Source organism: Theobroma umbraticum, unplaced genomic scaffold, assembly GCF_002168275.2.
Source record: "Theobroma umbraticum cultivar Fairchild unplaced genomic scaffold, ASM216827v3 scaffold_12.1, whole genome shotgun sequence".
In the NCBI taxonomy this organism is placed as follows: Eukaryota; Viridiplantae; Streptophyta; class Magnoliopsida; order Malvales; family Malvaceae; genus Theobroma; species Theobroma umbraticum.
The window spans coordinates 905,482-977,570 of NW_018397269.1; the positions used below are offsets into that span (position 1 = coordinate 905,482).

General features: G+C 32.2%; 3 protein-coding genes and 1 non-coding gene across 5 annotated transcripts in view; 2 read left to right on the forward strand and 2 right to left on the reverse strand.

Moving 5' to 3' along the window:
- Positions 1–5,857, reverse strand: part of LOC110425760 (PROTEIN TARGETING TO STARCH (PTST)) — an 8,780-nt gene extending 2,923 nt beyond the window's left edge. Inside the window, exons 1-5 of one of the 2 annotated variants that reach the window (XM_021440752.2) lie at positions 5,598–5,857; positions 4,275–4,308; positions 3,617–3,917; positions 2,302–2,391; positions 1,478–1,546 (exon numbers count right to left, since the gene is read on the reverse strand). In XM_021440752.2, the coding sequence (XP_021296427.1) occupies positions 1,478–1,546; positions 2,302–2,391; positions 3,617–3,917; positions 4,275–4,294 (480 nt within the window). In that variant the 5' untranslated portion in view covers positions 4,295–4,308; positions 5,598–5,857. Of the gene's footprint in view, positions 1–1,477; positions 1,547–2,301; positions 2,392–3,616; positions 3,918–4,274; positions 4,309–4,803; positions 5,452–5,597 lie in introns of those variants that run through there. The other variant, XM_021440753.2, reaches the window with a different exon arrangement.
- A 15,686-nt stretch (positions 5,858–21,543) lies between these two features.
- On the forward strand, positions 21,544–23,232 carry LOC110425765 (protein C2-DOMAIN ABA-RELATED 1-like). Its single transcript, XM_021440759.2, has 3 exons — positions 21,544–21,780; positions 22,602–22,697; positions 22,825–23,232. Exons 1-3 carry the CDS (start codon positions 21,670–21,672, stop codon positions 23,113–23,115), a joined length of 498 nt encoding a protein of 165 aa, XP_021296434.1. The 5' UTR covers positions 21,544–21,669; the 3' UTR covers positions 23,116–23,232.
- A 13,089-nt stretch (positions 23,233–36,321) lies between these two features.
- Positions 36,322–36,428, reverse strand: LOC149526573 (small nucleolar RNA R71). The gene has a single exon (XR_016351876.1). It is a non-coding gene; the product is annotated as a small nucleolar RNA R71 (small nucleolar RNA).
- Positions 36,429–67,756: 31,328 nt separating this feature from the next.
- Positions 67,757–71,493, forward strand: LOC110426082 (transcription factor MYB1-like). The gene is given in 3 exon segments (XM_089785153.1): positions 67,757–68,007; positions 68,151–68,280; positions 70,781–71,493. Coding segments are annotated over 3 exon segments (810 nt in total). The 5' UTR covers positions 67,757–67,886; the 3' UTR covers positions 71,340–71,493.
- Positions 71,494–72,089: the final 596 nt, after the last annotated feature.

Here is a 72,089-nt window from a genome sequence, read left to right on the forward strand (position 1 = left end):
GCTGTGACAATATTGCTGACATCTCCCATCATGTTGTGACAGAAAATTCAAACTTTTGTTTAAAGACTAAGGTTCCTTTGCTGTAAAAATTACTAGTTTAAAGAGAATACTTTGGGATGACTAGCATGCCCTTCTTCTCTGCCTTCAAATTGATTTTCAGTTGAATAAACATATAAAAGAACAGGCAAACCAGTTACATCAGATTGTATCGCACAAAACACATAAATGCCAGTTGAGCCAAACTGCCAAAATTGTTACAGGAGCCACATGCGAGGTGAGACATGTTGGTCACCCCAGATATATTGAAAAAGGTTGTTTATCTCTTAATGCAAAAATATAAATCAGAGGAATCCAAATAAAAGGGGCAAAACAAAGGAAAAAGTGGCTGTTGGTCTACTAACAGATATACGAACCCCAGTACCAGACACCAGAAAGACCAGAGTTACACCTAAGAAACATGATGGATAACATGCAACCTTTCTTACCAAGAAAAGGAAAGCAAAAGGTGATTTTTAATTTCAAGAATAGTTATATTTCATTTTCTTATACTTTTGATAAATGGCATGACCCCTGCTTAGGAGCAAGGATTAAGATTACAACCTAAAAAGAAAACAGTTGCACTATTTAAGAATGATACGTGTAGGGCTTCAGGTTCCCTCAGCTACAATAGGTTCATCAGAAAATCTTTAGATTTTTAACCAACAATATATGTGCATCAGTATAGAACTTGACCTCACTGGCTGCATCTTTGTCCCCAAGTGTAAAAATCCTTAGATTTTTTATTTTTGCCAGCAAAGAAAAATCCTTAGATGACTTCACTGGTTTGAACAATTCACTTATTAAATTGTTTCACACATCTAACAGATTCAACGTCTGAACTAGGTTTATAGCTTTTCAATTTTATTGAGAAGCCTTTAGACCAAACAATTACAGACATAATAAATGAGCAAGTTTGCCTACATAAACACCAAAATTTAACAGCATTATGGCAGAGCCCAGGGCAATTTGTCCTCCATATTACCAAAGGGGTTGTATGCAGAAATACAGCTCAATCTAAAGCATCAAAACTGCAGCAAAAGAAAACCTTTTGCACGGAGAATTTTGCAAAGGGACAAATTTTCAAAGTCTGGCAAGCTTCACTTAGCTGGAAGTATACAAAAAACATTTCAGCCTCACCAGCACTAGCAACAACGGCTCTTCTATGGTCCAAAAGGAACCCTTTAACACATATTTCTAGGACTACAACCATAGAAAGATAAGAAAAATCACCAAGCTTGGAACCAAAAAAGTTTTCTTTTAGGACACTTGGATTAATAACAAGTAGCATTGATTTCCTCACACAAGGCATGATGAAAAGTCTCAACATTTTCTTTCAGTGAGTTTGCTTTAATCAATCCACAATATGAGAAAAAGAAAGAGTTTTCATAATGGAAAAAGAAATTTTGAGGATGCAACTGTAACTGAAGTGAATAGTAACCTGAATCTCCAGTTCCATGACCGCAAGTTCACTTTTGAAGTTAACTAGTGAATCCTCCTTGATTTGTAACTGTAGACAGCATAGATAAGTCACCTTGTGAGTTAAAGAGATTTTATTTTGGCTCTGTTTGCCATGCAAGTTGTTTTAAACTGGAAACCATTTTCATTGTAAAAGCAATATCATGTAAATTATGAAGTTTCTTAGCATATTCTCTTAGTTTGGAAAGACATAAACGTGCATTTTAGAGTATTGTAAACTCTATACATGAAATGCTTTGGGCATCAAATTTTCTTTGCAAAATTTTTTCAGAACATTCTGAACTCAATCCCTCCACATTTACATCAAATGAATATAACTGTCTTCAAGCCAGCAACATAAAAATTTAAAAATTAAAAGAGAAAAGATCTCCCACAAAGAACAAACCAGTGACATCCCAGGTTTCCCTTCCAGTTTTCTCCAATCTGATGCCAAATTTGATGCTAAACAAGAGTTTCATCTCAGCTAACAGTTAAAAATGTTTTAAGCAAATTATGACATTGTTTCCAGGTTTGACAGCTTCTTTTCTTCTCTTACTGGGGTTCATTTGGCCGAAAAATAGGAAATATTACATGTCATGTTTATTTGAATTTAATTCCATCAGAACATAGAAAATACATAAATAAAATACATAAAAGCTTGCTGAGGTATAGTCGTGCCATTGTAAAGAATTTCTGATCATTAGTCATTACCAAAGACATACAAGTAGATCAATTAAAGTATCTAAACTAAGAGACTATTTAAGTTTGGCAAAGGAAAAACATGCCTAAATATGAGCACATACAAACCTGTCTTTTGAGGAACCGGTTTTGCTGGTTAGATTCACTTAATTTTTTGGTGAGCTTTGCCCTCTCAGAGTCAGCCAATAGAGATTTCAACTGTTGTAGATGGCATATAAATTAGCTTTAAACATTTAAGTAAAAAATAAATAGGACTTTACATCCAAACAATTGATAATGCACTAACAAAATTCAGTCATCATTGAACTGGGGGGAATTTGCTCATAATTTTCATTGCCGTAATGAGCTAAAGCTGCACATCTCAGTTAACAAAATAACTGCTGGTCATGGGACTAAATCCAACCTATCTTCAATTAAAATTAAATTATAGAAACATGCATGGTTAACAAAAGCCAATCATGTAATGTTTAAATGAAAATTTTCAGAAAAGCCATAATATTTATACAACTCATGCTAACCATCAAAATTCCCCCTTTTAATTGTTATCTTATTTAAAAAAGAAAAGCAACCTGCAAATTTTATGCATTAACCTAGATTAAAGATGAGAAATCTTGCAACCAAAAACAATCTATCCTTAAATAAAAGTTACCAACAAGTTGATGCGGTGGTGACAGGTGTCCACAAAGGACATAGAACGAATTTGTTGAATTTTTAAGAATAGTCTTAACATTTTGTGGGAAAGAGTGGGAATTAAATTTTGGGCCCATTTTAAGGATGTTGTACCATATAAATATAAGAAATCTTTATACCAGAATGAGTTATTTGCGATATCTAAATATGCCATTCCCAGATATTGCATACTACTAGTATTTTGGATACACACATTGAATACCTCAAACCGAATACACCTCAAAAGATTTCATAAAATCCTTATTAAGCTAAAATATCATCATAGGAACTGAAAGGAAGTTAGATTTAACGGTACATGCAACATGAAACCAGCTTTTCCTTGACTCTTGTAGACTTCAACAGGCACTGGCAACAGCAATTCCAATCATATGCTTTGTGAAAATGGATATTTTCTTATATGCAAATTTCAATCAGTACAGGTTCAAATCTACACTATGCAAAATGAAGCCAATCCTATTTTTTCATCACAAATAGGTCCTTTTTGGAATTTTTAAAAACCATTTCATTTATACCAAAATTTAAGTTCAGGAGAGGTTTCCACCAGGAGATGGACTGCCTCCGAATCAACAACAGCAGCATTTTATATTTTTCCTTTATTCCATTTTATTTTCTCCCTTCCTTTTTGCTCAATAACTCTACCATCCAGAAAGCATGCTTTTAAAATGGCTTCAATTTCCATTGCATATTTTCTAATTATTATAAGACATGAAAAAGTTAGCTCATGTAAGTTTACCTCGTCGCTGCTGAGCGGTTTAGCAAAAGGCTTCTCTGGTGAATCCTCAGAAACATTCTCATCTTCATTTAAAGGATCTCCTGACTGTAGAGATGAGGATTCCTCCAAACCAACAGGCACAGAATGTGTCTTCCAGACAATACAGCTTTTATTTTGCTTTCCAGCAGAATCTAAAGTTAACCTTTGATGAATTGTCCTCAACTTCCAGCCAGTCAAAATATAAGGAAGTCTGTGGGCATTTTCCGCGTCTAATGCTCTGAGGTGTGACGAAATCCATGATACTTGTTTGTCAAGACAACACCTGAGAAAATCACAACAGAAGCAAACATGACAAGGAGAAGTGTCAATTGTAAAGATCAGGGGGGGAGACACAGAGGAAGACAGAAAATAGTGATAATCTTGGCTAGTTCAACAGACTATTACATTTTGGTTATTAAGCAGCAAACACATAAAATGTCTCATTAAAAAGAGTGGGGAAACAGGCCTTGGTATGTTAGAAATCAAAGAAAATATGTAATACCACTGGCACAGTCTCAAAAGCACAGCACCAACTAAACCAGTACCAAATATGATTGAAAAGATATCAGCTTAATTAGCAAAGTTACTTTCAGAGAAAACATTTATCCTCGGTACTGATGTAATTATCAGGTAAGCCTACCTTGTGGTAGCAATCTCCATGCCAAAGAATTGCCCTGAGAGAAAGTGACAATCATACAATGCTTAGAAGTAGAGTTAATCACATAAACGGTCCTAAATTCCAACTGAAAATAAGAATTATGGCCATAAGGAAAGCAGGCTTTTTGTTCACTAATACCTCTGAAAATAAGGCACAGAAAATAAGACTTATGCCAGATTGATAGCTCCCAAATGGCATAACTAAATTCATATTGCCTTCCCTTAAGTACAAGTATCCCATTTCGATAACATGAGGTGCCAGAACAGGATGCTAATAATAGTACTATTTCTTATTTTAGTTGCGCAATAGACATGAAACAATTGAGAACGAAAAAGATCAAGCATTGTTTTAATGATGATGAATATGCATCAAAGAATTTCTTTATATATCTGTGAATGATTGTATGCACAATATTTGGAGGCTACTAGCATAGATAAACAAAAGTGAAGTACAAGACCAAGTTTTGATCAATTGTGCTTGTAATCTATCACTATCGGATTAGAGTTCACACCTGCTCACATCTTTCAGATTCAAGTTCAATCCCTGTGCTCTGCCTAGACAGTCTTCCTTCCGATGTACTTTTAAGACTAAAACTAATTCTCTCTGCCTTTGCTCTGCTTCCAAAAGGGAGCTACCTAGATGAATCACACGTTTCCCCTTTGATCAATTTTAATTCCCTCCCCTTCATTCTCAAAGGAATCAAAAGGAAGACATGTTTTTTTTTTTTTAAAGTTATTACCTCTTCAATTTTCATTCCCTCTCCTTCATTCCCATAAAATATAGTCTTATCCTCCTACAACTGAACATTATACCCTCAATTTGGTTAAACAAATGGAAGAAACAAAATTATACTCACACCCACAGTCACCCTGCCGGCCTTCCCTTGTCTACCTCTATGTTACATTGACTCAGAATCTGGTGTCAGACGTGACTATGTCATATTTTTAGCAATTTTTAACATTAACTTTGAATCTTTGATAGAAATTCAAAGCGTCAAACAAGAACCGGACACAAGTACCTTAAGGTATAATCTTACCAAATGGAGTACTACCCATGAATCTCAATCTATCATTTCCCTATTTCTCTTCAAAAGTAAAACATTGAAAAACAACAGCTCGTTAAACAGTTTCTTATCCTCCACATGGGCATTTCTTCAAACACGTATAAAAACAATCAAATTAATCAATTACTACCAAAATTAATGACTAAATTCAAATTATTAAAAGCACGTAAATAGTTATAGAAGGTTAATCTTAACAAAAAATTAACACAAAGAAAAGAAAGGGAAAAAAAATGAGAACTTACCAGGTGGATTTTGGAGTGCAAAATGTAAAATGGAATCTGCTTAGAAAGCGGGAGGATTATGTTCGTGGCAGGCAGACGATTTACGATTTTGTGGAGCCGTTACACGTGTTAGGACCTGGAACTTGGCACGTGGCATATCGGGTGAAAATGGAGAAGATGATTGGTATAGGGCAGACGAACGATCGCTAGCATCCGGCTCTTCTTTTCTGTTTTTTTTTTTTTTACTATTATTCTGTTCGATTCGGTATTTAGAAATTTTGAACAAAGCTTTTTTATTTTGCAGTGAAAATCCGAAGTTAAATCAAATTGGGTCATATCTATATAATTTGATTAATTTCAATTACACTAATTTTTATTGTGCAATGTTTTTTCCATATTATCTATAGATATATTCATTTAAACGTTAGAAGTAGGCACTGTTTCAAGCCCAATAAAACAATATCTGAGCAAAAAGGCCAATTGCAAAAATCCAAGTCAAGGGGAAACTGAAGAAGACATCAGTTCTAGTCGGCCCAAAACCCCACTTGTTTCTATTCATTTTTATGTTTAATTAACTATGTAAAAAAAATTATATATATATATATATATATATATATATGTTGGGAGGATAGAATACCAAATTTTCTTATCCTCTCTTTCAATGTTTGCTCCGGAAGTTATGGTATTTGGAGGACTGGTTTTATTTGAAGATACTGGAATTTCTTATGTGATCATTGAGATTGATTCCTTTTGAGCTCAAAGTAGAAAGTTCAAGCTGTTCTTTAATGATACATATCATCGTAGATATCAATTCAAAGGCTTGTAATGTTATGTGTTTGGTCTTTAGGTAAAAGGGAAGGAAACACCACAGCTCATTCTTTAGCTAGACATGCTTTATCTCTATCTCATGAAGTAGAGTGGTTAATTAGAAGACAATCCAACTCTTCTCGAACCTTTGCTTGATTTGAAAATGTTACTTAATTTTACTTAATGAAGTCTTCTTGAACCTTTGCAAGATTTTGTTTTTCAATTTCCTTTTTTAAATTATACCCAATACCAATTTTCTGTTCTTTATGCAAGCAGACAAAATTTACAATGGCATAATAGCAATAAAAGTAATAAATAATTGTAGATGCTCAACTTTGACTATTTTTAATTTTCAAATAAAAAACTGACTATTAACATATTATCTATGTTATTGCATTACATGAAGTTTTTCACAGAATCATATGATTCTATAGAGAGCAATGAATGAATTGTATTAAAGCATTGAAAGTAATCTAAGATTAGTGACGGGATTCACATGTTAAATTTTCACTATTAAAATGTTTTAAAGCGTTTAATTTGGTGCTTAAATATGAAAATCGATAAAAACATGCTCCTTTTAACATTTCTCTAGAGTATGAGTGCTTTTCCCTCTTCTCATTTCCCTTATCTTCAAGAACAAGTGATACAACCACTACCCACTGTATATAATGGGAAAACATGTTCGTCCATGAAGCGCATATTACTCTTAATAATGGCTCCCACCATGTGCATGTAACTCGCAAGTAACTACTTTTTCTTGCTCTATTGTTTAAATATTCTTGAATTCTAATTAGATTAAAATATTTTGTCCGATTCTAATGTAGACACTTATAAAATACATACATAATAAAAATTAATCAAAATAAATTAAAATCAAATAGTTTGAAAACAAAAAGAAAAAGAAAGAGAACTGTTGCACAGTGCACTCTCTCCAATCAATCATTGCAAAGCATTTAATGTTTGGGAAGTAGCTAGATGGGGAGGAAGGGTCACCTCCGGCTAGCAACCCTCTAAGTGCCAAGGACAATACAACTCAGAAGAGCATGATTTCACTTCTTGGATTGTCCAAGAACAATTCAACTCTTAAAAGTGGTTCTTAAACAAAAAACAGGAGACGATTTTGAAACGAAAAAAAAAAAACAGATCCAACAACAACAAAAAAAACCCATTTTCTTCAACAACAGAAACCTACAAATCAAACTAAAAATCCTAAATTCTATCAGCCAACTACTCTAACCACAATCAAAAAAATCATAATAAAAAAAAGCATAAAAAAAAGAGAGAAAGCCAGTGGGTTCGGGTAGTGAGAGAGGAGAGGAGCGAATTCTCTTTGGTGGGTTGGGTTTGAATCAAAAGGGTGGGCTGGTGACAAAGCCAGCTAAAGGGAAAGAAGACGTCGGTGAGGAAGAAAGAGAGAGGGAAGGGAAAAAAAAAGAAAGAAGGGAAGAAAGGAAAGCCAAGAAGAGGGAGAAGGAAGGAAAAGAAAAAGAGAGAGAGAGGGAAAGAGAAAAAAAAGGACGAGGGAGAGAAAGGAAAGAAGAAAAAGAGAGAGACAGAGAGATGGAGGGAAAACGCCGGCCAAAAGGAGCGGAAGAGAAAGAAAAGGACGCTAGAGAAAGAGAAATGAGGAAATGAAGGAGAAAAGAGAAAGAGAGAAGGTACAACAAAAAATAAGGAATTTTAGAATTTCGATGTTCCTGATTTTAAATAAAATAAAAAACTAAACATATTTAATTACCAACTAATCAAAATATACAAACAAAAGAAAGAATAAATTAATGATAACAACAAATTTGGTAATCATAATAATAATACAAAAAGAAATAGATAAAATACATATAAATAAATAATAATTACGAAAGATAAAAAAATATACTTGGTCTAAAAATATGATTTAAGAAAATTTTAAATACTTACTTAGCAAAATACATAACAAAATAAAAATAGAACAATAAGTTAATATAAAATATTTAGTCACGGTATATATGCTCACACGAAAAAATAATAAAATAAGGAACAAACATTAGAATTATAAGTGCATCACGTACCATGGTTACATTTTAAATATCATGGCATATAGACATTTTGTATACAAGTATAAGCCTTGATGATGAGACTTTTTGAGGGAGCATGCAAAGGCGAGTTTCTTCAAAAAATTTCTTAGGTGAAAGGATATCTTCGAGTCCCACCAGTATGATAAAAAGGCCCGAAAAATATCTTTAATAAAAAGCTTCCGTTTGTAGTAAGTTTGCATTCTCGAAAAAATATTATTTTTACTTACAAACAACTATCCCCAATAATGAGATTTACCTAGTAAATTTACAAAGACAAGTTTCTCGGGTATTTCCTTAGGTGAAAGGATATTATCGGATCCTACTAGTATGATGGGCGAATTCAAAAAGTACACTCAACAAAAGGTTTTCGTTTGGCATTATCTCGATATTATGCCATGCATTTTATAATTTTATCACGTGCACGTCAAATCTGTAAAATCAAATAAAAATATTTTAAATTGTTAATAGAATAAAAGATAAAATAAATAAATAATAATTAAGAAAACATAAGAATAAATTTAATGTGTTAGGATAATATATGATTAAATGGTACTATTCGTGAAATGGGCATCATAGGAGTACAAATCCTTCCCTGTGCGTAATCGTACTCTCGAATCCAACTCTAAATAAAATATATAGATCAATTTATCGTTCTTTCAACGGACCTAGAGTCAATTTAGGATTTCGTCAAATAAAACCAATTTAATAGGTGACTAATTGCACCTAGGTAAAAAAAAAAAATTAGCGGTGACTCCCTAAGTCATCCACGTCTAGCGATCGGGTTTTCAAGCCTACATGTTACAACAACTAAGATATTTTATTATAGTTGGATTAAGATACTAAATCGTAATTAAACTAAAATATATAAGACTCTTATACTTGATCCTATAAAATTATCGTATGGGGTTAAAGAATATTATTAAGCTAAAAGAGAGTTTGATGAGTGTCTAGATCTAAAAGGAGAGAATTGGGTGTAAGTAGGATAACAATAGCGACTTTGAGACTAATCTTGCAATCTCTTGATTTTTTCTTGATGAATCTTTTTCTGTCGTTGTGTCCATGGACGTGGGTCATCAAAAAGCCAAATCATATAAATTTCTTATTTTCTTGTAAGTGTGTTGATTTCTTTCATTCATTCATTTTATTGATTGTGAAAGATCTTGAACGACTATTTGAGATTATTTTATTATTTTTATAACTAATTGGTATTAGAGTTTTAAATCTTGAGTTAATTTGAATCTCGCGATGGTAGTTTCATCCATCAAGTACAAAATTGAAAAGTTTAATAGAAAAAATGATTTAAACTTGTGACGTGTTAAGATGCATGCATTGTTAATGTAATAAGGACTATAGAAGGCACTAAAAAGGGAAAGAGCATTTTCATTTGAATATATCCAATGGAGAGAAAGATGACCTTATGGAAAACAAAAAAATTACCATTTTGCCTTTTCATTTTTTTAACTTTTCTTTAACTCGGTCAAAGCTCCTTTGTTGTAAAATACACTTATTTTTGGTTTTTCCCTCTCTTCTTTCTTTCAAATAAACTTAATAATTTAAAATATAGGTTTTTCAAAGAATAAATTTTAAAAATATTTGGTTGAAAAATATTTACTAAAGCTCACCAAGAATTTACATTTTTACCTATATGAAAATTAAGGATTCTACACGATATATCTTTTGAGAGCAAAGAGTAAAGTGGTCACTATATTTCTGCATTGAAAGGCGTATATTCATTGAGAAGTATATTGGGAAAAAGATCAAATGACTCTAAACAGACAATGGCTTGGAATTGTACAAAAGTGAGTTCAATCTGTTTTGCAAGAATGAAAAAATCGTTAAACATCACACTGTCCCCCAAACACCATAGCAAGATAGTGTTGTAGAGCAAATGAATGTAACAATTCTAGAGAATGCAAAATGCATGCTTTCTAATGTTGATCTACCTAAACTATTTAGGATAGAAGCTGCCAACATGGCTTGCAACTTGGTAAATTAATTTCCTTCAACTACAATTAAATTGAGGACTCTTGAGAAAGTTTGGTCAAATAAACACATTGATTAATCTATGTTAAGTGTATATGGTTTCTTTATTTATGCTCATGTGAGTGATGGTAAGCTTGAGCCAAGAGTGAGGGAATGTATATTCTTAAGCTATGCCTTTGAGGTAAAAAGTTATCAATTGTGGTGAATTGATCCAAAGTCTCCCAAGTTCATTGTGAGTTGGATATAACCTTTGATGAGTCTGAACTACTTCATGAATAAAGTCCAAAATCAGAATCATGTCAAGCTAAGAGTGAATAGGTGGAGCTTGAAATTAAGTTGTGAGGACAATGCAAGATGGTAGTGAAATCCAAAATGGATCACAAAAGGTACAAGAATTTGTACCTCATATTCAAGAATGAAGCTTTACTATAGACAAACCTAGTATCAATATAAGAACACCTCAGAAGTATGATGATTTCATTACAAGTGTTGATGGTGATTTTGATTTCTATGTTTTATTTGTGGTCGAAGAAATAGATACTAATGATCCTTATTCTTATCGTGAAACAATTACATGTGTCAAGTCTTTTCATTGGCTTGTTGCTAAGGATGAAGATATTGAGTCTCTACATTAGAATCAAACATTGGAGCTTGTGAAACCACCTACATGCTAAAAGGTTGTGGGATTTGAATGGGTTCTAAGAAAAAGGAAGGAATCATGGAGGTTGAAGGTGCTAGGTTCAAGGCACAACTTGTGGCAAAAGGCTATAAATAAAAAGAGATAATCAACTACAATGAGGTCAAGAATTTTCTTAATAGCTTAACGGAAAAATGAACAAAGAGAGAAAAAGAGAATTGATGAATAGAAAAAAAGAGAATTTACCTATCTTACAAAAAATTTAAGAGTAAAAAAACCTAAAAAATTTCAGTGAGAAATGTAGTAAAAGAAGATAATGGATATGAGATTGAGAGAAAGAGGTGTAAACTAAGAGTGATTTTTAAGAAAGAAAAGAATTGAATATAACATAAGCGTTCTTTCTAGGCTGTTTCATGGGCTATTGTTTCCTTTATTTTGTGAGCCTATGTTTTTTTAACCTCTTCTATTTAGTGGGCTTCTTTCTTCGTAATTTGTTTTAGGTGATTACATTTTAAAGTGTAACTAATGTTTTAAGTATTATATGATACATTTAGTTATATTAAAATAAATATAGCTAAAATTATGCAGTAACAGATCAAAATTGTTGTAATGTGAGTGTGCTTGATTTCTTTTTTTCTTTATTCAATTAATTATGAAAAATCTTGGGTGACTATTTGAGATATTATTTTGCTATTTTCGATAACATCTATATATAAGGCACTGATAATTCATGAACATTGAAAACTCAACAAACTCCCCCTCTAAGCTCTTTCTAAAAATTCTCTCTTTTCCTCAACTCTTTTCACTTTATTCTCTACCTTGCTATGTCGCTACACTTTCCTTACCCTTTCCTTAAATTTATCTATCACTACTTCCCACAACATTTAACACTTCATGGAATGCTCTGGTCTTTCTCTCCACTGCAAGCAGCACATCCCACTTTACTTGATTGCAACTATACCTCTCTCCCTATCACATAAGAATTCCCTCTAGAATAATAATTCATGTACATTTCTTGTTATAAGTAGCAACCTTTCGTGAAGCTTTGTTCTAGTTTTTTTTAAGGTCTTTGTTTGTTAGCCTGGTTTTGATCTTCTTAGTGAAGATATGATCATGTATTATCTCATGATAATTAATTAAAATAATTTTAATTGAGGGAAAAAGTAATAAATAACAAATTCATACTCATTATTACTTGTTAGTAGTTACACAACAAGGCACTTCAACAATTTTATATACATGTGAGTTGTAAGTTACATTTCTCTCCTTTGAAGATTTGAGTTCATGATTAAATTAAAATTTCAAAATTTATCAACTGAAATTATTGTTCTATAGGAAAAAACTTTAGCATTTCTCTTTCACAAAAAACGCGTTCGGGAATCATACCATCGATACACCAAATGAAAACAAAGGATGAATTCATCACAAAAAGTCATGAGAATAATGCAGCATGATTTTTCTAGTGAAATGACTTGTTCCACCGAAGATGGTACAACGCGTGACATATGATGCAGAACTTGAGAATTCAAGGATACCACGGAGATCAAAGTGGACTACTCATTGGATTTCTCTTTGCTTTTTTTTTCTTCTTTATTATTTATTTTTCCATAATTCAAATGTGTCCAGTGGAGTCAAACATTAAGAGTTTTTAGCTTGTAGGACAAAATAAAATAAATATATGCATATGAATTCTCAAGCAACATTCATACTGTTTATCCTCCCAGTTATGGACAAGTACTTCCATTTATATATATATAATATACACACACAAATATGAAAAAAAAAATTCATTATACAATTATTAATAAATACTTGGCTGGTTTTGCTCCCTTTCATTAAACTTTACGGGTCCATAATAAGTTTATGTTCAATACATATAAAACAGTGGTAATGAATTTATCGAAAACTAATAAACAAAAATGTGATTGCGCAGAACCGAAAGCATATTTGATACTAGCTATTAATTTCGCAAGGCTATACATTTTCTTTTAACCCACTTGAATTAATTTCCTTCCACACGGAAGTAAACTTTTACAGCAATGGGCACTCTCTGACAAGAGTGGAATCATTAGTTTCTGGGATAAAAATTTGGGGCTTCGCAAGGTACAACTTGGGGCATAAAGAAACTGCAGGGGACAATTGCATGTTGTGTAATTGACCAGAATCCATCAGACTGTTAAATCACATTCAATCAAAATTATTATTAGGGACAACTTTAAATGGGACACATTTGATGGAAGCCAATCAAGCCATCACTTTTCAAAGCTAGGCGTTTGAATTAGCATTCAGTGGGGTTCTTGTCAAATTTTATTGGTTAACTTGTTTAGATAATAAATATTTTTTGCAACTTACCTCTTCTTTTGTTTTTCCCCCTTTTTCTTTCATCGTGCATGTAATTACCACTGTGTTTTGCCCTCCGTCGTTTCTTTTGCACTCGGGCTTCTGCTCAAGAGTCATTACGAGGAAGCGCAGTATATAGAAAAAGGATGGATAGTACCGTTTTTGATGGTACTTGTTCAACAAAACCTGCCCTTTACTTTATCTTTTATTGTTAATTTAATACCAATACAATTTGATATCGTCATGTATTTATTAGTTCAATCTCCTATCCTTTTTATACTGTTTATAGTAGATTTGTCTAATGCTCATACCTAGACTTTACTTGCATCAATACATTTTCTTAATGATTTGAAAACCGCTCGTTTTTGATATACCGAAAGCAGGCAAAGAAAGTTCTGTGCCCCGTTTAATTGCCCTCTTATAATTTGATGCCACGTGTATGATCAGTTTCTATTTGTTAACGTCGGCTGTTAGGTCATTTGTACTGCCGTTGGGTATAACTTCAGTCTTGGTTAACATCAACACTACACAGCCTCCTTTTCTTCACACTTGTCTCATCAAATCTTTCATCTAAGTCAAGGAACATTTTACATAAGTGTTTTTTTTTTTGGCTCTTCATGTATATTCTGATGATGGTAATAAAAACTTAAAGAAGGAGAAGGAAACTAAGAAGAAGAAGAAGAAGATAAAGAGGTGAAATTATTCTACAATAAGCTCTTTTGATAGTCAAATCTTAGTAGGCATTAGAGAAAGAGAAGACACAAGCATTCTTCTTCATTTAAAGACGTTGATTCTGACAATAGTAACTTTAGCAGATTAACTCATCAGTTAATTTATAAGATTGAGCAAAAACTGAAATCAAGGTATATGTTTCACGCATTCTTACTTTCTCTTGCTGTATGTTTGTGTGCCTGTTATGTTGGAGTTATAAGATTTTGTTTGGGATAGAATTTGTTGTTGTATAATTGAGTCTAAGGATGAATTATCTGCATAAGATTTTTGTATGTTGGATTAAACATAATCAATGTTGTGGTTGATTACTCCTTAATCGGAGTAATACGGTTTTACGGTTACTCAATAAATTTCATAATTTTCTTAAAAAAAATAAATTTTTACAAGCATCATAGGAAGAGCAAACATAAGTGTTCTAATTCATCTGAAGATTTTGACTCTGGTAAGCATGATTGGAAAAAAAAAATAGTACCCAAAAGTCTTATACCTCATAAATGGATGCTGATTGTTACAGGAGTATGAGAATATTGACGGATGCTTATTCGTACAGGAGCATGAGAATGTTGATAGGCATGATAGGAAGAGCAAAGACGAACATTATGTCAAATAAGATTAAGGTTTATATTTAACCGCCTCATAAACAATAACAGCTAAGTGCACCAACACTGATGTTAATAAACAAAAATTTATAGGACACGTGGTATCAAATTATAAAAAGGCACAAAATAGGGCATAAAATGGGGCAGGCAATTTTCATTCCTCAGATAGCAGCCGCATGAGCTACAGTTACGATTTAGTTGTGGGCTATGATCCTGAAAGTAGGACTTTAATGCTACGTAGGCAGGAGGGGTTTGAGTACAGATTCTATATTTGAGCCATAATTTTCTTGCGAAAGAGAAGAAAAGAAAGGATATTGATAACTTTTTTTTGGTTAAATTTGTCTTTGAGAATGATAAAATAATCCACACTTTGCCAATGAACTCTTGTCTCAATAATAAAGAGTAAGTTTTAAAACTTTTAAATTTTAAGTCTAAATCTTGTCATGTGTGGATTTAATTTAATTTTCTATTAATTGGTTTATTTATTAATTTTTTTCATGAAACTATTATTTGATATATATAAAAAGTTATATAATTATAATTGTAATTTTTACTTATAATAATACGTTTAACTTTATATAAAAAGTCCAAATGGCACAATTTTGCACCCTTTTTTCCCCTTTAAAATCCAAAAGTTTGTAAGAAATAGAGCGTAATTCTTGTCTAATTCATTGAAGGATTCAATAACAATTAAAACAAGTATCATAAATGAAGATTTTATTTGGAGGTTTGAATCATATATCTATCAATGATCACCCAATCTTTAAACCATGAACTCTAATGCCAAATGCAACTCTCAGTAGTTTCCTCATGTCCCAATCTACCTGCGTCTTTGTTGGTCCCTTGCCAAGAGTGGCAGCGCTTCCGAAAGAGACCTGAGCCTATTCAAAATAGCTTAACTTATCTGAATCCTTAAAGACCAAAGCTGGGTGTAGAATACAAAAAGAACGGTCAAATTGAAAAAGCAAAAACTATTTTTCATCTTTGCATTTCTTTAAGATAAGGTTAATTTGTTCATTCCTCTCTTTTAACCCAAAAGGGCAAAGGTTCACCCTCTGATGGCTAAAGTTCTTTGCTTTAGAGGCACTAGCTAGAGAATAACGATGCTGTTAACTAAAGAACAAGTGATTGGGTGGTTTGAAAGTCTATATTGTCAACTGTCAAGCAATCAAATGCCTTAATTAAGGTCGTTTGTATATCATTAATTAAAGCACAAAGTTTAATGATTTTTCACCAAAAACAAAAAAGGTCTTAATGTTTTATTATTTAATATTGCAAGTGGTATGACAATCGATGCTATATTACAGTTACACCTGCACTACTTTGCACCCAAATTGTGAGAGTTTAGATTTTGACTTGCTAAATCACTTATCTGATAATAATTTTATTTAAAAAAAATTAGAAGCTTTCATTACTAAACTTGAGTGTGAATACATTCAGCAATGACAATGCTAAGAATCCCAATACAACTTTAAATATTGGCTAAATAAAATATCACGCGTGGCTAAAAATTAAAACTTTTTGTTATCGTTGACCAAGTTATTTAAATCCTAAATCTGAATTTCTTATATTGATAACACCTTTGATTACGTTATCAAAGGGACACTGTGTCTGCTAGAATTTAGAATTTCAACTTAGAGGTCTTGAATTATCTTAGGATGAGTTTGATAAAGTTTATGAGACGAAAGAGAATTAGTTCCTTTCATGCAGTCCAATATCTTATGCATTAAAAATAAAAAACACTTTTATCTCCTCTCAACTTCACCTATCAATTTTAATCGGAATGGCTTATGATATTATTTGTCATTTTTATAATTTTTTTTTCTTTAGTGAAAAGAAGCGTAAGATTAGGGATTTGATCTCAAATCTACAAGAAATCCTCTCTTGTAAAGCAAAGAATAATAACCTAAGACTCAAGATGTGTGGTAGATATAAGTCTTTATAGTTCTTATAATTGTAATAATTTGGAACTGCACATCCTTAATTTTTTATCTTTTTCTAAAATTAGGAAAGATCCACAATAATTAATTAACTTGAAGATTGGGAAACTCGATTTAGACGTCCATGTAAAAAAAGGACAAAATGGGAAAAAATAAGGAAGAAAAATATAGTATCCCAAGGAAATATTCATGGGAAAACTATGACTAATGGGATACGCGTACTTCTTAATTTGTCAATATGAACTTAACTTTGATTAGCTTTTCTTTTTCCTCTAGAAAACTTATTTTATTTTTGGATTAAGCCTTCAAAGAAAAATTAATTGCAATTTGAGATCATATCTTTCAATGAATAGACCGTGTCGCATACTACCAAACGAAAATCTATTAAAAAATTACAAGTGGGGACGGCAAAGTGTGGTCATCAGTGAATGACCCTAGGTAGCTTCTAATAAAAAAATTTTCATTAATTAATTTCATAAAGCTACTATATATGTCTCCAACAATTTTTAGACTTATTAGCCTTTTTTGGCCTAGGATTATTTAGTTTTTTATAAATCTATTGTGAAGTAATAGAGAAGATTGATCGTAACAATTGTTGGACATATTATAAAGCTGACTATATCTGACATAATTGAAGAATTAATTAATTTTTTGTATGAAATGTCTCCTCATCTCTACCAGCATTTACCTTAACGATAACATCTTAAGATAAACTTAATTTATTGTCTATTTTTACTCGTTCTTTATATTACTTTAAATCTCATAATTAGAATTTAATCTGATACGATTTAATTTATTATAAATCTATTGTGAAGTAATAGAGAAGATTGATCACAACAATTTTTGGACATTATAAAGCCAATTATATTTGACATAATTTAAGAATTAATTAATTTTTTGTATGAAATGTCTCCTCATCTCTACCAGCATTTATCTTAACGATAACATGTTAAGATAAAACTTAATTTATCGTCTATTTTTACTCGTTTTTTATATTACTTTAAATCACAATAATTATAATTTAATCTGATACGATTTAATTTATTTTAATCCCAGAGATTTAAGTTAACAAGAAATTATTCAATTATTATATTTAAACTCTAAATACGTTTTAATCTTCTTAAGAAAATAAACGTTTAGGTCAAGTTTGAATTATTATTTTTGCTAAAATTTAAAATAATGTTGTAAAGAAACTTTTTTTTAATTCTCCTTTTTGTTGTCTTTTGTTTGTTTTTCATTAAACGTGAAATAATGTCTCTGCCAATTCGGATAGTGTTAGAATCCAAGATCTTTGCATGATTTTAAGGAAACCTTTGAACAAATATGTCTAGTAATAATTTGTTCTAGGTTTTTCCTTACCATGCTAGCCAATATACGGGGCTCTAAATTTTTTTTTTTAATTTTTTTTTCAAGTATCCATATCAAACACTTGCTTGAGAGGTCAAAGTGGACACCAAAATGAGGTCTGTTGACCTCTAAATGAAACCGAATACTTAAAGAGAGAAAAACAAATATAGACCTGTCCAACGCATTCGTCGGAAACATGCCTTCGTATAACACCTAGTATTGAGTCCAAACAACACGGATGTTAAGAAGGAATCACAAACAGGAAGCTTAGACACTGCAACTTGACCAAACAATTGGGCAGCATTTTGGATTTCTAGAATTTGGGTTCTGGTCTTTGTCTTTTAGCAACCCTAGCGCCTGTTCCACATGTAAACTATCCTTTGAAGCCAATGAAAACGATCCCAATGCCAGCAAGTGCAAGGAAATAGCCAATGCTTTGAAACCTCAACTTGTGGCTGTCGTTTTCGATACTATACATAGTTTGATGCATTTATTAACTTTCACACAACCAGGTCGAGATTTCTAGGCCGAATACAGTTGGACTACTCACACTGACGCAGACTATGAAATATATAGTAAATAAACTAGCGATATTTTTTAATACGAGTATTCAAACAATTTTCACCTCGAAATGAATCTCGGATCGTTTGACTTGTAATTTTCTGCAATGGCCGATGGATGTCTCAAGATGTAATGCAAACAAGCATCACACTAGTGTTTTCCATGGACACCAAACCGTTAACACTGAGATGGTTAGATAGTGATACTCTTTGGGCGTATAAACATTTCAAAGCATACTACCAAATTATTTGAGATAAGAGTCAATAATGTATTAATAATATTTTTAATAATTTATTTTATGGGTAGGTAGGAAGAAGGGAATTAAAGCATATGATAACAAAGGAATTGGAAAATGAGAATAGAGTAAACAATTTCTTTGTTCTGTCTCCCACCACTTAAATGGTTTCTTAGACTTCGCGTAAGACGATATATGGGATCGAACCAACCGATCATACCTCACCTCACCTCAGTTGACTCATGGTAGTGAAAGTCATATGAAATAATTACGTTTGGTGTGTAGTCACTTGAAGCTTGCAACTGAAGCAATTGACTGGTTCAAATCGTATTGGTTCTCCCCTAGTCCTTCTTTCAAAGAAATTTTTATAATTGACGAATGTACATTATTTAGTAATTATGTTATTTTTTCTGTATATAGTTAAATGATATCGTGGAATAGCATTTAAATATTGCCCTTTTGATTGTCTCACGTCCTGCCCCGTCTTGCCCAACAGCTGACCCTATACCAATGGTAGCATCCAAAGCGCTAAAGGAAGAGGGAAAGGATCTGTAGGATGAACAATTTTTTCAGTCTTACTTTTTTATAAATGTATTTAGGAAACTTTATTGTGTTAATTTGATTTTTATTCAAGGTATAATGTGGAAGAAGGGGATTTTATCAATCCAACTTTTTCAGTTGAAAAATACATGGACCAACTTAAGTTCAAATCGCAAAGGAAATTTGTAATAATTTTATTTTGCCTCAACTTAAATGACAATTATAGATCATAAATTCAAATCTCGTTCTATCTTATCTTTGTTAAATGCATTGTGAAGCACAGCTGCATTCCCGTTCAGCATATTAATTAAAAGGATTTTTCATTTTATACCATGAAAATAAAAGATTCAAATTTTTAAACAAATGAAACTTTGAGTAAGAGATGGTCACTAATAAGGGTGTAATTGCGCCAAGACATGCTAAGCTTGAGCTTGGTGGAGTTTTAATTTTTTTGTGTTCAACCTTGACTTCAAAAGAATCTAGGAATTCGAGTTTGATTAAATTAGGCTTGATTAGCGTTAATTCATAAAAGAAGTTCGAAACTCAACTCAATCTTAAAATAAAAATACAAACAAAATTTTGAAATATGTAAATAAAAATTAAATTTTATTTATATAAGTATATAATATTAAAATATGCAAAGACTTAATAAGATTGGTGAGAGTCACTCGAGTCGAGTATAACTCAAACTCGATCTCAACTTGATAATGAACGAATCAAATTCGAATAGGACGAACATCTTAATACATTTATATCCCCTAGTTATTGGTTCGTGGGTCCCCTAAGACTTATCCATAAATATACAGAAGCAGTCATCCTCTCAATTAAGTATTATTGTAATAAAAAACCTCTAGCACTTTATATTCTTCTAACTAAGAAATGACATACCTTACGTATATAATTATTTGACTTCTTATCAATGTACTCCACAAATCTATTTCATATATTATCAAATAATCAATATATTAATAAAAAAATCAACATACAATAATTCGTTTTTAGTGTTATACATAATTTACTACTATTATTTTTATACATATAATCTTTTATATTACACAATAAAAAGAACTTTCCTAAGTTATTCTGTGCCTATTCTAATAAACATCTAAACTTGGTCACTTTAAATTAAAATATTTAAATTTTACCTATTGAAATATGAGGGCATATATTATTACTTAAGATAAAATACTATTAGTTCTTAAGTTTTGATCGAAATTACACGAAGATTTTTTAATTTTTAAAATATACACTCTATTTTCAAAAAATATTTTTTACTGAACATTTTAATAGAGCCGTCAGTCAATTTTTAGTGCTTACATCAACTTACTAATATAATAAAAATAAAATAATAATGTTATCTATAATTAATTTTTATAATTACTATTATATGATTTTATTAATTAAAAAAAAAACTCCCCATGTGAGAGCACTGGAGCTCCTTTAGGGAGCCCTAATCAAACTCTCTAAGGGAGCATCAGTGCTTCCCTTTTTTGGTGAGTTGGGGAACACTGATAGGTGCTTTTTTATTTTTTATTTATTTTTATATATTTTTTAAAAAATAATTTTTAAAATATTAAAAAAGATATTTAATTTTTTTATAATTTTTGTTAATAATATCTGTATTTTTGAGATAAAATATTTACTTTAAAAATTAACATATTTTTTTATAATTTTAATTAAAATTTAAAAATTAAAACTATTTTACCCTATCGCTTATCATGGAATAGGCAACTCAAAAATTTAATGCCACGAGTTCTTGCAGGGGCGTCAAAAAGATTCAGCCGCCACCAAGATAGCCTCACAGTCAGTTAAGAACGCGCCAGGTTTCGTTTTCAAGCGGCCCGGTCAAAATTGATGTCCTAACCCTAAGCCTCGTAATCAATCATCGTACCATGTTACCAGAAGCCCCGACCCGACCTAATTACCCGGCTGCAAGTTCTTTAAATCTTCCCCACAAGCACGAGTCAAACAATGTCTCATTTTTCGTTTTTCTAATTTTTAATGTCCTCCTTAATTAATCCCGCGGATAGATGGAAAACTTCCACACATAGCGCGTGATTAGTTGCCATGTTATAATAAAACCAAAGATTGTTTTCTCTGTCCTTTCAATAATAATTTTTTATTTATTATCTAATTTAATATAACACTGCTTTTTAAGTTTTGGCTTCGTCTCCTATATAAATACCAGGCATTGTGGTTAGGCCCTCACATCATAAATTGGTAGCTGGCAGAGAGGTCCCCCCACTTCACCAGTATACAAAAACCATACCAAAGAAAGAGAGTTGTCCTAAAATTTCTGCCAAGGATTGTGATCAGAGATGGAGGATTTGATGGGATTATTGAGAATTCATGTGCAGAGAGGGGTGAATCTTGCTGTGAGAGATGTTGTAAGCAGTGACCCTTATGTTGTTGTCCGGATGGGAAGACAGGTAATTAAGCAATTTTTTTTTTACTTTTTCAGTTTTTTAGTTTATCGGTTTCTGAGTTTCACTTGTTTTTTGGAGCATTTTAGGTTATGGGTTTTGTCTGTTGTTGATGGATTTGGTCCCTTGTTTTTTGAGAGTTTCAGTTCAGTCAGCAGTCGGCAACAAAACTGACATCCTTTTGTTCTGTGTTAGAACTTTGAAAGACAGAATTTTTCAACAAGAGAAGATAAATATTACATAAATTCTTGGTTTTGTTTTTGGTTTCAACTGTCTTGGTCGGTTTGGTCTTTGGAGTTTCAGATTAGCCAGATACACAATTATTGCCATCATTTTGTTCTGTGTTAGAACGACAATCGATTCTTGCTTCTGTTTTTGGTTTCAAATGTTTCCTGTCCAGCGTTTTTAAATACCTTTCTTGAAATTGTTAACTTGTTCCTCTTCTTTTCTCTACAACTTTCTCCTAAAACAGTGAATAAACATCTAGACCGGATCGGCAAGCCTCTTAACTCAAAACTAAATTCCTAGACTAGATGGTATTCTTCACCAAGGTTCCTGATTTATAAGACTATCTTTTCCCATGGATATCAAAGCTTCGATTAACAGTAACCTGGAAAAAAGGGTGTCTAGATTTCGCTCTTTCGGCACAGCTTTTCAAACTGGTTGTGCGTCTATTTCATGCTTTGTGCAACCACTTAATGCGAGTCAAAATCGACTGCCTGTTCACTTTAGGTCCCCCATGTCCAGAAAGACACATAATTTGTCAATCCATCTATCCCATTTAAGCTTTCAAGATATTGAACTCTTTGGGAATTCAATCTGTGCAGAAATTAAAGACTCGTGTCGTAAAGAAGAGTGTCAATCCAGAGTGGAATGATGATTTAACTCTCTCTGTTGCAGACCCAAGTCTTCCAGTTAAGCTTGTAAGTTTTTTATCCATTGAAGGTTTTGTCCTATGAATTTTTTTTGTGATTGAAAGATTCTAGCGTACCAGACCTTTTTCCAAGACTAACTTCTGATGAGACGAATTACTTTCAAACGTAATGGCAGGCAGTATTTGATAAAGACATATTCAGTTTGGATGATAAAATGGGGGATGCAGAATTTGAAATTGGTCCATTTATAGAAGCTGTAAAGATGCGCTTGGAAGGTCTTCCGAGTGGAACTGTAATCAGGAAAATACAGCCGAGCAGGCAAAACTGTCTATCCGAAGAGAGTTGCATTATTTGGAGCAATGGCAAAGTTGTTCAAAACATGTTCTTGAGGCTGAGAAATGTCGAGTGTGGTGAAGTTGAGCTTCAACTGGAATGGATCCATGTTCCTGGTTCCCGAGGACTTTAAATAATTACTTGATTAATTTCTGTTGTTTTATATTTTCTTCCTTGTGCAAAGCCTAAGCCAGTGTGCATGGTAGATTTTGAGAGTGTCATAACGTTTATATTTTCTTCCTTGTGCAAAGCCTAAGCCAGTGTACATGGTAGACTTTGATTATTGTTTTGCTTAGCATTCAAGTAGGGTGGCAGTGTAGTTAATTAGGAACAACAGAACTGAGGTCTTAACTGAGAAAAGGAAAAAGCCAAAAGAAAAAAAATTCATGTTAACAGCAGAATAATGTTACAGTTAGAACAAGTAGTCACTACAAGAAAGTTTTAAAGTGTAGTAGAATTCCACGTACGAGCATTTCATTAGAACTAATTTTATTATTAAATTTATTTTAAATCGTATTTAAAATTTAATATAAAATATTTGATTTAATAATAAGTATGGGTTTACACTTCGAATCCCCTTTAGCCATCAAAAATAAATTTTGAATCTATAGTCACAGAAGTTAGTGTTTTTATTCTACTAGGAATTGTTTGATTTAGCAAACATGGCATTTAAGTCTTGCCAAGGTCAAGAGGTCTCGTATGTCGGGGCACTAGCTAATTTTTGTTAGGGGATCAAATATAGAAGAATAATAGTTAAAAATTTTTAAAATTAATATATAAAATTTAATTAATAATAAAAAATTTGATAATGGAAATATAAGATTATAATGTTTAAAATATAAATAATTAAATATGGTATATAAGATTAATAATTTTTTTATATAATTATAATTATTTAAAAATTAAATAATTTTATTTTAATTAAATATAAAACGTAAAGCACATCAAAAAATATATTCAAGTTAATTTTTTTTACATAATCAGGATTAATAAAAAAAATACATTGATGAAATTTTAAATAATAATATAACACTATAATTGATATTTGAAAATTACATAATAATTTGTTAATTTTTAAAAATTAAAATCATAAAAAATAAAATCTATGAATAGAAAAAAGAAGAACATGATAAGTAAAAGATAAATACCACATATGACATAACAAAAAAAATATAATAGATGGTTTGTAGAAATTTGAAAAAAAAAAGTTATAAAAATTTAAAATTAAATGAAGAATATGAAATCATTTTATTATTTTTTATTTATATTAATTATTATATAAAAAATTATTTTGAAAAGATCATTAAGAGAATATATAAAAAAATTTATATATTATCAAAAAAACTTTAAAAATTTTAGAGAGACGAAACCCCGTAAATTAAGGAGAGGAGGCTCCGCCCCTGCTTGTTTCGTCTGGTTTGCTAGTTTATCGGCTATTGACTATGGGGTGAATGAAAATGAAAGAAAGGATGGGTCTCAAGGAGGTGGGACATAGTAGGAAATTGAAACATTGATTGAATTGGGCTAAGGCCCCGTTGCCACTTTATGAACTTTGCTTTGCTCTGATTTGTGGACAAAGTCGATTATAAGGAAGCGGTAAAGATGGTTTGAAGACTTATTCGCTTGGGGTCCATATCACTTGGTTTTAAGCACGCCACTGCGGATGTGACATCAAATCTTGTGGTTCGCATGGATTCAAAGACCCTGGATTACACCTGCAAACCAAAGTGAGGGTTGCTAGCACGGACTTTGGTTAACCTCCCTCTAAATGGCATTTCCAATCTCAAATCATTTTGGATTCTAGGTCGAATGGACCTAGATGAATTTTTTCTCCCTTTCGATGAAAAATTTACTTGACGAAACTTCTTTCGTGTTCTAAACGAATTTGCAACAGTCATATAATAATTTCTTTGTTCTCATTTAATTACTCGTTTTAAAACCTTTAAGAATGAAAAAAGATTCATTTTTTGTTTTGTTTTCTGATTTATAGAAAAATTGACTTCCTTGGTTGGAAAAATTTTGTAGGTAAGTTTGTTATATAAAGATAGAGAGATATAAGAATCTTATTGAAAAGGTCTATGTAAAGGAGCTTCTTCTAATAAAATATTCTAATAAAAGAGAACGCGCTGCAAACAAGTAAAAGATGTATCAGAGGTGGTAGAGAGAAAGATTGGAGTAGTTCCTGTAGTACTGAGTGTCGTGGTAGGTGAAAGAAAACAAGAAGAGAATAAGTGTTCTGAGTGAAAATAGGCTAGAGAGACAAGCTTTGAATGAGAGTTACCTAGTTTTGAAAGTCCAAAGTCCCTCACTTGAATTGTGAAGGTTCTATATGTAGTGCCAAAAGCAACGATTATAAGAAGAGGTTTTAATACACGTAATAAATAATATTATTATGAAGAGTTTTAATGTTAGGTAACCGTTACTAAGAGTTAATGTCGAGTAACGGCTAAAAACTTATTATGTGACTGTTGAAGTAATTATATGTAATAAGACTTGTTCTCGAGTAAAAAGTAATAGAAAAGAGATATACGTGAAAAGATACAAGAGAATAAGCTGTACATGAACAAGTACAAGATAAGAGGCTATATAAGAATAGATATAAGAGAAAAAGTTATACATAAATAGGTACAAGAGAAGAAGGTGTATGTGAACAAGTATACAAGAACAATGTAGGAGGGTAAAACACTTATACTTCAGAAAAAGGCTAAAAGAAAGACTTTTCAACTACCTCAATATCTGAGTCACCAAACCAAACTCTCCGAAACATCTCAATATGAAAGTAACCCATGAATCTTACTACTTATTCCGAATTGATTACCTTCAATGTCATTTATATGAAGTTGTTATTCTGCACAAAGTAGTTGTTCTGCTTGTATTAATTGTTTTCACATGAAATAATGCTTCACTTATTCTAGTTGTTCTATGTGAAATAGTAATTCACTTTTTTTAATTGTTTTGCGTGAAATAGTAATTTACTTATAATGGTTGTTCTTATTATTTTTTATATAATGTTATGCAATAAAATATTTTTTTTTGAATAGCTATTAATCAAAATCGACTATCTACAGTTTATATGTTACAACCTAAAAAATTTAAAAAGAATAATAAAGATCATCTTGTGTATAGATCTAAAAGTCTATGTATGGGTTTAAACAAGTTGCTCACTAGTGATATCTTAAAATTGATGAAGTAATAACCTCTTTTAATTTTGTTGAGAATAAGGTTGACTAATGCATAGATCTCAAGATTAGTGAGAGCAAGTTTATCTTTCTTATTATGTATGTTATTAATATCTTACTTGCTAGTTGTTTCTAAGGAATTTAATATGAAATATCTTGGGAAAGCATCCTATGTCCTCAAGATTGAAATTCATAAAGATATATCTCATCACTTGTCGAGACTTTCTCAAAATGCATATGTTAATCTAGTATTGAATATATTTTATATGATTGATTGTAAAAGTGGAGATATGCCAATTGTTAAAGGTGATAAATTGAACTTGGCATAATATCTTAAAATGACGTTGAGAAGGAATATATGAAAGAAATGCCATATGTTAGTGCAATAAGGAACTTAATGTATGCTTAGGTATGCATGAGGCTTGACATTGCTTATGCAGTGGGTTTTTTGAGAAGATATTTATCTAATTCTAATATAGATCATAAGGATTTTAAAAAGAATGTGATGAGATACTTGATTAGGACTAAAGATTATATATTAGTTTATCAAAAGGTTGAAGACCTTAAGTTAGAAGGTCATATAGATTCTAACTTAACTAGCTATTCAGATAATAGGAATTCCACATCAAGATATATATTTATGTTGGTAGGTGGTGTACAATCTTAGAAAAGTATAAAGAAAGACACTTGTGACCTTGTTCATTATGCAAGTAGAATTTGTAACATACTATGGAGTAGCTACACAAGCTTTCTAATTAAGAAATCTTATTAAAGAATTCTTGTTGGTTAGCTTTATTACTAGACCTATACAATTATATTGTGATAACACTGCAGTGGTTTTGTTTACTAATAATAATAAAAGTATCACAAAGACTAAGTTTATAGAGATAAAATATTTGACAGTTAAAAAATTTATAGAAAATGGTGACATTTTAGTAAAGTATATTTATACTGATGATATGCTAGTTGATCTTTTAACCCAGGGATTGTGCCCTGTCAATATCAAAAAACATATTTTGACATGAGCATTGAGGAGTTTTTGATTTACTTGGTTAGTGGGAGGATTTGATATTGATTTATGCTTTATGCACAATTTTTTGGAACACATCTTTAATTATGTATATAGATTTATTATAAATAATGATTATTTAATGATATTCAATCGTAAAGATTTTATGTACGTATATACGTATTTGCATATATAAAGACTTGAGACATGTGTCAGTCTTAAACATGGGTTGGGGCATAAATTTACAACCTTAGGAGCATGTTTTTGACACATAAAACATATCTCGAGATATGTAAGGCAAAAATACAGGTTTACTAAATAAACCATAAAGTATTTCTCTTGCAAGCATGGGCTGCATAAAGTAGAGAATAAAATGACTAATCAAGGAATGCAAAGCATGAAATGGATTATCAAGAAAGTGTTGTTAATCAATACTACATTACCACATTGAGTTCATGTGGATAAGATTGAGTGGTATATATGATTATAATTGGTGTTATATCTTTCTAGACGTAGTTAGTGTTATTTTTTTATATTGCAAAATTTTATCAGACAGAACGGTACTTGGAGTAGTCTCAAGATCGATTTGTTTTCAAAATTGGGCCCATAAAGTTCTTTGTTGTCTTCGCATGTGAGTCAATTTCAAGAAATTTGCCTTTTAAAATTTAAATTTAAATAATGTAGTCCAAGGACATTATTTAATTTTGTATTTTGTTAAAATTAGGCTAAGATAATATGATCTCGATAATGGACAATATTACAGTCCATAATATGATTTAATAAAGTCGGTTAGACTCCAATGTTATATGTGAGCTTAAAAGTGTAAGCCTGTGTAGGAAACCCTAAATCTTATGATGTGTGAAACTAAAGATTCACTGTATAAAGGTAAGATTAGGTCCTCTCTCTTGTTGACAATGACATAAAGATCTCACCTATTGGAGAGTTATAAAGAAAAAGAAAAAAAGATCTTGGTGCATTGAGTACCAACAGTTAATCTGGTCAGTATCATTTTCGTTATTAAACTGTGGATGTGGATCAAAAATCAAATGCGTTCTGTGTTTTAAATTTCTACTATATTAGATCTTTGATTAGTATAAATTATTTAAATGTAAAGGTTTTCAAACTTCACAAGAAAGGTTGATGAGCTAAAAAGGTGTATAACATTTAAGTTTGCACAAATCTTTGAAATGTTAGATGCATTTCAAAATAGCTGCCTACCATATATATTGAAGTGTAATTATCCTATTTTTTTTATTTAGTATTATTATCCTTGTTAGATTACTAAATGTAATTTAAATTTGTGTGGCATTAACTTAGATGAATTAAAAAAAATTATAGTTCTTTTTGTCAAAACCACTAACTTAAATAACAATCCATTTAAAACCATTCAAAGTACACAGAATAATGCCAACAACATATTAACTCAAATAATAAGATCATTTGGCTCGACGTAAATGGTTTTAGTTTCAACCCTCTTCTTAATTATAATGTTTTTCAATGAAGGAGGTAATTTCCGATATCAGAATCCTGATTTGAAATTGAAGTAATTTTTCTGTGCAGATTTTATGTAAATTAAAAGTATGAAGGAATCCGAAAGCTTGATCTGCCACAGCCCATTGACTGAGTAATAACTTATCATAGCCCGTCTACGTCTCTTTTGGTTTTATGGACCCAGGACCCGTTCTAGGTTTGTTTAAAGAAACATTATACTGATAACTTTCTCAAAGAGATAAAATATTAGATCGTATCACAATTTTGTTGTTCCGGTCCTTTTCTTAATATATTTAATTTATTCAAAGGTGATTTTTAATTTCATGATACATAAGCCTTATAATCTATACTGATAAAAAATGAGCTATGGCAATGTCCTAACCTTAATTGATTAAAGTGTTTTCACTTGATTCTAGATTAAGTTAGAGGGTTAGAACCTATTGACTAAAATGATTAATGACCTGAATTAAAATGAAAAAAACCTTTGACTTATAAATCTTATTTTATAGACTTAAAAATTAGGTTGGTCGTAACTTGCTAGGAAAAGAAACAAAGGTTGGGTCAAGTGGTCTTTTAGTTGGATATATTTCAACTTTTCAGGGCTAGATCTTTTAGCCCATTGAACCTATCGGAATAAATTAGTTACCTGGATTTAGTTTTGTGAAGTCCAAAATGTGATGATGATGCAACCCAATGATAATAAGATTCTTCAATGCATGGAATTGACATTGTTGTCCTATTGCTATATCCTATTGTTTTTGTTTCAGTATCTTAATTTTTCTGAAAGTTACCATTTTGGATATGGCAATGTCTGTTTCTTTTTAAAAATTCTTATTCTTGCTTTCTCCCTTTTTCTTATTTTTTTTAATAAAGAGAATCACATGGGGTTAGACGTAATTTTCATAATCACAAATAGTAAGGTTATTTTTTTTTCTTATTTGAAAAGGAATAGATTCAAAACTAACTTTTTGAGTAAAGAATTATACACCAATCAATTATTCAAATATTTGAAAATAAATGATGAGGTTAATTTTAATTATTCAAACTACAAATTAAAAGAGTTAATATATCAAATTAACATAAAGAGAAATTAAAATGAAAATTTGGTTGTCATTTATTGAATTAATCTTAGTTAAATTTTGTGGTTATTAGAATACCAAAAAAGAATTTCAAATAAAATTGATTACTTTCTTTTTTTAAAAAAAAAATTAATTTCAAATCATTAACTAATAGAATGCAAAAAATTGAACTCAACGTGATAACGTCTATGGCTTTTCCTCTCCCTACCATTTATGAAGACATCAAAATGTTGAACAAACGTTTCTTAAGTACTCAACATTAATACAATAATACATATTTGTATAAATTGTGCAAAACCTAAGTTTACATCTATACTGTATAAAAAATCTATATATGAAAATATTTTGTGACTGTTCATTTTTTTCTACTACTCTAATTAACTTCAATGACTAATAGAATATTAAAAGTTCTAAACCTTTAATATTCATATTAATTGTGCAAAAACTAACTTTACACATATATCATAAAATATTTATATATGAAAACGTCTTATAAATAAATTTTTTTCTACTAAAATATATGAAATCTTTATTCTTTGACTAAACTCCATATACACCTCTTGTAGGATAATTTTTTCTCACCTAATATTCTGAGATATTATTTTTTTATAAAAAATCTTAATGTTCTTAATTCTAATCTCAAAAGGAGAAGGATGTTAAAGTTTCAGTTAATTTTTGATATCTTCATCCAATCAAGCTACTACTGTCCATTACCCTATCATCCATGGTTAGGTAGCTATTGTTTAAAAAAATAATAAAAAAAGTACTACTCTAGATCAGGAGGATAAGATACTTAATGTACAACTTTGGGCCTGTCACCTTCATACAATTAATGAATTTTATCCAATGAAGGAAGTATTCTGATCACAAGGACAAGATACTTTAATATACCAATTTGGTCCTCTCACCTCCATACAATAAATGAATCTGGTCCTGACTGCAAAGACAATAGTTTATCACGTGATTTGAAATGTTAACCTACAGATATAATGACTTAAGCATGCATTGCATTCAAGTATAAAATCATATTCATAATGGTACAGAATAATACTCTATACTATGTAAAATTTTAAGATGAACTACAATTAAAAGCAAATTCGAGATATCCTGCTTTTATTCAAGTGTTCATAGAAAATGCAAGATGACACAATTTTGAAATTCTTCAGAAAATACGAGATCAATTTCAATGTGGAACATGACTTTTCTTCTCACATGCATATTCACATGTTCGATTCCTTTAATGACAGCAACTGGTTTATAATTAAGGAATAAAGTTCAAATTTATGGTACTATAGTGAGAGCAAATTATCATCAATCTTTGAATGAATACAATTTTATCATGATATTTTTTTTTCAAAAATTGTCAAAACTTAATAGTAAAAGAATATTTGTAAAATATTTTGTAAAATATTCTTTTACTCTCCTACCAAATATTCCTTATATTCTTAAATTTTAATTATATTTTAATCAAATTAGGATAATAATATTAAAATTACACTTACTTAAAATATAAATAGTATTTTTTTTCATCACTTAAGTACTGACATACGAGATAGATTTGGATTTTATCTGATTAATTAAGTTAATAATAACATGAATAATGGAGTACGCAGTGTAGTAATAATGATAATTTGTGTGCAGTGGCTTCAGAAGGATTTTTAATCCGATCAAGGTATTACTCACGATCACGAGGGTAAGAAATCTGTGCAACCGAGGAGAAAATTGACTGGAGAATCCTACACCATTACGAGATGTCTGGCACATGTTTGTAACCTGCCAATAATGTCCACAAAGTGTGCTAAAACTGGGAAGGAGTCCTTTGACTCGGCAGTAAATCAATATCAATACTTTGTCGGGAAAACGACAAAAGGTTACCAAAAATGGCAGAGCAGGCTAGTCGCTAGGTGCGGATAAAAGTTTTGGTATTGTCAAGTCTGAGATGACTAGATACTTATTATAACAATTTGGTCCTCTCACCTGCAAAGACAATAAATTTGTACCTACTAATAAATAACATCTAACCAGAAAAAAATCTTTTTTAAAGAAAAAAAGAAGAAAAAAAAACCCTTCTTACTCAACTACCAAAAACTCTCCTTTCTTTTTCCTCTCTTCTTTCTCTTCTTCAATCTCTATACTGTTAATAGTAATAAGCAACCTTTTAATTTCTTTTTAATTTCTTCACACGACGGGCATTTTCTTTTTCTTGTTCGGATTTATTTTTTAAAAGAAAAGAATGGGTCTAAACCATTTCAAGCATTCGACCCATTAAGCCTCTTTAGTCCTTCCTAAAGCTAGGTGACCTCAACTAGATTTGGTTGTTTGGAAGGTTCTTTCATTTATCTTCTTCATAGCTGTGAATCAAGCCTAAATTTTTTTTTCTAGCTTGCCCACATGATTGAGATGCTTTGATCAGTTTTCTTTTAGATTAAAAAAAATCAATATTAGCAATACTGATTTGATTTTAGGCCAAATGTTGAACATTGGTTTTGTCTCTCTGTCATTCATGCAAGGCATTCATTTTTGCTTTGTCTTGTTTCTCTGCTTCTACCTAGACTTTTGTGATTGTTTGGTCTTGTATATAGTTGATGATTTCTGAAATGTTTAGGGGAAATGCATGAACGATGAATAACCGTTTTGTCTTTCCAACATAATACTTGATTGCTCTAAAACAGTCCACATGTTAACATCCTAATCTTTCAATCCTGCCACCGTTCGGTACCCATATAAAGTCTCAAAGTGTGGTACAACTCCCTCTCTTATACTCTGAAGGTCCTCAAGCACTGAATTTCGGACCTTTAGTCTATCAATCATATTCCTCCGCTTCCTTGCACAAGCCGTGGCATGGAAAAACTTTGTATACTTGTCACCTTCGAGGAACCATTTCACTCTTGACTTCTGGGGCCATGATCTTTCCCCTTCCTTGTACAACTTCCAGAGATCAGCTCTCAGTTTAGAATCGCCCTCTATAAGAGTCATCTCCTTAGTTACTTTGCCATTCACTCAACTTCTTTTGAATTTCAACTTCCAAAATCCCAGTTTTCATTTTAGAAATGTCCCATTTTTTCGCTTGCCAAATCTTGATAGCTGGTTTTATGCATCTAAAACCTCTTCCAGGTATTGCCTTTACTCCCAGGTTTACTACCACTGACTTCCCATGCCGTAATGAAAGCATCCTGGAAGCTGTCATCTGCAAGCCAATGGTTACAGAACAGAAAAGGTTTAGGCCCCTAATCAGTGTTGGTCACTCCAAGGATTATTGGATTATGGTTAGAAATTAAGGACGGCAGCACTCACTATTTCAAAATTTCAAATCTCCTTAGCACTGAATTGTCGACAAAGAACCGGTCCAGTCTGCTAAACACCACATCCACCCTACTAATGCACCATGTATATTTTCTACCCCTATGAGCAAATCCACCAAATCAGCAAGAGTAACAAACCTCTAAAATTGTTACGTTCCCCTAACTTTCGAAAGTGCCTCCACCTCTTGTTAGCTTTCAACACAGCATTGAAATCCCCTCTAAAACACCAAGGAACCTCAAACCCCCTTATTTTCTCTAAAATTTCTTCCCATAGCTCCTCTTACAATTCTTAAGTGATGAAGCATAGATATTCCCAATTCCATACCTCCAATTGCCATCATTGATAGTTCCAACAATTAGTATATAATTCCTGCCCACAATACTACTCTCGATAGAAAAAAGGCTGTCTTGCCATAACGAAATAAAAGTCCCTAAAGCTCCTACTGACTTCACCCCAACCCCATTGTAGGCACTTTTCCCTCCCAAAACATTAAATGTCTATTTATTAACCATATTCAATTTCAACTTTTGTAACAAGACCATATTCGGCCTATTCTTATGGATCAAGTTCCCCGTGGCTCTCCATTTCTCATTTTTACCCAAACCCTTGACATTCCAAGTAAAAATCTTCATGGTAGAAAAAACGAACCCGCAATTAAATACCTTATGATTTAGGGGACTCTTTCCTCTAACATCTTATTTTCAAGCCTGTTGAAGGCAACAATTATCTCTTATCTTCGGCTAATGAAGGTTAATTCGAACTTACGTGCTGCCTTCTCGGTTGCTTCCGCCTCATTTTTCATAACTTTATTTCTATGCTTGATGTTGCTGTCAAATATGGAGGCTTCTAGCTGATCTCCACTCACAAAACCATTCAAGATACAAGCAATTGTCTTCCTCAGTTGCCTTCTTTTTCTCACTGCCTCACCCCCTGTTGTTCAGCTGCTGAGCTTTTCTATAGTTGTTTTGAATGCTACCTGATAACTTTGTTACATAAAGTTATTTTTAATACATTTGGGGACTTTAGTGACTAGACTTTTGAGTTTAGAAATGGATTTTAACCCTTTCAAGTTATTTTTCTGGTGTAACTTAGATTTTGTATTGATTAGTTAAATTGGTTGTTGTTAGTTTAATTTCACTTCAATTTATTTCAATTTATTTTAAGAAAAGTTATTGCTGATTTTTTTTATGGTTTTGTGTAAAATATGATGAACAAGGTGAAAGAAAGATATGATAACATAAATAAGGAGAAAGTGTCACTCATACATGTTGCAGTAATTTGAAGATAACTTGAGTTGTAGAACTCCAAACTCCAATTGAGGTGATATTTCATTCGTTAGAAAGATAAGAGAATGGGTTACAATTTTCTTGTTTACCACTTGGCCTGGTTCGGAGTAAATCAATGTGAAAATCTTGTTCAAAGTTGGTGGACAAATACAGCTATGGATTGAAGCAACATGGCTAGAGCACCGTGGCACCAAAGACTCATGGCTGCGGTGCTGTAACTGGTATCGCCATTGTGGCAGTGAGCAATGGCCTTGACGTTATGCATCGGGAGAGCATCATACAAAAACCTAAGAATAGAGCGTCGGGGCGCTGACAAAGTAGCGTCTCGGCCCTCCCAAGGTAGATCACGGTGCCGCGGCGTCACCTCGATTTTCAAAATTGAACTTTCGACAAAAAATTGAAAAGTAGGACATCTTTCACATATTTAAGAGCTTATTTGGAGAGCATTCAACACAGAGGATGGTAGCATCTTTTTAGAGAATTGGAGTTTCGAACCAATCAAGAACTCTAGAATAATCGAGAGAGATTTACAATAAGTCAAGCTTCAGCTTTAGATTAATTCTCTCCTTTTGTGTTATTCTTAATTCTTGTTTTGAACTCATGGTTATAATTCTTCGGGTAGTGTTTTATTTTAATATCATGAACTAATTTGTTTATCTAAGATTGTGGTGGATTTCTACATGTAATTTGAATACTTATTTTTTATTATTTATCATGAATGTGTATTGTTTTACTTAATTAAATCTATCTTTAATACTTTTAATTGCCTGATTAACAATTAAATGATTTGTGAATCTAATTGAAACTCGACAGAGAAATTTTAGATTGGACTGAGATTTAATTAGTGTATGTTCACTTCCATTAGGTGATCTGATTCACAATTTAGGTAGACATATACCAATTTCCATATATAGTCATATTAGGACACTTGTTTAATGAACTTAATTTAGTTAATTTCTATAAACATATAGTGAACTAATTAAGTTAGGTATTTATGCAAGCATCTTGATGGAGATTTGTCACTAGCTTTTGATTCTAGATTAGTAAAACTACCCAAGAAAGATAAATAACAAAAAAAGTTGGTATTAGATGAAATGTTGAATGAACCTATAATCCTAGGTCTTTATTATACTGCTTTTCTCAACTTATTTAGTTTGTTAGTTTATTTAATGTTGCTTTTTAATAGCTTTTCTTTAATTTTTTGATTACTTAAATAAAATTAATTTGTTTTATAATTTTAGTACCTAGTGAAACTTTAGAAACAAATTCTTGTGGGAATGATAATTTGGACTTACTATTTATATTACTTGTTCGATACTTATACTTGCGTGTGCAAATTTGACAACAAGTTTTTGACGTCGTTGTTAAGGATTTTGTTTTCTTTGTTATCTGCTAATCTTAAAAGTTTATAGATTAGTCTTAATTTAAGTTTTATTTTTGTTTTGCAGTTAAGTTCAGTTATTGTATGAGAGAAGTAAACAACTTAGAGACTATCTTGTGTGATCTAGAAATTGAGAGAACATTTCACAAACTTCGATGAGAGAATCAACAAGGTGTTGGTCCAATAAATACAATGGCTAGTCAACAAGGTGAACAACAAATCCAAGAGCATGTAGTAGCTGACAATAGTTGCTTAATGGATTATGCTGTTCCGTTGGTACAAGGAATTCCATTGACTATTCAAAAGCCAACTATTCAACAAAACAATTTTGAAATCAAGCCAGCTATCATCACCATGATTCAAGCATTAGTTTAGTTTAGGGGTATTCCAAGTGATGATCCAAATGGCCATGTATCAAACTTCTTGGAGATTTGTGACAGGTTCAAGAACAATGGTGTCGTGGATAATGCAATTCGTTTAAGGCTTTTTTCCTTCTCCTTGAAGGATAAAGTTAAGGCTTGGCTAAATGCACTCCTTACTAGTTTCATAAAAACATGGGATGATCTTCCTCAAACTTTTTTGCCAAATTTTCCCCTTCGACTAAGATAGCAAAAATGTGGAAAGACATTACATCATTCATGCAACAAGATTCGAAATCATTGTATGAAGCTTGAGAAAGATACAAAGAATTGCTAAGGCATTGTCCTCATCATGGTCTCCCAAAGTGGCTTGAAATGCAAACTTTTTATAATGGCTTGAGTGGGCATGTTCGGACTACCATTGATGCTACTACGAAAAGAGCTTTAATGGCCAAATCGATAATGAGGCATATGACTTATTAGAAGAGATGTTTGTCAATAAATTACTAGTGGCTAGTCGAGTGATCACTATCGAGGAGAGTAGCTAGAATCATGATGTTGATGCTATGACAACATTACTCGCTCAAGTAGCAGCTTTAACTAAAACTCTTAAATCTTTTGGTACTAATAGTTTGCAAAGTCTTGTTGTAGCTTGTGAGTTATGTGGAGATAATCATGCAAGTTATCAGTGTCCAAGCTCAACAAAGACAGTGCAATTTGTAAGTAATAGATAGCAAAATAACTCATACTCCAACACTTACAACCTAAGGTGGAAGAGTCATCCAAAATTTTCTTAGGCGAATAATCAAGAGGCATCATCCACTTCAAAGCCAAATGCACCTCTAGGATTCCAATAGCAAAACTGAGCGCCTCTCTTTGAGAAAAAGTTAGCTGTGAAAGACTTACTAAGGCAATATATGACCCATAATGATAGCATTATGCAAAGTCAAACAACTCTCATTTAGAGTCAAGCAGTTTCACTTCAAAACCTTGAGACTCAGGTTAGGCAACTGGTAAATTATTTAAACAATCGAACTCAAGGACCATTACTTAGGGATACAGAGACAAATTTGAAGAGAGAAGGAAAGGAACATCCCAAGGCCATCACATTGAGAAGTGGTAGGGAAGTTAAAACCAACCTACAAGAAGTTGCACAACAAGACAAATCTATGGAAAGTGAGAGTCAAAGTTCAGAGTCTAGTGATCAATGTCAAGCAACAGTGATGAAGGCAACTGCACCATTACCACCTTTCCCTTAAAGTTTCAAGAAGCAGCAAGAAGAGAGTCAATATCAAAAATTTATGAAAGCATATAAAAAGCTTCACATCAACATTCCATTTGCAAAGGCACCAAAGCAAATGCCATCCTATGTAAAATTTTTGAAAGACATTCTATCCAAGAAAAGGAGATTATGTGAGTTTAAGACAGTGGCATTTACGAAGGAGTACAGTGCAATCATTCAGAATAAGATCCCTTAAAAACTTAAAGACCTAAGAAATTTTACAATTCCCTGCACGATTGGTGCTTTATTCTTTGCTAAAGCTTTGAGTGATCTAGGGGCGAATATTAATTTTATTCCATTGTCCATCTACAACAAGTTAGGTTTAAGAAAGATCAAGCCCACCACTATAATGCTTCAATTACCAGATAGAATTCTTACATATCCTAGAGGCATAGTGGAGATATGCTTGTGAAAGTGGATAAATTCATATTTCCAACTAACTTCGTAGTTCTTTCCATGGAGGAAGATAGAAAAGTTCCTATTATCTTTGGGAGACCTTTTTTATGCATACCTGGAGCGCTCATTTATGTTGAAAAGGAAGAGCTTACCTTGCGAGTACAAGATCAAGAGGTAACATTTAATATCTTTTATACTTTAAAATTCACTAATGATCATGATGAGTGTTTTACAGTTAGTGCGATAGATAGAGTCATCAATAAAGTTTTCATAGAAGATCATCCTAATGATCCACTTGAAGTATCATTGATTTTTGAAGTTGAGCCCATTAACAATGAAGTTGTAGAATGTGTCAATGCACTAAATGCTTCTTCTCAAGTATTGGGAGCTAGGTTTGAATTGTTAAACTTAACTTCCCCTTCATCCTCACCAATGAAACCTTCAATAAAGGTCCCCTCGAAGTTAGAACTTAAACCACTGCCAAAATACTTGAGGTATGCATATCTTGGAAACTCATCCACTCTTCTAGTTATAGTTGCATTTGATCTTAACAACCAGCAGGAAGAAAAGTTGCTAAGAGTTTTGAGAGTACATAAAAAGGCATTAGGGTGGTCCATAACAAATACCAAGGGGATAAGCCCTTCCATATGCATGCAAAAAATATTGCTAGAGGATAATCACAAAGCCATTATTGAGCATCAACGACGATTAAGTCCAACTATGAAGGAAGTTGTCAAGAAAGAAATAATCAAGTGGATAGATATGGGTATCATTTATCCTATTTTAGACAGTGAGTGGGTAAGTTTGGTGTAATGTGTAACAAACATAGAGGGGATGACAGTGGTGGCAAACAAAAATAATGAGCTCATTCCCACACGGATAGTCACTAAATGGATAGTATGCAAGGATTACAGAAAGCTAAACAAGGCTATAAGGAAAAATCATTTTCCTTTACCTTTCATTGACCAGATGTTAGACAGATTAGTTGGAAGAGAATATTATTGTTTCGTGGATAGATACTCAAGCTACAATTAAATTGTTATAGCACTAGAAGATCAAAAGAAAATAACCTTCACATGCCCCTATGGAACTTTCGTATTTAGACGAATGCCATTTGGGTTATGTAATGCTTCAACCACATTCCAACGGTGCATGATGTCTATGTTTTCAATTATATGGTGGAGAAAACCATAGAGATATTTATATATGTTTTCTCAATATTTGGTAATAATTTTGATGAATGTTTGCTCAATCTTGATTGAGTATTGCAAAGATGTGAGGAGACAAACTTGGTACTAAATTGGGAGAAATGCCATTTTATGGTATAAGAAGGTATTGTTTTGGGTCACAAGGTGTCAAGTAAAGGATTTGAGGTGGACAAAGCCAAGATTAAACCATTGAGAAGCTTCCACCACCAACTTCGATAAAATGTATCAAGAGTTTCCTTAGTCATACTGGTTTTTATCAACGATTCATTAAGGATTTCTCCAAAATTGCTAAACCCTTGTGCAATCTTTTAGAAAAAGACATCCCAATTAAATTTGATGATGCATGTCATGCTGCATTTATAGAATTGAAAAAGAGATTGACAATTACACCCATTATTGTAGTTCCTGATTAGTCACTCCTATTTGAACTTATGTGTGATTCTAGTGATCATGCAATAGGCACAGTGTTAGGACAAAGAAAGAATGAACTTTTTCATTCTATATATTATGTGAGCAAAACTTTGACTGAAGCCCAAATGCACTATACTACCACTGAGAAAGAATTACTAGTTGTTGTGTATGCATTTGATAAATTTCGTTCATACTTGATTGGCATTAAAGTTATTGTGTAAGGGTTGTGCTTAAGCTCGGAAAAAGACATTGTTGTAAACTTCTTAGTAAGACAAGGGAGAGGACGTACGCATTGGGGCCAAACCTTTATAAATATTGTGTGTCCTTTGTGTTTGTTAAAACTCTTGTATTTTTGCTTTCACTTGCAAATCATTTTTCAATCAACTCACCAAAGGATTTTTGTAACTCTTTATTGTTTGGTCTTAGAAGGTTTTTCATCCTTGTAGTGCAAAAGTGTTTTATCTTGCTAAGGGGGGTTTCAAAGAATTTTCAAAATACTTAATTCACTCCTTCTTAAGGTTTTACTATTGAGTTAATCGAACCAACACTAGGGAACTTTAAAAAAAATGAAAATGAAATATTAGTAAGAGTAAAATTACCATTATCTTTGACTACAAAGAATTTATATATATTTGTATGTATGTATATATGCATGTATTAAACAAGGGAGATCAATAAACCACTAAAAGTCATAAAATGAGCATAAAGTTGCAAAAATCATAAATATTGGGTAGTACAGAGATTCAAAAATTTAGAGCAATTTATTATCATTTATTATCAATGTAGAAGTATAAAACCTAATTATCATTTTATCAAACATCATACATAAATTTCAAAGGAAAAATGATCTATTTTTTAAAATCATTTATTAATTTTATATAAAAAAAGAAAGTAATATAACAATATTTCCTCACTCCAAAAAAAAAATATAACAATATTTCCCAAAATTCTATTAGTCACAGATCTCAACATTCTAAAAGCTTGGCCTGCTGCTTCGGATGCCCATTCCTCAAAACGTTAATACTAATTTATGTATTAATGTTCTTGAGTGTGCAGAAATATAAGTTGACATATATATATATATATATTTGGACAAAGAAACTAGTTAGGATTAAAAGAGCAAAGCACTATGGGTGGTCTGAAAATGGCAAAGAGAAAAAAAAGTCAATACTTGCAGCCTTGCAGGGGCATTGAATAAATCCCCTTTCACTTTCGTTCACTCCTTTTTTTTCTGCATTTTAATGCACGGCTACTTTCTTTCCTTCCGGTCAGGTCTGCAATGTTGTATCGTCGGCACTTTTCTTGTTCTGCGAGCAGAATGATCACTCTTCACCTATAATTCTTCATCTACTGTATGCATACGAAGATCTTCTACGTAAAATACAATTTTAGATTCTTCCCAACCCAGCAAGTTTCCTTTTTTGGTGATATTTTCTGTTTTGGTCCTCACAGTAAAACACTCTTTTATTAATTCCAATCGCACCAGAGAAGTGAAAAAGCAATGGCCTCTCCTTGGTCCTCACGGTAAAACACTTTTCTATTAGAATTTATGTTTGACGCACAATATACTCTCAATCAACTACAAGATGACACATCATCGATAAATAAAAATTTAAATTCATTAAGTCGTTAAAAATAAATATTAATAATTTATAATATATTTTTTTTGGAATTAAAAGATAATTTCATTACTTCATCACAATGAATTACATCTGAGATGTATAGAAGGAGACAATTACAAATACTTAAGAGTTTATTAAAAAAAACCCTTCTCCACACATAATTAAAGAGCTTCATTAAAAACCTTCTTATGGAAAAATTTTGAGAGATAACAGCTATGAGCAAAACAAAGAAAAGTACTATTTGAACCGAATAATCATCGAGAACACAAAAGCCACCCTCAACCAAACATATCTTCAAATGAGCTTCTAGACTCATGATAACAAGTTGAATGTCATTAAACATATGAGATATATTGAATCAAGCCACCGCTTCCTCACTCATGTTTTTTGCACCTTTAGCCAATAAATGCGCCGCTTAATTACACTCCCTTGGACAATGGAGAATAGTATCACAATAAATGCTCACCACTAGATTGAGACAATCTAAAACGACATGGCCCAGGACACCCCACAGATTAATGTCTTCCTTTAAACCAATCAACCACCACATTAGCATACATAAAAATGAAAATAATTTTTCTTTCTCTTTGAACTCTCTCTCTCTGATTCTCTAGAGAATTTCAATTTGAGAAATAATAATACAACAGTCGTTACAGTTTTGAACAAATGCCCATGAACTACAAGCACATAACTGCTCATGCCATTATCAAGAGAGTTCTTGGAGATTATGTTGTATCCTACAGAGCAAATATTGCAGAATGAGTAGGCTGTAGGCGGTTTCAAACCTTCAAACCTTAGCTTTCTTGAAAAGTATATTTGCTATCATAACCCAAACAAAAAAAAGGAGAAAGGTGTACGGAAGACGCAACTTAGGAGAAAGGTGTACGGAAATCAAAAGTCATTAGAAGGGCAAAACCTCTGGCAACAGTCACGTAGAACAATGGAGACACGGGCTTTTCTTTATTTATGTTGGCAATCTTAGCACCCAAACTACATGGGGCAACTCAAAGAGATTTTTCAGGAGTATGGGGTGGTTGTTGATGCTTTTATCTAGCGGTCTTGGTAGGCCAAGAGTTTGGTAAAATCGACCTTTGGTTTTTTTTGCTACAAAACCCTTGATGCAATGCGAAAGGTAATTATGCAAGGAAGTGGTATTTCAATTGATGGTTGATAGATCTTAGTGAACAGTGTAATCTCTAGGAAACAGCGGAACCCTAGGATTTACACAAAATCAGAGGATGCTGGCTCTAATCGCAAGTCCTGTAAAGAAGTTTTGATGCAAAAAAAGAGGTCGTTACTGAAGGGTACGGAAAACCCGATATTGGAATGAAAGCTAGATTTGAGGACCTATTAACAAGGCAATGAAAGGACCCATCGGCTGTCGCAATCGAATCCCTGATAAAGAAGTGGATGGATCAGGCGATGTGCTACAGCAACCTTGAAGGAAGTCCTGCCCCTCAAACTCGTCCAGACAAAGTTGCTCTGTGAGGGCCTGCCCGTGAACATCCTGTTAGATTTTCTCAATACAAAATTATGGACTTAAATTATTTATATTTATTTTGTCTTTTTATAAAATAGACTAAGCTTACATGGTCTTGATAAAGTGATAATTTTATATCTATTTATTCATGTATGTAATTAATAATGATATATGAATCTACTGATTCATATATGATATATGAATCTACTGATTCATATATACAATAGTAATACATGAATACAATAAATGTGGACTTAATGAGTAGGTCTGTGTAGGAAACCTATATCTTGTGATGGGTGGGATTAGGGATTCATTATATAAGAGAAGGTTAGGTTCTTCTCCTATCTAAAAAAAAATAAAACATAAAGATCTCACATCCATTAGAGAGTTGAAAAAGAAAAGGAGAGGAATATCTTAGTGCATTGAAGATCAACGATCAATCTGGTCAATATTGTTTTCGCTATTAAATCATGGATCAGAAATCGGATATGCTTTGTATTCTAAATTCTTATTATGGTAGATTCTGGATTACTATAATCTTATTTATACATACTGCATGCTTGGTATAGGGAATAGCTCGTATGGGAAATAGCTAAGCTATTCCCCCTTTATTCCCATGCCATATTTTCTCCAATGTTTGATCGGCAATTGGATCAAGGAATAGTATTCTTGAAAATCATTTAAAAGTTAGGTTTAACTAAGCCCATCCTTTCCCTTAGTATTAGCTATTCCATGTTTGATGAAATAGCTGCAAAACATGTTAAGACTAAATTACCCCTTATAAATTTAGAAATTTACAATCTTACCTATATTAATATTTGTAAATAAACTATTAATATATGAGAATATTAATAATTAAATTATAAATAAAATATTAATATTTGAATAATCAATTATTAATATTTTAAAAAATTATAAATCTTTTGAAAAAATAAAATAAAAATAAATAATTGTAATAATATTTAAATTATAAATAAAATATTAATATTTTATAAAATGATTAAATTATTAATAAAATATTAATATTTAAGTGATCTATTATTAATATTTTAAATAAAATTTTCACATTTAAACAATAAAATAAAATAAAATAAATAATCATAATAACATTTAAATTATATATAAAATATGAATACTTTATAAACATTTAAATTATAAATTATTAATATTATAAATAAATTATCAATTATTAATATTTTAAAATAAAATAATTTATCATAATAATATCTAAATTAAATAAAATATTAATATTTTACAATATTAATGATTAAATTATAAATAAAATATCTATATTTAAATGATCAATTATTAATATTTTAAATAAATTATCATTATTAATATTTAAAAAATAAATCATTAACATTTAAATTTTCAATTATTAATATTCAAAAAATAAAATAAAAAATAAAAAATTAATCTTAATAATATTTAAATTAAATAATTATTAATATTTTAATTAAATTATAAATTATTAATATTTAAAAATAGAATAAAATAAATAATCATATATATAATAAAAGGTATATTTGTTTTTTTATTTTCTATTCTTTTCTTATTCCAAATTTATTGTTACCAACTAAATACTGTAATAAGTCATAATAGTTAATCCTAATCTATTCCATTCGTCATACCAAACTACATAATAACTATTCTATTTTATTTCCATGCAATAACTATTCTATTCCATTACTGTCTATTCTGTCAACCAAACGTTCCCATAAAGATTTATCAATTGGTATCAAAGCCTACCATATTTTGAATTTAGGACTCATTAAATATTAATTTATTAGATTTAACATAAATTTTATATGTTTAAGCCCATATTTTTTCTTAAAATTTTAGCTATTCAGCTGCACTTTCCCAACTCTACATTTTGTGCTATTTTCTGAATCTTTAATGCACCTTAAGGATTTATTTTTATGTGTATATAAATGATTATTTTGGATATTTTGGTGAGATATTTCTAAAATATATATATATGACGAAAAAATAATATGCATACGTTTGAGTTGAAAGTAGCATGTACTATTCTTAGATATTTATGTGTTCTTGGGATAAAGTTATAGAGTAAAAAAATGAATAACTAAAATCATATAAAGCGATATTTTTCAATTTTTTAGAGCAACAACTTTATTTGTGACATAGATGAAAAATTTAATGATTGAATATCTTATATGGTTATGTCACATTTGTAGATATGATTTTAGAGTATAAAGCCCCATACTCATTAATGTATTAATAAAATCATATCATAAAATTTATATGGGTAATATAAAGAATATCCTATTATGGGAGAAGTTTCATTTATACTAGTTAATTCGTAGTTGCTAAAGTTGCCAATTGACTAGTATTGTGGAATTATCGTTCCCGTATGTTTTAGGGGTGTCTCTGATTTTAGTGCACATTCATTCACCTAAAGGTGGTATTTGTATATTAAAATTAAAGGGTAGCACATTAAAGCATTTGTGTATAGGGATTGGCTAGTTCTAGTAATTTACTCACCTAAAGGTGGTAAGTTATGAAGGCTATGTTATATTCTTGTGACTGTATTTATGTGAAAGAGTTCCTCAATATGTGTCATGCATTTAGCTTAAAGGTGTTTACATGATGATGTGTTCGAACTCTTTGGTTATACTCATTTATGGTTTTGAAGTATTTTGATTACTTTAATTATTCTAATTAAGTTGCATTATTTAAATTTTCAGTCACCTTTTCTGTCAATAACAACTTGGCCATTATTGAGATTTTGAACGGGTCAAACTTTAAGAATTGGAAAATAGATGTTGAATTTACCATTCAAATGGGAGATATAGATTTGGCATTAAATAATGATAAGCTTGTAGAGTTTATTGCTGAAAGCACTGCAGAGTAGAAGAAAGCTTTTAAAGCTTGGGAAAAATCTAATAAGTTTTGTCTACTTCTCATTAAGAGGTCAATTCTTGAACACTTGTTTAGTGGACTTACTAATATAATCAATGCAAGAGACTTTTTTGTTGCAATAACCCAAAAATAAAGAGTGCCATCAAATGCCAAAATTAGCATTCTTCTAAAGGGACTGTATTCCATGAAATATGATGGGATAAAGGGAGTTAGGGAATACATCATTAAGATGGTCCATTATCAAACCAAATTGAAAGCCCATTGATATTTTTATTCCTTATTCTTGTATTGTTCATCAAGCCTTGAACACCTTTTTTTTTTTCTAAATTGGGGTACGTAGTGACTGCCTGCAACTTACAATATAAGGATTGGAGCATTAATGAACTCATCATAAGATGTGTTGCTGAGGAAGAAAAGATCAAAATCGAAATATCAACAATGCTCTTCTTGTTATCAAGGCTCATCACAGGAGAGGTAAGAAACCAAATCCTAATACTCCTAAACAAGTTCAAGAAAGATAAGACATGGTCAATCTGTTAGTATGATAGGTCTTAAAGCTATCATTAAGAAAGAACATAAGTACTTTTTTTGTAAGAAAAAGGGACATAAGAAATAAGATTGTCTCAAATATAAGGCTTGACTAGAGAAGCGTGAATGTGCAAGTAACTCATTAGCTCTTGTTGTTTATGAATCCAATTTACTTAAAGCCTCATCTAGTTCTTGATGGCTCGATAGTGGTGCAAGTAACCATGTAGCTTTTACCTTACAGGGGTTTATAAACAAGAGGAAGCCAAATTTGGGTGACTCCAAAGTCATGGTTAGCAACAATATTGAGGTAAAAGTTAAATTTGTAGGAATAGTTTGCCTAAATTTAAGTACTGAAAATATAGTTTTATTAGAAAAAACTTTCTATATACCATCATTTAAACAAAATTTAGTTTCTGTTTCTATTTCAAGCATTGTTGGTTATGCTTTTGATATTAAGGATTCAATTGTTAAAAAAAGTTTTTATTCAAAAAATATTGGCGTGTATTCTCTAACTTGGGGATTATATAGGTTGTGTTTGTCTCTTACTAATATTTATGCCACCATATATAATGTTGAGAGAGTTGCCAAAAAGCCCCACATAAAAGAAACATCATCCATGGTATGGAATAAAAGGCTTGGCCACATTCCCCAAGAAGGAGTAGAAAGGTTGAAAAAGAATAACATCTTACCTCTTCTTATTTCTAATGACGTGGAGACATGTGTTGATTACTGTAGGGCAAGACGACAAAAATAAAAGAAAATGGGTCAAATAGAAGTTCTAGTTTATTAAAACGTATTCACATTGACATAAGTAGAGTATATACCCCTATTATTTGTAACCATAGATATTTTGTGACACTCATTGATGATTTTTCTCATTATGGTTATATGTTATTAATTAAAGAAAAGTCTGAAGCTCTTGATAAATTTAAGATCTTTAAGACTGAAGTTGAGAATTAGTAGGAAAAAATCATTAAGGTTGTTAAATCTGATAAGAGTGGTGAATATTATAGTAAGCATGACGCATCTAGACAGAAAAAGGGTTCATTTGACAAATATTTAGAAAGTTGTGAGACAGTGCCCTAATACACTATGCTTGATAATCTTCACCCAAATGGTGTGGTCGAAAGGCAAAATCGCAACTTGAATGATCTGATGAAGAGTATGATGAGTGAAGCTAATTTACTAGAATCTTTATGGGGGAAAGTAATTAAAATAGCCTTGTCTATATTAAATAGAGTTCCTACCAAGTTTGTGCCTAAAACCACTTATGAGTTATGGACAAGATGAAAACCAAGTCTTAATCACTTACGTGTTTGGGGATGTACTTCAAAAGTGCACCTTTATGATCCCATTAAGACTAAGATATGGTATCAATCCACTCATTGTTATTTCATAGTGTACCCAGATCATTCCATGGGTTATAGATTTTATTGCTCTATTGAAGGTGGTAAAAGTTTTAAGGCAAAATAGCTAAGTTTCTAGAATTAGATATGGTTGATACTAATTGCTCCAAAGTTAAATATAGAAGACAGCGTACTAAGATAGTAAGAATTCCTACATGCATACAAAAAGATATTGTTGAGGATACGTAAGTTAGGAACTAAGAACAAATGTAACCAGTTTTTGATGAAGTTCCCCGAAATCAAAATCTAATAGAAGAACCATAAAGAAGATCTATTAGAATTAGGAGGCCTCCTCTTTCTTTAGACATGTTTGAATTTTATCTTGAAAATGGTGACTTTGATATTGGTCATGTAGTTGATCTTGTAAAATTTTCAAAAGCTATTTCTAGTCCTTAGTCAAATCTGTGGTGGGATGCAATGAGGGGTGAGATACAATCTATGTCTCATAATAAATAATGTATGGGAACTTGTTAAGCTACTAGAGGGTTGCAAGCCCATAGGAAACCCATAGGTTCTAAATGGGTGTACAAAACTAAGAAAGATGCCAAAGGAAAGATTGAGAGGTTCAAAGTTAAATTAATTGTTAAAGGTTTTACATAGAGAGAAGGTATTGATTACAATGAAACCTTTTTTCTTGTATCATCTAAGGATGCTTTTAAGATTATTATGGCAGTAATGGCTTATTATGATTTAGAGCTACATAAATGGATGATAAGACTACATTTTAAATGGAAATCTTGTTGAAGACGTTTATATGTTGCAACTTGAGGGGCTTAAAGAAGATGGAAAATATCACCTTGTATGTACACTCAAAAAGTCTATTATGGGCTCAAACAAGCTTCTCATTAATGATATCTTAAATTTGACGAAGTAGTCATATTTTTAGGCTTTGTTGAGAACAAGGTAGATAGACGCATATATCTTAAGATTAGTGGGAGCAAGTTTATCTTTCATATCTTGTATGTTTATGATATCTTGCTCCAAAGCAGTGATTTACAGATGTTAAAAGGGACTAAAAAGTTATTGTCTAGGTAGTTTGACATGAAAGTAGTCTAACAAAAGATGTCTTTCTAGAATAATATCCCAATGATCCTCTTGAGGCATGTTTAGTTGCTATTTATGACAGGGATGATGTTGAATTTATTAAATATTCAAATTTGTTAAATGCTTACTCAAGACTTAGAACTAGTCATCTATTTAAGTCTTTAGATGTTTTAACTTCTTTGATGCCTGCTTCGAAGCCCTTCATTAAAGAACCACCTATGTTGGAACTCAAACCTTTGCCTACACAATTAAGGTATGCTTTTCTTTGAAAATCCTCTACTTTTCTAGTTATTATTTTTTCTTTTTTTACTAACATGCAATAGGACAAGTTATTGAAGATACTTAGAGAATTCAAGAAAGCAATAGGGTGGACCATAACTGATATTAAGGGAATTAGCCTTTCTATCTACATGCATAAAATTCTTTTTGAGTAAAATCATAATGCCACAATTGAACATCAAAGAAGATTGACTCCCATCATAAAAGAAGTGGTTGAGAAAGAAATCATCAAGTGGCAAGATGTTAGAGTAATTTATCCTATTTTCGATAACTAATGGGTAAGTCTAGTCTAATGTGTTTTTAAAAAAGGGGGATGACTATAGTTTCCAATGACAATAATGAGCTAATTCCAACAAGAATTATGACTTGATGGAGAGTTTGCAAGCATTATCGCAAGCTCAACAAAGCTGCAAGGAAAGATCACTTTTTTCTTCCATTCAATAATCAATTGTTGGATCAATTGATTGGTAGGGAATATTATTGTTTATTGGATGGTTATTCTAGTTACAACCAAATTGCTATTGCCCTTGAAGATCAAGAAAAGACTACCTTTACATGTCCTTATGGCATTTTTTCTTTTAGAAGAATGCCATTTGGATTATGTAATGCACCTACCACCTTTCAGAGATGCATGATGGCCATATTCGCAGACATGGTGGAATAATGTTTGAAGCTATTTACGGATGACTTTTCTATTTTTGGAAATAGTTTTGATGATTGTCTTGTGAATCTTGCTAGGGTACTCAAGCGATGTGACGAAACAAATTTGGTGCTAAATTGAGAAAAATGTCACTTTATGGTGGAACAAGGTATTGCTCTTAGGCACAAGATCTTTAGTAACGGCATTGAAGTAGACAAAGCAAAACAATTGAGAAGCTGCCACCTTCAATAGATGTCAAAGGCATTAGAAGTTTTCTTTGTCATGTTGGCTTTTATAGCAGATTTATTAAGGACTTTACAAAAATATTTAAACCACTATTCAATTTGTTGGAAAAAGATGTGCTATTTAAATTTGATAATGACTGTTTTGTTGCTTTTGATGAATTAAAGAAAAAATTAATTTCTGCACTTATCATGATTATCCCCGATTGGACTCTCTTTTTCGAACTAATGTGTGAGGCAAGTGATTATATGATGGGAGTTATTTTGGGACAAAGAAAAGATAAAATCTTTCATTCCATCTATTATGCTAGCAAGACTTTGAATGAAGCACAGAAAAATTATACCACAATTGAAAAAGAGTTTTTTGCTGTAGTTTTGCTTTTGACAAATTGCGCTTCTATCTAGTTGGGACAAAGGTGATAGTGTACACTGACCATTCAGCTATTGAATATTTGATTGCCAAGAAGAATGCTAAGCCAATATTGATAAGCTGGATTCTTTTGCTAAAAGAACTTGATCTAGATATTCGTGAAAAAAAGGAACAAAAAATCAAATGGTAGACTACTTATCAAGATTGGAGAATAAAGCTAAAAGTAAGATTCAATCTTAATCAAGGAGACTTTCCTTGATAAACAAATCCTTTAAGTTGGTAAGAAATCATTTCCTTGGTATGCCAATTTTGTGAATTATCTGGTAAGCAATATGATTCCCTAAGATTCAACTTTCCATTAGAAAAAGAAATTTTTGCATGATGTTAAATTTTATTTTTGGGATAAGCTTTTCTTGTTTAAGCATTGTAAATACCAGATTTTTAAAAAATGTGTCCTAAAGGAAGAAGTGCAAAGCGTGCTTCAACATTGCCATTCTTTAGATTATGAAAGACACTTTGGAGTAACAAGACTTGTTGCTAAAGTTCTCCAATCAGGTTTGTATTGGCTTACATTATTTAAGGATGCTCGTAATTTTGTTTTGCACTGTTAGAAATGCCAAAGAGTGGGTAATATATCAAAAAAACATGTGATGTCTCTAAATAGCATCATTGAAATAGAAATTTTTGATGTGTGGGGTGTTGACTTCATAGGTCCATTCATACCTTCATACAACAATAAATACATCTTACTTGCTATTGATCATGTCTTTATGTGGGTTAAAGCTACAACTTTTCCTTAGAATGACTATAAGGTGGTAATGAATTTCATCAAGAAAAATATTTTTACTCGATTTGATACTCCAAGGGCTGTTATTAGTGAAGAGGGTAGTCACTTTTGCAACAAATATTTTGATTCACTTCTTGTAGAATATGGAGTTAAACACCGGGTTGCAATGGTTTACCATCTTCAAACTAGTGATTAAGCGAAAGTGTCTACTAGAGACATCAAGAGGATTTTGGAGAAAACTATTTATCCCACAAGGAAAGATTGGGCAAGAAGAAGATTGGATGATGCATTTTGGGCATACTGAATTGCTTACAAGACCCTAATTGGCATGCCTCCGTACAAGTTAGTATTTGGCAAAGCTTGTCACTTACCAATAGAACTTGAGCATAATGCTTATTTGGCAATGAAGAAATTAATTTTTGATCTGCAAGCAACTAGTGAGCAAAGACTTTTGCAATTAAATGAACTTGATGAATTTCACCTTACTGCTTATAAGAACACCAAACTCTATAAGGAGAAAATAAAGTAATGGCAAGATAAGAAGATAGTTGAATGTAGCTTTGAGCTTGGCTAATCTATGTTGCTTTATAATTCTCACTTTGGGAAACTTAAATCAAAATGGTCTGGGCCATTCATTGTTAATGAAGTATTTCCACATAGAGCAATCGAAGTGAAGGGTCCAAATGGTCGAAAATTTAAAGTCAATGAACAAAGATTAAATCATTATTGGGGACGCGAAATTGATTGCCAAAAGTTTTCAATATATTTTCTTGACATTGCCTAGGTCTAAGTTAGTCTAGCCAAAGACTATAAATGAGGCACTTCTTGGGAAGCAACCCAATTTAAACTTCACTTAATTTAATATTACCTTTTTTAGTTTTAATTACAATTTATTTTTGCTTGTCATTTGATGCTTTTTTTCATTATTATTCTAATTGCCTTTTTTTGTTTTGTTTCATTTTGCAAGTCTTTGAAAAAATAAAATAAATAAATAATAATGAATAAATAATAAAAAATGAGAGTTGTGACCCTCAAAGTAAGAGTTGCGGTTTTGGGATAAAAGAATTAAGTTGGCCTAAGTTAGAATGTTTGGGCATCGTGACACTAAATCATCAGGGCCATGACACTATAACCAGAAATGTATTACTTCAGGTGAATACAAGTGAGGGCCACGGCGCTAGAATTAGAAGTTGAAATAAGGGATAAATAGAATGTTTAAGCACTGTGGCATTAAAACCCAAAGCGTAATGCTTTGGCTTCCTATAGGTGAGAGTCACGACTCTTAAAAAGGAGAGCCATGACACTGGGTCAGGGCTTTTTAAAAACTTGTGTTTGGTTAAATTTTTTCATCTTCTTCCCAAATGTCCCACTCAAACCGCCTTTCCTCCTTTTTCCCCTATAAAACTTCCTACATCGATATTCCTCTCTCACTTTTTTTTTTTTAAAAAAACTTAAGTTTTTAACTTCATTCCATTCATGCAACAAAAATCCTTCACCATTTCTCATCCTCCTACATATTCCATTAAGTAAGTGTTCTTTAACAATTTTTATTTGCTTTGATAATTTTTTTTAGTTGATCATTCTTGCCATTGTTAGAACCCACAGAATGTCCATATTGAATGAGTGTATTATATGTGATTGTTGATAGGCATGAATATTTTCTTATTAATCATGCTTTGGGTTAGGAAAATTTTTCTTTAATTGATGATGACTATAGTGAAATACTTGCTTATTAAAGGTTGGGTTGATAGAATTTTTATGTGCTTGTTAATGCATTTGTTGAAAGTCTTGTTGTTTCGGATGTGAGTTGGTGAAAATTTTCTTAGATGATGATGGGCCTATAGTAGTAGCTGTAAATTTGGTTTGAGAAACAATCAAACTTTGACATTTAGACACTTGGTGATTGTGGAAATAATCCGTGTCGAAATAATTTGGTTTGGTTTCTTTTACATATTATATATTGTGCTTAACTTATTAGATTTCAGAATTAACTAAACTCTTGATTGGGTTGACTTTTGTTTTGGTTGGCTTTTATTTGAATTTTGGTAGTAATGGCACCTAAGCGCTTAAAACCAAGTTCAAGTGGCATGTTCGATTGAATGAAGTTTGTCTCTATTGATGCTTCAACGTGATATTACACTCTGCTAATTAACAAGGTGTTTATCCCTAAATGAGGTTTAAATATTCCTCTAATTCATCATGAGAAGATACATTAGATGATTGAAGAATGACATTGGCAACACTTTTGTGAACCACCTGAAGCTGCGGTCGTGCCAATTGTAAGGGAGTTCTATGCAAATTTATTTGAGTATATTGATGGTGTTGCTTTGTCATGAGGCAAGCAAGTACCATTCCACAGTTACACCACCAACGAATTCTTTGGGATTCCAACCATTGACAATGATGAATATGAGCAATTCTTAGGGGATCATCAAGATTGTGATGCAATCATCTTGAAGCTTTGTGTTGTAGGGGCACAATGGAAAACATCTCATGGTGAACCTATCTCATTCAAGTGTAATGCAATAAAAATAAAGCTGAAAGTGTGTGCATTTTGTGGCAACGAGATTGCTCCTATTGACTCACATCAGCGATGTGAAAAAGGATTACACAATTCTTATTTATGCTATTTTGACACAAAAATCCATTGATATTGGAAAGGTTATCTTTCATACGATATTACATATAGGCTGCACTAAACAAAATGGTATAGGATTTCCTTCATTGATCACTACCTTATGTGGGAAAGCTATTGTGGACTAGAATGATAGAAAGGAAATGCAACAACTTAAAATCTTAATCACCATAAGCATTTTGAAGCAGTTGGAAGAGTGCCACTATGGCTAGTAGTTCCTCCCAAGCTGCTCCACAACTTCCACTAACGGCTTCAACTTATAATGTCATTCAATGGATGGAATGGATTGATTTTCGTCTGGATCGCCAAGAAAGGTAGAATCGAGCAATTGAGCAAATGATGCGCGCATATGTAGAGCATATCGGAATAGATATGGCTACTTTCCCTTTTTGGCCCATAGATTCAAATTCTAGTGATGATTTTGGTGACGATGATGAAGATGACCAGTAGACGACAACTATGACATTCAGGGAGTATTATTTACTTTACCTTATTTTTTTTATCACCTTGAGGACAATGTGATCTTTTAAGTTTGGAGGAGTTCTTTTTAGAATTTAGTTAGTTTACACTTTTATCTGCTTTTATTTATGTTTATGTTTATTTACTAGCTTTTTTGTCTTTTACAGTTAGGTTTTACTTGCTTTATTTGTGCTAATAAAAATTTTTTTGCTTAAGATATTTTGCACGTAATCATGATTTTTCTTAAGTCTAGGATGATATTTTGAAAATCTTGTGATTCTTACCTTTTGGGAAACATATGGATATGATTTGATTTAATGTGATATTCTTGTGTTAACTTTATTTTAGAATGTGACTTCCAATAATTTGAGCACTATATTCTTTTACTTATAATTGTTATGTAGTTTAGAGAAAGTTTAAGTTAATAAAAGTATAGTGAAGTTAAGAATTCTAAAATTTGTTTTATTTTCTCTAGAGGAGAGATCCTAGATAACACTTAGGATAGGAAGTGATTTAGGCCATATTTGGAATGTTTGAGTCTCTTTTAAGCCTACCTTGTTGCATATTTATCGCTTGTCACCCCTTTTGAGCTTAATTTATCTTTTCTTTGTAAATACACAATTATGTTGGCCTTAACCTTTTTATTTAATTCCAACATTTTGAACCTTTCACTCTTATGTATTTTGATCTTTCTAGGAAGTGTCTTAAGCTTAAAATTAAATTAAGGGAGAAAAGTGGAGTGAAAAGAAAAGTAATTGGTGTTGAAAAATTTACCCCTTGTTCATAATTGTAAAAAAAAATGGTTTTCAGTATAAAAAGAAGGACGAAAGAAATAAAATGTGTTGTGCAAAAGAATTTTTCAGCTCAAATAGGTCAAAGATTAATTAAGTGCTTGGGTGAATTTATGCTTAAATATTTCCTTTATCACACTTTCACTCAAGCCTAACATTACAAGCCTCATATAGACCTATTGATCTTTGAATAAGTGTCAGTCTACATTTGTGGAGAGAAAGATGAAAAACAAACCTATGGGATTCTACTATTAAACTGTGCTTTGAATTGGCATAACTTAATTTGAATTGCATACTATTCTTTGTAAGATGTTATTCACACACACATAAAAAGTCCATTTGAAAAATTAGTTGTCACTTGAATTGATGCATGAATTCAAAGATTATCTATTTTTTTACCTTATGTTAGAATTAGGGATAATTTCTAAGGAAAAAAATTGAGAAATCATGATTTGGTAATTCTATCTCTTGAAAAAGTCTTTTTATTTGTTTTTTTTGTTTTATTTTCTTTTGCTCGAGGACTAGTAAAATCTCAAGTTTAGAGGTGTGATAATTCTATTTAATAGAATTATTTTAGTTTTATTTTGTTCTTTAATTATAGTTAAGTCCTTAATTTTTGTGATAACCTTACCTTTGCTTCTTTACAGGATTAAGCAATAATCCTTGCTCTGACTTTTTACGAGATCAAGTGAGATCCCTTACACTAACTTTTCAAAGTTAATTTAGGTATGAGGCGTTTGTTGTGCTTCAGGTATGAGGCATAACAATTTCGATATAATTCGATCAAAGGAAGAGAAAATAGGGAAAGTTGAGGTTGTAAATCTATTGAATTTTTTTAATGATTTTATTAATAATATTGGATTGATGGATGTTCCAATGGTAGGAGGAAGGTTTACTTGGAACAGAGAGGAGGTTACTTTTTGTAGACTGGATAGATTTCTTGTGACAGTGAAATAGTTGGAAACCTATAGTGATTTAGTGCAACTATGCATCCTTAGCTCTATTTCAAATCATAATTTAGTGGTTTTTGGTGGGAAGGTAATGAATTACAGTCCAAAGCCTTTTAAGGTGTTCAACCTTGGCTTGAAGAACAAAGTTTCAAAAAGTTACATAAGGAGAAATGGACAATAGCAACAATAGGAGATGAAAGAGCTCGCATCTCTAGTAGGGCCATAAAAATATGCAACCCATCATTGGGAATTGGTAGAAAGATTACTTGGGTAATGTGCAACGGAAAATAAAAGCTTTAGATGGTGAATTGCATGAGCTAGATTTAGAGTGGCAGACAATAGATGGTGATTTTCAGAAACAACAAGAGGCAACTTAAAAACAATCACAACTATGGTTATTATACCATGTTGAGGAACTATCTTGGTAGTAAAAATAGCACACCAAACGAGTTATTAATGGAGAAGACAAGAATACAAATACTTTCATGCAATGGCCTCAACAAGGAAGAGAGGTAATCAAATTGGCAGCTTACGGATTAATGAGGAGATAGTTGAAGTTCATAGCGGGACTAAACGAGGTAGGGAAACATTTCACAAAACCTTTTACTAATAGAAGTCTTTAAACTTGCTAACATCTTACATTTAAGAAAGATTTTGCTTAAAGATTGGACACACAATTCCCAAAAAAAGGAAATATGAGAGACAATTCAGGAATGTAGTGACAATAAAACTCTAAGACTTGATGGTTATAATTTTAAGTTTTTCAAGACTTAATGGACCACAATTAAATCATTAGTATTAGAATTTGTCAATGATTTTTTCAAAAAAGATGACTTGGTCATGGACTCTCAAGCTAGTAGAGCATTTCAACATTCATATGGCCTACATAGCTTTTAGTTATGTATTAGACAAGACTATGACCTCAGTTGTCATCAATATGCTTTGCCACATTAGCCCTCTGATCCATTAGTGATCGGAATGGTCGGTTCACTAGAAAGTTCTAGATAGAGCCATTTAGATTGTTGGGGTTAGACCTGTACTTTTTCACCAGTAACCACCCCCAGATCGATAGGCAGACAAAATGGGTAAACACACTATTAGAACTTTATCTAAGGCACTTTGTGCAGGGCACACAAACCGAATGGCTGAGGTGGCTCGACATGGCTTAGTTCTTACACAACCTATAGCATAGCAAGTCTATTGGCTAGAGTCCGTTTAAGATTGTTGCAGGATAGTAGCCACACACGCCCAGTGCCATTACCGTAGGCTATATCGGTTTGGCACCAACTGTTTACAAAACTACCAGGGGCTAGGAAGAGTAGCGTGACTTGGCTCAGGCTTGTCTCCACAAGGCTGTCAAGAGGGCAAAGAAGTGAGCAGATGAAACTAGATGGAAGGCTCACTTTAGTGTAGGGGATATGGTGATGAACAAACTGCATTTAGTTTTAAAGACCAAAGGCTTGCCCAAGGGCCTTATTCAAAGGTATGAGGAGCTGTATTGGGTGGTTAAGAGGATAGATAAGGTGGCTTACAAGTTAGATATGCTACCCAAGCTGAAAGGTTACCTAATTCCACATTAATATGCTGAAGCCCTACCATGGTGATGAGAGAGACCTTAGCTGAGGGGTGAGCCACCGAGCTCCATTGGGTATTCGAGCAGCATATGATAGAGAGATGGAAGAGGTGTTGGTTGATAGGTTACTTAGACGACAACACAACATGCCCCAACATCATACCTTATAAAGTGGAAAGGATTACTTGAGAGTGAAGCTAATTGGAAGTCCATCAAAAACTTATGGCAGTTCAAAGATCGGGTTAATGCCTTCCACACTGTAGTGAGGACACTGCTAGCTTAGGTGGGGGAAGGTGTCACAAATCACAATTCAAAGCATTAAAGGTCACTTGAAAGTGTTTCAGAGTGTCGGCATATGAGGGAGTATTGCTAGGAGAAAACCCCCTACTTGGTAGAATGAGGCAGATGTAAGCCGCACAGCATGGGTGCATCGCATTGACATATGGGTGAGCTAACCCGCACATGGCTAGGGGCAGCAACAGAACACTGGGCGAGCCAAATAGCACAGCTCCCAAGTAGACCACTTGTGGGTGGCCCAAATGAGCCAGCTTGCACAACGCCTAGACAAATTGCCTATGGGTGGCCCAGATGCCCTAGATTGCTCAAACACTAGACCAGGCCATCACTGTAGCCCCTGTAATGGCTTGATATACCTGCATTCAAATTGTCCTACCCAAAACTCTTTTGTACAGCCATTTTGAATCTTAAGGGAAATTTTGACTATAAATAACCCTTGTAAATCATTTGTACAACTGATGACTTAATGAATAAAGATTTTCACTTTCAAATACACTCGAGTTCTATTTTCTCCTCTTTTATCTTTAATCCTCTATTGCATGCTTTTTTGTTGGCTTAAGGCCTTGTGCTGCTGTGTGTGTGCTTGCTTATTAACTAAAGGCTTTGTGCTATTGTGTGGGTGTGCTGTGAGCTTGCTGACCGGAAGCCTTGTATTGCTCTATGTGTCTGTCTGGTTCTTATTGGGCTGAAGCCTAGTGTTAAGGTGGGTCTGCTTGCATTGCATATTGCATTTTGTGTGCTTCTTGGTCCAGTGGCCTTGAAGATTAGCTAGTAGGCACATCTTAGGCTGACTTGGGTTCCAGAACTAGGTTAAGTAGTGAATCCAAGGCCGCACGGTTGGGTGGTCTGAAGAACCACCACGTGATAGCTATACATAGACAAAAGCCTTGAAGTGCAACAAAGGCAAATTAACGTTCTTTTGCTTTTTGCTATAGGGCATGCATTGATAAGAAAGGAAAATGTTGAATCCTGATTGGATTTGAATCCTAAGCATGCTATAATTTCAAGCATTAACAAGAAGCTATTGAATGCATATGGAGTTAGCCTTTTAAGGTAGCTATCAATGTTTTTTTTTCCCTCCTTTATGTACGATCTCAAACCTGAGATATATAATGAGAAGTCTCAAAAATTCCAACAAATGAGATACCCCCTTGATGACGACTATCAATGGTTATACATAGAAGTGAATAGCTTTTAAGGATGAAAAGTATGATCTCAACTTCAAAAAAAAATTCCAAAAAAAAAAACTAAATAAAAGTTTATGGCGAATTGGTTAAAACAAATCTATACTACTATTCACTAAAGCTTCAATTACTTTAAAAAAAAAACCAAAATCTTTTACCATTGTCCAATTTTGTTTTGTTTAATCAGAAGATGTTTTATTAATATCAACAAGATACAAAGTCTGATCAAAAGATAAAGATCAGAAGAACAGTAGATTTCAAGTGCCACTTAAATAGTGGTTAGTTGTAGGGTGCTGCAAACATTAAGAATGACGGAGTACAGATAGATTCATAAATGATTAGCAATACCGTGCATTTTTTAGCAAAAAAACCTTTACAGACACCATAATGCAAGCCATAGTCAGTAGCAATTGACTATCTAATCCATTTGGCATTAAGGGTAAGAAGAAAAAAATAATGCAAACCATTTTACATTCTTGAGTTGTCACAAAATCTTTTTATGTTTTCCTTTCTCGTTAGTCTTGTCCTTGTAGCTAAAAAAGAAAATGTCCTTACACATAATCACATTGGATTCAAAACAAAGACCATGATTTAAGCAGGCATAGAAGAATAGTACCATGCCAGTTGTTTTATCCAAACGAAATTATATATTAGCCAATCAAGAAAAAGTGGAGTTGTTGAGGATGATACTTGAGACCATTTTTACATTGTTGTATGAGATTTTTGAGGTGCATATATTTTTCTAATATAATATTTTAGATTAGTTATAACTGCACTTTTCTTTTAAAAAAAACTAGATGTAAAAGGAAATTAGAAAAGAAATAGCTAGTATTAAGACGATAATAAGGAACATCATAAGTTAATTAATTTGAGATATTTTAGGCACATAAATATTACAAAGGTTTCTTTGCTTATCATTTTAGTTTAATTTGGATATTCATCTTAAAATTTAATATGACATCAAAGTTAGCTTTGCCCCACATCTATTAGCTCTTCTATAATAGGTTGTTATCCTGCATAATAAGTTCATGAAGCCCGTACATACTACTAAAATGGATAATAAACATCAAATTTGTACAAAAATGGGATTGGATTGTCACTGATTCAATCCAGAAGACCTTGAATATATTTAGAGGGTGCAAAAATATATTTCGGGAGGCTAATGGATGTGCAGATGCCTTGGCCAAAAAACTGTAAGGATAAAGAAAACATGTTTATAGGCTGGAGTTGATTTTTACTGCTTAAAACTCGATGTTTATTGTAGCAGGAGTGGCTTGGTGTCAACAAAATGTATGGTATGTGCGTGGATATGTAGCGTGTCATGTTACTTAGGTAACACATTGATTTAGTAAACACCTAATGTTAAGTAAGTTGTCTTTACAATAAAGCGGTGTTTGCTGTTTGGTACTGTACAATGCAATCACATTGTAAGGAATGTCATTGTAAAGAATGCGATTACAAAGAATATGATTGTTGACAAAATAACATTGCAGCGTTTGATCATGGATTTGCCTACCAAAAATTAACAATGAAGAAGATCTTCTTTATACAAGAGAATCTATTGAAATGAGAGAAATAGGGTGGAAAGGTGAACAACAATGGCTTAATAGTCTGTACTTGATTTTGCAAACAATATTTGCAAACAAGTGATATGGTCAGTGATGAAGTGAGCTTTCGAGGAATATAGGATGGTTGTTGATGTCTTAATTCCAAGGAAGAGCTCTCAGGACAGAGATAGATAAGCTAACTTTGCCTTTATTAGATATCGAAAGAAATATGAAATGGAAAGGGCTTTAAAGTGAGGAGACCACCATTGGTTAGATGGGAGAAGAATCATAGTTAAGAGGGTTAAACTGGTCAAAAGAGACGTAAAAAGTGGGAGAGTGAACACAGTGATGGAAACAAAGGCAAATAGTGGTATTGATAAGCAACGATTAAAAGGTCGATCTTTTAAAAAGGTGGTTTTTGGGGAGAAAATGAGGCATGTGGATGGGAAAAAAATTGATTATAGTGGAAAAGTGAAGAACGTTAAGAGAATAACATCCAAGATAGGAATTACATGGGGAAATGAGAAGAAATACCAAGATGGAAAAGGAGAAACAATCTTTGTTAAGGTAACCAACCCTGATAATGAGATGTTATGGGTAACGAGCAGCGCCATGGGGAAACTCAAGGTGAAAGTCTCATGCATGGCCATAAAAGTGAATTAGTTAGTGAAAGGATCAAGGCTCAAGTTGCTATTTTTGACGGAGTTAATGTGGTAGTGACTTTCAAAGAAAAGGAATTGATAGAGGTTCTTTTGGAGGGCTACAGGGTGTGTTTGAAACCTGATTCAAAACTATCACCCCTATCCTCAATGCAAATTGTGAAAAAAAGATAGGTTTATGGATCAAATTGCTTGAGGCCCTAATGTAAGTTTGGCACACTATACTTCAATTCAATTGAGAGGTGACATACTTTTTCAAAAACCAACCGATATGGGGACATACCTATTATAGTTTTATAAGTTGTCCTATACATCCACAGTGCATCATCTAGTCTACCAACCTAGTCCATCCATTACATTGATACCATTTTCTCAAGAATTCTTTTGATTTCTTGGTTTGATACTTCCACTTGTCTGCTCACCTAAGGGTGATAAGCATGGCTACCTTGTGTGACACTCCATACTTTGTGAGCAATGTTGTAAAATATTTATTACAAAAATGACTTCCTTCATTAGTCATAATAGCTCTTGGTGTACCAAATTTGGTGAAAATGTTCTTCTTTAAAAATTTCATCACCACCTTAACTTCGTTTGTAGGGAAAGCTAAGGCTTTTACCCATTTTGACACATAGTCGATAGCCACCAAGATGTATCAATTGTTGAATGATGATATAAATGGTCCCATGAAATCGATTCCCTATACATTGAAATCTCCACCTCTAAAATGTTGTTAAGTGGCATCTCATGTCTTCTGGAAATGTTTCCCACTCTTTAACATCTGTCATAATGCAACATAAAGTTATGAGCATCTTTGAATAATTTTGGCCAATACAAACCTAATTGAAAAACTTTGGCCATTGTTTTATTGTCGTTAAAATGACCACCATATTCTAATGAGTGATAATGTCTCAACACATTTTCAACTTGTACCTCTAAAAGGCACCTTCTTATAATTCTGGCAGCACATTGCTTAAACAAAAATGATTCATCCCATAAATAATATTTAACATCCTGCAAAAATTTCTTTTTTTGTTCAAAAGTTAAATTTAGAGGTAGAAGCTTACTCATAATGAAGTTGACATAGTCAACATACCACCATAATTTCTTATGACCAACATGCAACAACTGTTCATCAGGGAAAGTTTTGTTGATCAAAGTCACATCCTTACCTTGGTTGTCATGCTATAGCCTTGATAAATGGTCGACTACTTGATTTTCTAAACATTTCTCCTTAATTTCCAATTCTAAGTCTTATAGCATAAGAACCCATCTTATTAACCTTGGCATCCTTTTTAGCAATGAAATACTTAATTGCAGAGTGGTCAGAACAAACAATAAATTTAGTGTCAATCAAATATAAGTGAAATTTGTCAAATGTATACACAATAGCTAATAATTCTTTTTTAGTGGTAAGGTAGTGCATCTGAGTTTCAGTCAAGGTTTTTCTTGCATAATATATCGAATGAAAGTTATTCTTTCTCTATCTTTCTTTCCCGTTTCTATAAATTTAGCATGACATGAATCATCAAATCTAAATGAGATGTCTTTTTCTAAAAGATTGCACAAAGATTTAGCAATTTTGAAAAAATCCTTAATGAATCACTAATAAAAACTAACATGTCCAAGGAAACCCTGAAGACCTTTTACCAAGGTTAGTGGTGGAAGGTTTTTTATGGTCTCAATCTTGGCTTTTTCCACCTCTAATCCTTTGCTCGACACCTTGTGACCAAGAACAATGCCTTTTTGTACCATAAAATGGCATTTCTCTTAATTTAAAACCAAGTTTGTCTTTTCACATTTTTGTAATACCCTGTTAAGATTGAGTAAATATTCATCAAAATTATTGCCAAAGATTGAGAAATCATCCACAAATACCTTTATGGTTTTCTCCACCATATTCGAGAAGATAGACATCATGCACTGTTGAAATGTGGCTAAAGAATTACACAATCCAAATGGCATTCATCTAAATGAGAAAGCAACATCGAAACATCTAAAAGTTGTTTTCTTTTGATCTTCTAGTGCTATGGCAATTTGATTATAGCTTGTGTATCCATCCAAGAAACAATAATACGCTCTTTTATCTAACCTATCCAACATTTGGTTAATGAAAGGTAAAGGAAAATGATCTTTCCTTGTGGCTTTGTTTAGCTTTCTATAGTCCATGCATACTTTCCATTCAGTGATTGTCCATGTGGGAATGAGCTCATTGTTTTCATTAACCACCACTGTCATTCCACCTTTCTTTGGTATGCACTACATTGGGTTTACCTATTCACTATCTGAAATAAGATAAACGATGCCCGCATCTAGCCATTTGATTATTTCCTTCTTGACTACTTCTTTCAAAATTTGACTCAATCTCTTCTGATGCTCAATAATGGCTCTGTGATTATCCTCCAACAAATTTTGTGCATACATATTGAAGGACTTATCCCTTTGATATCAGCCATTGACTACCACCCTAGTACTTTTTAAGCTCTTTTAAAACTTTAATTTTTCTTCTTGCTTATTGTCAAGATTAGATGCAATAATAACTAAAAAAGTAGTTGAGTCTCCAAGATATGCATACCTCAAATGTTTTGGCAATTGTTTGAGTTCTAACTTAAGAGGATCCTTAGTTGAAGGTTTCACTCGTGAGGATAAAGATGAACACAAATCTAACAATTCAAATTGAGTTCCCAATACCCAAGACGGGGTATTCAATGTATTGACACATTTTATAACTTCTTCATTACTGAGCTTGGATTTAGAAGTCAATGATGCTTCAAATGGGTCATTAGGATGATTTTCCATGAAGACTTCACTTATGGCCCTATCTACCACACTAACTGCAAAGCACTCATCATGATCATTAGTGAACTTTAAAGCACATAAGGTATTAAATGTTACCTTTTGATCTTGTACTCGCAGGGTAAGTTCCCCCTTTTCAACATTAATGAGTGCTCTAACTATGTGTAAAAAAGGTCTTTTAAGGATAATATGAACTTTTCTATCTTCCTCTATATCAAGAACTATAAAATCAACTTGGAATATAAATTTATCCACCTTCACAAGCACATTTTCCACTATGCTTTTTGGATATGTGAGAGTTCTATCTGTCAATTGAAAAGCTATAGTGGTGGGCTTGATCTCCCCCAAACCCAACTTGTTGTAGAATGACAATGCCATGAAATTAATACTCGCCCCTATATCACTTAAAGCCTTCGCAAAGAATAAAGCACCAATTATGCAAGAAATAGTAAAATTGCTCCAGTCTTTAAGTATTGGAGGGAGCTTATTTTGAATGATTGCACTGTACTCCTCAATGAGTGCTACTGTCTCAAACTCACCTAATCTTAAAAATTTGAACATAAAAAAGATTTATTTTTTATTTTTAAAAGTTTATTAATATTACAGAGAGGAAATAATTTTTATAATTTTAAAACTTATGAGCACAAAAAGAATATCTTTTATTTTTTCCAAAAATATAAATATTTTTTTATTTCATGAATTTTTAATATTTTATAATTTCTTAAAAATAAAAATTGTTTTTATTTTTTATCGTTCTATATTTTTTTAACAATTAAAAATTATTTTTGGTTTTTCAATATTTTTTAAATTTATTGCAATTAAAAGAAAATTATTTTTATGTTTTTCAACATTTATAGGTTTCTTTTCAAAAATGTAAAATATCTTTAATTTTTAAAATTTTTTTAAATGATAAAAATTTTGTTTTAAAATTTTATTGATTGAAAAAGAGTAAAAATGTCAAATCAAGTTTGATAACATTGTAGAGTGAGTTACACCTGAGCATTTGACTCATTAGTTGGTGCATTATCCCCTCTTAGAGAGCAAGGTTTGAATCCTCCTCCCTCAATTAAAAATAAAAACATTGTAGAGTAAGTTGTAATATGAGATTGCATTGGTTTTTCGGCACAATCATATTATATCCATTGACTGTAATATAATTATATTACAATCTTACATTATCTTGGCTTATTTCAAAGAAAACTCTATAATGTAATTTAATTAGACACATTATAAAAAATGTTAGTGCACATCCCCAATATCAAACGCCACCTAAGTTTAACGTTAAACTCTATGGTACTATGATGCAAAACCTCATTTTGCCAATGTAAAGCAAAGATGAAAGGACTGATACTGTTGCAATTTAGAGGAAATAGTGAACAATAGTTAACCTTATAAGTCTATTTTAGAAATAGCCTTTAATATAAAGTTAACTATTTTAACCTAATTTTAGCCATAAGATGACAAGCATGCCCTTAAAACTATTTCAGACAAATTAAGCTGTTGATTTCTCCCTCCCGCCATTAACACAAATTAAATACTTTGTCAGCTCTTTCTCGCCATCCAAGTATCTCAACTTACTCAACTCAATGATTTATCAGCTCTTTTTTGCCATCCAAGTCTCTCAACTCTATATAATTTACCACCATCGCTATCATTCTCTAGTTTATCTCTTGTGATCTAAGCATACCGTTGTCGATCTATAGACCAATGCGTAGAGATGACATCAAAGTAAGTTATTGGGTTTGTTGGTTTACATTAACAAAACCCCAACATTGATGGAAAAGCCACTCCATTTAATCTCTTAAATGTTGTTTGTAAATTGGAACACTAGCCATAGTTGCTATTATTACATGCAAGCCTATAACAGCTCTAATGCAGTTAGTGTGTAAAAGACCTAATGAACATGGCATGGCGTGTAAAAAAATGTTTTGGTACTTTCCCTGTAGTAACATTGGTCTGTACATGGCATGTAGTATAAATGGTATGTAGCAAAATGTTTGAACATGGCGTGTAGGAAATTTTTTTTATGAAAATGGCTTGTAACAAACTATATTTGAACATGGCAGGCAGAATTTTCTTTTTTAACAACGACGTGTCCCAAACTGTTTTTAAATATGGAGTGTCGCAAAATTTGGATGAACATGGTGTGCAATAATTTTTTCAACATGGCATGTAATAATTTTTTTCGATATGGCGTGTAACAAAATTTGTGCAACTTGGCATTTAGCAAAAGTTGAGAACCTGACGGGTAGGAACTTGTTGATAAATTGATTTGATTTAAATTATAAAGATTATAGGGAAAGATGTAAACCTATTACATGTAACATAAATTGTGTATGGTCACTGGCAAGTTGTCTCCAGTGAACTTGCTTTCATCATGTAATACTTGGTAATGAGTGGGTTTGAAAATAGCCCCTTTTGATATGTAGCAGAAAAGCAAGCCCACTCATTACCATGTGTTGTATGATGATGAAAAAACTAGTATTATACAGAAAAAGCAAATGATAATATTAAAAGGCAAGCTTGGTTTACCTAGATTCTAACATGAGATAAAAATCAAATTTTGTTGGGTGGGAAATGGTAGCATCAACAACAAAATTGCAAATTTTTTTTAATATTGTGTGTAAGAACTATAAGTTTTTAACATGGGGTGTAGGAAAATTTAAAATCATGGCATGTAGCAACTTTTTGATAAATTTATTTTAACACTTAATTTTTTTTAAAATTTCAGCGGTGTGCAAAATGTGCAACTTGTGATAAAACATAATGGTAATTGGGTCGATGGCATTTACAAGGGTGGTAAGTCATGAATGTGGGAAGTTAAAAGTAATTTGATGTTTACAGCCTGATGAAGCTGGTTGAAGATGTTGTTGGGGGTAAACTCATAGAATCACAAAATGGAGCTAAATGCATTGATCAGTATACCCGGAGAGCTGTCACACCCGATTATCAAGGACGAGGATGTTGCGTTAATTTTGCTAGAGCAGAGGAAAGTTCTGGTAATGTATGTCACCATTAAGGAATGACATGCAAATGTTATGCCACATGATCAAGCTATCGAATATGGTAATCATGTCAATCAAATTCAGATTTACATTGCTTCACATATACCATACCATTCAATCCTAACCCACAACAATGGCAATCAATGTATGCACACGAGTTTGTGAAATCCAGTACACAGACAACATTCTCACAGCAATTGGCTGCACAATTCTGATTAGTATGTGCATCAAATCAATTACTTGCTTCTATCCAACATGCCATGTATAATGACTAATCTGTTACACACCATTCATAAAATTCCAATGTTGTTACATGTCATGCTTAAAATTCATAATGTACAACATGCCATATATATAATCTTAAGATCATACATGTAATGCCTCAAATTCATTGGTTGCTACACGCCATGTTCATGCACTGAGGGAAATTCCTAGAGTTGTTACATGCAATGTGTATTTTCTCTCCACATGCTAACAACATTCGTTCCAAATGGCCATGGCGTGTAACATCTCTAGAGATTTCAACAACTTCAAAGAATGCCAAATGCCATTTAACAACAAAACCCTAAACTACATTTTCAAGCAACATGGCATTCAAATCACTAAACCCACTAAAAAATACAACAAAAAATTCACCATTCATTGACTTACTGTTTGTTGCGAATTTCTTTGCTATGACTGATTACTTTACTTTGAACTTGTTCGAACACTTTTCTATCTTTGAGAATGAATCAAACGATCGTTTAATAAACCTATCGTGTAGTATACTTATGGTTTGTGTTTACGTCAATGTTTGAAAAGTTAGAAAAATCATTTCCTGCAACATAAGGATGTTTTTAACAAAATGCCATCTAGCAAATTGTGGACAAATTTATTTTCACTAATCTGTGGGTGTATGAGAGTGGGCGTTAATGAAGAGGCTTCATTAAGGATATTTTTGTCCCAAAAGCTTATCTCTTGACTAAAAACAATTAAAATTATGAAGGAGGTTATTTTCAAAAACATCTTATATTTGAGAACTAAAAAAAAAATTATCCCTGTAATTTATGCTCAGCTTGTTTTATAGCTAGAGCCTTTTAATGAAATCATGGGTTAACAAAAAAAAAAAGTGTGTGAGATATGCTTGGACCGGTAGCTAAGATAAACGGTATGGTAGATGAGAACTGTCACCAACTTTCTATCTCGTGGAACTTTCTGTGGATATGAAGTTATGCACGTCGCCATGTTTAGATAGGTCACTTTTTTCCTCTGCTAAAGAGATTGGAAATTATAAATATATGGATTGGGTAGTTTGAAGCAGCAGAATCGCACGTAAGCTCTCGAGGTTAATATATATACAACGTAAACCTATGGAAGGCTTATCGTTCGGAGTTAGGAAAGGTGCATGGACTGAGGAAGAGGACATTCTTCTCAAGAAATGCATTGAAAATTGTGGAGAAGGAAAATGGCATCAAGTTCCTTCTAAAGCAGGTGATTTTATGCTTTCGTGATTATTATTATTTTTCTGAGGTTAAAATTCTCATCTGCTAGAAAGGGTTACAATTTTTAAAACTTGGCTGATCAATAATCATCGTAACCAAGAGTTTCGTCCGATTTTGGTTGCATTTTTGCAGGCTTGAATCGATGCCGGAAAAGCTGTAGACTGAGGTGGTTGAATTATCTCAAGCCAAACATCAAGAGAGGAGATTTTGCGGCTGATGAAGTTGATCTCATCATACGTCTCCATAAGCTCCTAGGTAACAGGTAAGTGAAGTTCAAAATGCTAAACAGAAGTTTTTGATATTTACTAAAATAAGTAAATTACGTACGTACAAGTCTCCTTAATTACTTTGCCTTTGCCGAGAGTTTTCTTCCTCTCAACACCTCTCTACACTCCCTTTGTGAAAGAAAGAAAATATCATTCAACAAACGCCCCGTCTCACTATCTCTTTCGCCAAAGAAGGAAAATTTCGTTTATAAAATTTCCTAATTGAACACTCACACGCACTTTTTGAATTTAGGGTTTTGCCAATTTTGAAGAATTTATTAACAAAAATTATAATTTATTAATATTATAAGAAATCTTTTGAAAAAGATTTGGCTAACGACTGCCTTGCTCTCGTTAAGGTTGATAATATGCTTAGGGATATCCCTGGGCTTTGCCTGGACCTAATATCTTTCTCCGACGATATTTGTTGTGAAAAGCATGCACTTTCATTATCAATTCCAAAGCTAGTATGCCTCCTAAGTCTTGAACTGATTATTCTAGCTTTACGCACTTCTTCGGACGATCTTAAAAACACACTTTCTCACCTTATGCTCTTAACATGAAGATTTGATCTGTATACCAGCAATTGAAATTTTACGTTCAGCCTGGTATATCACCCCAAAACTCCTTCAAAAGGCTCAAGCTCCCTCTATCCGGGACAAAAGAATAACCCCACCCTTCTCTATACCAACCAAAAAATACAGCTCCCAATCAGCGCCCTAACTTTACATGAAGCCCCCAGTACCCATATACCATACGCAATATCTTGGAGGTAAACAGCCAGATAATATACCTTCCAGATTAGCCATTAGGAAAAAAATAGCAGATATGCAACGACAAGACTATGCAGAAACCTTGTAAAGGCAGTCCACATTCAACAAAAAAGCAGCTGCACCCTGATCCCTACCGCCTTTCATCAACCAGTAGCACCTCCAGGCAATATCGAAAAAAGAGAAAAAAACAACAGGCTCATTCTGGCCATCCAATTATAACCATACCAGCCAAGCAAACCATGGAAACACCATGTCCAACGCAACAGCCAATTTTCCAGTAACAAACCATTGAAACCAACACCCCAAGATAAGAATTCCATACAAAACAGCATCAGATGACAACAAAAGGAATGAATCAATAAAGTCCGATTGTAAATGTCATAAAATTTCACTATAAGTGTAATGATCTTACACTTTTAATTTGTTAATTCATTACTCTTCACATTCTTTTTATTTCTTCCTCCATGATAGTTATCAATATTTCTTCCTTTCTTTTCCCTCAACCAATTAAGGAATAACTTAAAAGAAAGACATAAAACACCACAATTTAACATTCTGATTAAAGATATTGAAAACAATCAAATTGATACTAAGCCCCCCTTTAATAAATGCTATTTTTGTCGGTGCTTTTGCCCTCTCCTTCTAATGTTAGCTAAAACATACGATTCATGCTCACAAGAGAAGGTAATACTTCCCTCTCCTTCTTCATAAATCTCATTCTTTTTGTCTTAAATTCGAATTCCAAACCTCAATGATGAACATCCCCTACTTACTACTCACTTTGTCTTAATGAATATTCACCTTTTCAAAATTGTTTTTCTTTCCTTTGAAAATCTCAATTTTTTTTTTTACATTTCTATATTTGATTTTAGATTTTCATATTGTAATTTTAGGTTTTAGGCATTAAAAAATCATTACGTTTTGCTTGGTAGAGTGGAAAAGTTAGAGCATGATAAACGGTGGATGGAAAATTGGAAGAAAAAATATATTTTCATTAGTACTTGGTAAAAGTGAGAGGAAAGCAAGTAAGAGAATTTCATTTTCTCTTATATTCTCACCAGTACTTGCTCTTGAGTCATTAGACCTCTCTTCTTTAATTTTTTTATTTTATTTTAGGTGAATTGCACCATTTTAGTTTCCTTGAATTTGGTAAAGTATGCAGCAGGTTACCAATGAAGTGCAGTAATTTTTCAATATAAAATTCAGAGAGCACTTTGTCTGAGGAGTACTATGTTCCGCTTCTCTTTTTAAAGTAACCTTGTAATAATAACTGTAAAAAACCAAAAAAAAAAAAATTCTAGTCAAATATGTGACCTTCAGTTCAAATGACAAATGCCATTATCCATATAAATCCTAATGTTTATGAGGAAAATTTTTTTCATAACAGATCAGTTTGAAGCTAACACGATACATACCAAAAAATAAAACAAAATCAATATTGATATCGAATAATACCATAAAAGATAATTTTCTTTGGTATCATTAGTCCCACTTCATTCCGTCTAAAGTTTTAAGTACCGACCAGGTGTCCCATTGTGAAAAAAAGATCTCACTCTCAATAAAACCATGAGAACATCCCATTCTCTCTCTCTCTATTTATAGAGACTATCAGCCTTTTATCCTTATCTAAAAAATAAAAAGAAGCGGCATACATTGCAACAGTGAGCAAGTTGTTTTTTTGTTAGATAATATGCATATTTTTCCATTTAATTAACCATTGCAGATGGTCACTAATTGCTGGTAGGCTCCCTGGAAGAACAGCAAACGATGTGAAAAACTACTGGAACACTCACTTGGTGAAAAGGTTCAATCCTTCCAAACAAAAAGCACGTGATGATGATCAAAATCCATCAAACCTCAATAGTGTTATTATAAAGCCTCGGCCACGGACCTTATCAAAGAAAAGTTTCCCAGTGTAGTTGGAAGGAAGAAACATCAACGGCAACAACAGCAAGGCAGCAACTGCAAGTCACAATTTGTTAGCTGACACTGGCAACAGTTACTATGTCCCTGCTGACAATGATCAAATTATATATTGGGAAAATTTGCTAATAAATGACAATGACGCAGTTGACGTTCTGCACACGGTAGCACCCTTTAGCAATAGCAACAATCAAAATGGGACGGGAGACCAGACCGTCTTAAACAATATAGATAATTATGAAGAAATTGGAGAGAGAGCCATGGTGGTTGAGGAAGGCAATAATTCTAGTTGGGATGAACTTTTTTGTGATGTGCAACTCTGGAATCTGTTGAACCCAGAGCCAGAAGATTATGTATAATTATTGCTCCGTACTACCCCTATCTTATGTTCCTTTATTTATTAGTAGTTGCTTTGTTTTCTTCAAGCGGTAATAAGAAACGAAAAGTTATGTCGGTTTTAAATGTAATCAATAAAAGTAATTATCATACATTTTACTGTTTATTATACTTTTTGGCAATTAATATAGGCATGACAAAATTTTAAAATCTAAATCAATAGATTAGAAGACTTTATTACATAGATAAAGTATACAAAATCCGAATAATATGAATTTTTTTAAGGTTTATATTTGATGGACTTTTCATGTTTAGTTCAATTCATTAAATGCTATCACATCATTAAAAATCATTAATAATTTAAATTAAATATTAAAAGTTTTTTAATGATAAATTAAAAAAAAGAAAATGGATAGAGTCTCTAGTGGAGCAGGAAGAACCCAGATCACATAAACTACTATAATGTTACCGTAATGTTAGTTTCAACCGTTTAGTAGGCCGTAAACTATAATGCTTATGCTCAATTAAACTAAAAGGAGTAACCAAATTCAACTAAAAGTAAACCCTAATTATTTATTTGAAAAAAGAACAATTGACTATCACATGATAACCTAAATCAAATGAAAAAGTCACTTAAAAAAGGTATCACTAAAGTCAGCAAGAAAAAATTATCTTAATAATCTTTAATTATCCTATTACTCTTGAAATTGTACAATTTTGTCAAACTTAATTTTAGTGGAAGATGAAAAAGAGGAGAAGAAGATGATAGAATC

Bases quoted from the DNA above. Each gene is read 5' to 3' on its own strand.
- LOC110425765 (XM_021440759.2), top strand. From the start codon at position 21,670: ATGGAGGATTTGATGGGATTATTGAGAATTCATGTGCAGAGAGGGGTG. The intron at 21,781-22,601 runs GTAATTAAGCAA...CAATCTGTGCAG, and splicing joins TTGTCCGGATGGGAAGACAG to AAATTAAAGACTCGTGTCGT. The intron at 22,698-22,824 runs GTAAGTTTTTTA...ACGTAATGGCAG, and splicing joins CAAGTCTTCCAGTTAAGCTT to GCAGTATTTGATAAAGACAT.